Source organism: Arachis ipaensis, chromosome B6, assembly GCF_059453495.1.
Source record: "Arachis ipaensis isolate K30076 ecotype BB chromosome B6, ASM5945349v1, whole genome shotgun sequence".
NCBI lineage: Eukaryota > Viridiplantae > Streptophyta > Magnoliopsida > Fabales > Fabaceae > Arachis > Arachis ipaensis.
In genome coordinates this window covers 121,194,898-121,266,986 of record NC_142441.1, presented here as the reverse complement: position 1 = coordinate 121,266,986, position 72,089 = coordinate 121,194,898, and the positions used below count along the sequence as shown (strand labels likewise).

Sequence of the window (72,089 nt, the reverse complement as noted above, 5' to 3'; positions counted from 1 at the left end):
ACATAAGACTTGTTATTACAAATATCTAATGCATATAACCGTCGATGGAAATTATAGCAAAAAGGTAAAAAAAAAACAATTTTTCTTCCTCGCATCCTAATCTTGTCAAAATTTAGAATTCTAGACTCACATCCTACGTCAATTGATATATATATCTTTCACCATGTCCATCTTTATAAAATTCAACAACTACAATTAGAATCAAATTAGTCATAAATTAAAATAGAATAAAATCTGTCAAATAAAAAAAAAAAGATACATAGTAAGATTTTTTACCAATGAGTGTGAATTTATGCAATATATATCATTATTGAATCTTGCTTATTGCAACTCATTAACTATGAATGAATAATAATTGACCACCTTGATACAACCAAAGTAAATAATTAGTTACCAAATAATCAAATTCAAGAATGAAACAAATACGTTATACTAAATAAAATATTTTGTATTACTAACCTAATAATCTATTTGATTTCATGGCTTCATTGTTTGTGCATTAGTCCTTTTAAGAAACACTACAAAATTTCTGTTTGTTTATGGGGATTTTTTTGTGAAAATTTTAAAAAACCTTCATAATATATTTTATTTATGGCAAAATTTAAAACTTCCATTGATTAAAGCTAGTTTAAATTTCTAAGCCTAATTTTCTAAACCAATAGCAAGTTGCTAACCTACTCTGAATTAAACCCAAACAAATTTAACTCTAAACAGAACTTATCCAACAAAATTCGAAGAGGAAGAAGAGGAAAAATGAAACCCTAGATCTACTCGCCGCGTATTCATCTCTTCGCCATTGTCACCATCAAGCTCGTTGTAGCGTCTGAGATCAGAGGGAGAGTAACCGGCGACGCCCGCGACGCCATCCTTGCCGAGGGCCAAGAGCAGGTTTCCATCCTCAACTCCACTTTCTCATGGAAGAAGTCAGATCGAGCCGCCGCCAAGCGCGCCACTCACGCGCTCGCCGATCTTTCCAAAAACGGTAAATCCTCGTGACACCTTCTCTATTAGCACATCCGTTGTTTAATTTAGCGATGATGTCTTTGAATCTAAACTTGTTGAGTTGGAATATCAATTAAATCCAAAGTCAAAGGTGTTGAAGGTGTTAAGAGTGTTGAAAATTCAACTCTAAAATCGAAGCTAGTCGTTGATGGTGAGTGTTTTCTTTTCAGTTTTAACATTTCGCCTGGGTGAGCGTGTTTCCTTTTCAGTTTCAATATTTCACCTGTGGATAATGCAAGAAAACCAAGGATGTAATCAAACTATAAATATATTCAGCAACCAAAATTAAACTTTAGCAACTAAAATTATCAAATAGGTAGAAATTATTACACTCACACAAAATAAATTGCTATATTTACTACTTTAAATACAAAGGATGTCAATAAACAAAGCACATATTATTACTAAATTAACTTTTCATTGGAACATGTGTTTATTTTTTTCTTCTCTCCTCTTTGATTTTGCATAATCTTCTTACCTTAGGTCCTTTTTTTTTCTTGTTAAGACTGTCCGCCACTCTTTTCTTCCTTCCTTGTTAATATTCTTTTTTATCATTCACTTTGGCAGCCTCTTTCGCAGATCTAGTTTGGTCTTTTTCATCCCTTTTCACAACCTTTTTCTGCGATTGAATTGGCCGTTTAGGCACAGGTTGTTCCTCCCTTAACTTAACCAGTTCCTATAACACGTACATAATTAGTGAAATTCATTCATTATATATAAAAAATAAAATTTTGGAGAGTAGACAATGTAAGTATTGATGGACTTTTTCTTTCTATTGCTAATTGTTAGGATTTGGTTGAATTAGTCCCACATTGCTTAGGATAGCAAATGGAGTGGGTGGCCTAGGCTATAAATATGAGGCTAAGTTCTCTATTTGTTTTTGCACCAGTCACAAACACTTTAAGCTTGTATCTGATTTTTCTTTTTCTCTGTACTCTTTGATTAGAGAGTGTTGTGAGGTGTAGTTAGATATTTGCTTTGAGAGAGTGTGAGTGTACTGGGGTGCCGGTGTTAGAGAGAAAGAAGTCTATGTGTTGTAACAATTTTCACATAGTGATATTCTCTGGTTGTCATTTGACAACGGCCGTGGTTTTTCTCCGGTAATTGGAGTTTCCACGTTAAATTCTTGTGTTGTGATTGTGTCTATTTTATTTCTCTGTCAAAGGTGTTTTCTCAAGGGGGAATGGTGTCTTATTCCCAACAAGTGGTATCAGAGCTTCGGTTTGGTGGGATTTATTCTTAGTATGCTCTGTGGTTGCAGCCTAGTCCGACCTTCCACATCAGAAAAGAATTTTATCCTGTGGCTTGAGGTTGATCTTTGGTTGCTGTTGTTGTTGCTAGAAGGCAGTGTGACACTGTGAGAGTGCAGTTTGGAAATGTTCTGGCTAAGGAAAGACCTGGTATTTAAGTGTGTCCATTGTGACCCACCTCTCTTTCCTGGGGACCCTTCCTAGTGCACGGTCTACAATTGAGTTATACTATTCCAGTATACGGTTACAACAATGTCAGGATATTCAAGTGCTGTGAAGCTTGAAATAGAGAAATTTGATGGAAGAATCGATTTTGGCTTGTGGCAAATACAAGTCAAGGATGTGTCGATACAATCAGGTTTGCACAAGGCGTTCCTCATGGTATTTTCGCACTGTCATGGATAAGGATAAGTTGTGGCAATCGGGTCCACAATTGCACACGGGCATTGGTTGGCGTTGAGATGCAAGGTGTGTGGCGGAGTTAGGTCGATGGCTAAAGAACTTCCAGGAAAAGCCAATTTGGAAGTTGCACCATGAATTTTCAGCAAGGTTTCGTTCTGTACCAAGGCAAAATACTTGGAGTGGTCTAATTCCAAGTGAGTATACTTTCATGGTGGAGTATGATAGTTCTCTGAACTATGATTGTCGGTATAGACAATGGCAGCAAAGAATTGTCGGTGTTGACAATGGAAGCTGAAGATGTGTGACTATTTCAATCAAGGTGGAGATTGTTAGGATTTGGTTGAATTAGTCCCACATTGATTAGGATAGCAAATGGAGTGGGTGGCCTAGGCTATAATTATGAGGCTAAGTTCTCTATTTGTTTTTGCACCAGTCACAAACACTTTAAGCTTGTATCTGATTTTTCTTTTTCTCTGTACTTTTTGATTAGAGAGTGTTGTGAGGTGTAGTTAGATATTTGCTTTGAGAGAGTGTGGGTGTACTGGGGTGCCGGTGTTAGAGAGAAAGAAGTCTATGTGTTGTAACAATTTTCACATAGTGATATTCTCTAGTTGTCATTTGACAACGGCCGTGGTTTTTCTCCGATAATTGGAGTTTCCACGTTAAATTCTTGTGTTGTGATTGTGTCTATTTTATTTCTCTGTCAAAGGTATTTTCTCAAGGGGGAATGGTGTCTTATTCCCAACACTAATTGCTTAGAAATTTTGTCTTTTGTCCAATATGAAAACCAAGAAGGTTAGGGTCTCTCTCAAAATCAAAGAGCCCATATTTTTGTTTATAAAAGTATAAAATTTAAATTCAATCAATCATAATTAGATTATAATCAAACATGCCTTAAGTAATAATCAAACACAAGTATATATTATTTTAAATCAAACATACCTAAAGTACACATATATAACCATTCAAATTCGAGATTACTCTTTGTTTGAAGTTGGTAACGCTATTAATAAGGCCATTGACAATACACCTAATCTAATTGTACTTTTTTGGATTATCGACATTAATTACAAATGAAAAATTTTTATCTGGAGTCGTTGTTTGTATTTATTGACAACAAAAATATTCTCCTAAATCTAGGACCCCCTCTTGAATTTCACATGATTTTTCTCAAATTATTTAGAATTTTTTTCTTGAATTCTAAAAACATAGGCTTATGCTCTTCACTTATCTCTTTGAATATGTCTTCTATTTTGAGAAAAATAATAAATTTAATTATTATTTTCAGTACATTTGATAACTAATAAAATGAAACATATTAATAAAAGAAAAATTTTAACTAATAAAACCAAAAGATCTTATCTAATTTCAATTATTACCGTATGAAGACAATTTTAAGACAGCTCCAACTGATTCTTAAGTAACATACATTCACTTTTTCTATTGGGATAAAAAGATGAAATTTGAAGAGATTATAGGCATTTGCAAGAGCAAAAAAAAATGTGAGATTGATGGAGATAAATAAAATAGAAAAAGAGTAGAAAGAGAAAATTGTTTTATTTTAAAAGAGTGCGATAAATAGAAATCACTTATTTTTTTTTAGTACTAATTGTTTAAACATATCCTTCATTTTAATCTCTTCCATCAACTTTTTTTTAGTACTAATTGCATTTAAAAAAAATCAAATTGAAAGCGTTGTATAAAATTAAATTATATTAAAATACGTAATATAACTGTCTCAAGATATTAGTAATTACACGTTAAAAAATTGAATTAATTTAATATTATTAAAAATTAAATTAATATTATTTTAATTATAAATTTTTTTATAATAATATACACATATCTTGTTTACAGTGTAAATGAAATAATTATGAATATATGTCGTTTACATTGTAAACAATATATTTATTTTTTCAAACTCCATATATTTCATTTACAAACGAGATAAAGCCAAATAAAATTGTATCTTATCTCGTTTACAATGTAAACGAGATACGTATATAATCATTTTATTTACACTATAAACGAAATATATAACAAGACTTAAAAATGTAAATAGTATCCAAAATACTTATTTCAATAAATAAAACAACTGAAATATTTATTTAAAAAAAAAATCTCTTCTCATTCAGTATATGTCGTAAATAACCAAATTAAGTCATTTGTATATAAAAAAATGTAGTGATTTTTTAACAAAATGATAATTACGATGATATATTGAAATATATAAATAAAATTTTTTATACATGCATATTTGTTTGTACACAAACTTACACAATTTTTTTTGAAAAAAATGAAATTATTTTTTTTAGTTATACACTAATATTTTAAAATTAATGATATATTCTCTTTCGTTAACTGCTTTTACTTCAGATAGGAATAAGTCTTTACTTATTCTCCAAAAATGTGAAATTATTCTCCTTCTATTGTTTAAGAAAAAAAAACAAATAACTCAAAAAATAATATAAATATATTTAAAAAAAAAGTACTTTTGTTCCTAAAATACAAATAAATGACCCCATTAATTGAGTTTTAATTTGTCGTTAAATCAAACATAATATTATTATTCTTATAAAATGTCAAACAATGAAGAATAAGAAACCAACTTCTTAATTAAGAGTTACTTATTTTTAAATTTAGAAAATTAAAAGCTGATAATAATGTGTCTATTTATTTAATTTTTTTTACTAAACAGAAAAGAAAGAAAAAATAGAGACAAAACTAAATTAATTGGGTAGATTCATATCTAAATCTATTAGATGTTAAAACTCACTCCATGGTTGACTCCAATTGGAGTAAATGTCCGCGCCAAAAGCAGCTGCTTTAGCCAGACAATCTGCAACACTATTCGCATTCCTCTGAATTAAAAGAATGGAGACTCTCCAATTCTAATTCATAACCTCCTGTATATGCTTTGTCAAATTCCATTCCGAAATATCATTACCAAGCATTCTTTGGTTTACTAAGAAAAGGGTTTCTAAACAGTCAGTTTCACAAATAACCTCACGAAATCCACTAACCCGAAACTAGAAGTAAATCTCTCCAAATCGCATACAATTCAGCAAAAAGAACACTGCACACTTCAACTTTTCCAGTGCAACCTTTCAATACACATCCATAAGAATTGAGAATGATACAACCAAAATCAACATAGCTAAAATGAGCAAAACAACTAGCATCACAATTCAATTTAATAGAATCAATGGGAGGTGGAACCCAATGCAAACAAAGTGAAGGAGGAGACAAAGATTAATGCATAGTAAAAATGGTGTGAAACTCCCTTACTGAACTACAAATCAAACTCACCACTTTACTAGTACTCCAAGAGTCATTTGTATTAAATAAGTTATTATTCTTGCTTCTCTAAATCCACCAGATGGTCAAGAAGAAAAGAAGAACATCTCCACTTCTTGCACCTCTGTAGATCCAATCACGTTAATTCGAGTTATCTGAATACAGGCCTAAAAGGTTCCGGACCTCCTTGGCACTGGGACACTCTCGAAGACAATGAAGTATGGATTCAGAACCACTCTGACACCGATGACAAGTGCTAGATAAAGCTAAGCCACGATCCAATCGAAACTCCGTCGTAGGAATAGTGTTATGAAAACTGAGCCAAATCAAGAACTTGTACTTCTCGGGAATATGCAGTCGCAATACCCACAACTAATTATCACGCCCATTCCAGTCAAACTTTCTTTTGACTAGCTAACTATATTCACTCCTAGCTTAGTAGAGTCTAGAAGATGCCACACCCCACACCCAACCCGAACCCTCCCCAGCATTCAAATCCAAATTATAAGCATTCAAACTCTGTTTGACATCTTTTGGAATGCTAGAGAAAACATAATGGAGATTTCATTGGCCATCTTTTCAAACATCTCTAATAGTTAAATCAGAGTCAGATATATGAATAAAAGGGACATCTTGAGCAATTGGGCCCTCAATACTCCACTTGTCAAACTAAGAAGATTGATCAAGTGACCCAACGCACCAAAAGAAGGCAACCTTAAGGTAGCGTTTGTTTGCAGAGATTGGAACTGAGACTGGGGGACAAGAACTCAATATTATGTTTGTTGCGCTAGAGACTGGTACTTAAATTTGTGTCTCTATCTCAAAAATTTCAGTATTTCAGTACCTCCAAAAAGTAGGGACACTAGAAACTGAGATTTTTAAAGACAGAGACAGAAACTTTAATAATATTTTATACCTAAAATACCCGTATTGTAATTAACTAATATCAACTTTACCTTTTCTTCAAATCAGATTAGGGCTTCAGTGAGAGCAGCCCCCTCACTCCATCTTCTCACTTGTGCTTCGAAGTCTAGGTTGCAGACTCTCCGTCGCCAGTGTTAGCACATCCCCCTCGTCGCCGCCGTCGCAACAACTGCAAGGTAAGTGAGTCGCTGTTGAAGTTCGTCTTCCTAGGCCACGACATTCCCATGTCTTCCATTTCTCCTTCATAGGATAACGTCCGAGAAACCCAGTTGAAGGAGTCTCCCCTGTTGCTGTCTAGTTCAACAACTTCCTTGTCGTCGTCACAGCTTGTGTAACCTAAGTTAGTTGTGGTCAAATTTCATTACTGATTTTGGTCGATTTTTTATGTCGCGACTTATGTCCTGTGGATTTGGTTCTTTGTTCAACTAGATGCATAGAAAGAATCTTTCTTTTTCTCTCTTCAATTCGATTTGTTTCTTTGTTCTAATGTATAGATGCGTAGTTAGCTTCTGTAGATTTGGTTCTATGTTCTCATATCCTGATTCATTAATTTCGTTTGTAATGTGCTTCTTATGAATTGGTTTTGGTCACGCTTGGTTTTTTTGGAATTCATGTTTATGCAGCTTTTGATTCTGAAATTTGGGATGCTCTTTTTGCCTAATTTACATTTGTTTAATGTGAAATTGTGTAAATTATTTTGTAAAATGTATGATTGTTGTGGCTATAACCAGCGCACTCACAGTGATTTCTGAAATCGTATGGATGAGAAATTTGTTAGCTTAGTTGTAGTTTAAAGAGTAGTGACACTCCAGTAACATACTTGGATATTCAACTATAGCTAATAAAATTTTATATAACTGCACCAAGCACTTTATTTGAAATTGGGTTGCACTTTGTTAGGAAAACGTGTTAATCAGCATCAGTTTTGCAAATTTAATATATTTCAGGAGTTGGCTAAGTTGCTGTTATCTTTACTAAACCCCTATTTTATCAAACGAAGTAGAATTTTTATTTTAGCTTAAAGGGTAAAAAGTAAGATAGTCTTGAGTCTATTGAATCTTCAAAATTAATGATTATTATGTTCATTGAATTATTTAATCTGCACAAGTCTAATTAACTTTTTGCTTTTTAGTTGCGTGCCTTGTTAAGACCTTGTAAGTTAGTATAACTCAAACTACTTTTTTCAGAATCTACACAAGTCTAATAGCCTTTTCACGTTTTCTTGGTTAACTTCTTAGGATGAATAATCTCAACGACATTAATATAGTTTGTATGATAATCATGGATGGTTCGAAGTAATAACTCTTGACACAACTCTTTCAATCTAAACCACAACAGCTTTTTGAAGACTTTGATTTGCTTGAAACTAAATTAAAATTGAGAAGTAAATAGACTTAACTGTCTTTTGGTTCCAGTTTCTTGATCTTGTTTTTGGTTCTAAGAAGAATATAGCAGATTTTGGATCAAGTAGTGTTAGATTTCTTTGAATGTTTATGCGTTTTTTAATGTAATGACTTTGCTAGGAAGAAATGGAATGGTCGGAAATTATTAAGCGATGCGTGTGTTTTTATGAAGATATGAGATCCAAGCATGAAGATTTGATGTTGTTCTTTGTGCTTACGCTATTTGTTTACTTTAGGGATAGAATTAGTGGCCAACTGTCGTTAGGTGGAGGAATGAATAGTAGAATTAGACGTGAGGTTTTAGAGCGTATTGTTGGTGAGGGTGATAGAAATTGTATTTGGGAGTTGAGAATGAACACAAATGCCTTTGCTAATTTGTGTGAGTTGCTCCAAGTTTAAGGACGATTTATAGAGGATGGTCATGTAAGCCTGCCGGAGCAGGTTGCGACTTTCTTAATTATCTTAGTGCATCACAAAAAAATTATAGTCTGCAGTTTAGATTTTGTAGGTCCGGCGAGACAGTTAGTAAGTATTTTAATAAAGTTTTGAAGTTCAAAGGTCAAACTACAACTTAAATAATAATACTATGACCAAGACAACACACACTATAGAAACAACAAGTTGAAGGAACGCTAACAATTTCAGATACACAACATCAGTATGAAGATTTTCAACTCGTTCGGTCGTCTTCAAATTTGAATTCAGTTGACAAGAGCGATCATCTCCAATATCAGAATGTTGGATGCTTGGACCTACCCATCTAAACCAGCCACATCTTCTTACAGGACAGGCGTAATACTTTCTACCCGGGTTGGCATTGCTATTCGAGACTTGTAACGGTACTCTTAAACCACACTCACAAAAACGTTTCCCGTTACATTGCCGATGCCGTACGAACCGCTTGTAGATCTTCTACTTGTGGAAGCCATTGTTAACCAGACTGCTATACATTTAACAGTAAGCAAGAATCATTTACCAAGTTATCAAGAAATAGTAATACAACATAAGAATGAATCAACCAGTCCAAATAAAATTATTTAATGAATCTAATCAAAACAAATTTTCCAATTCAAGATATTTCCAAGGAAGAGATGTCTTTGTCATATTTAAAATCAAATGTTGGTGCTTCTAGCTTTTCAAATAAACTTTCACACTCCTAGTAAGTTAGACAATAGTAAAAATACATTCCCAAATCAAGATAACACACCAGTATGTACTAATTTTGATAACGAAAAACAGTGACAACAGGAACATAATTATGATAAACAGTTCTCAAATCATCTTCTTTGTTTTTCTATACAATAATCATCATAAATAAATTTATAAAAATTACATGCACAAATTCACAAATCAGCAATTAACAAGCACCAGTAAGCTAAAAAAATTATATAATACGCAAACCATAGAATCAGCACTCAGCAATCACACATTCACAAATCTTAAAAAAGGATGACACAGAAATCAGAAATAAGAACTCGGATATAACAACTTCAGAAATCTTTAACAATTGATGAAGCACAAATTAGGGCAAATCTCAAATCAGATAATGAGTGATTTACACATTCTTATCAATATGAGCACAAATCAGAAGATGAGGGTTTCACAAATCAGCAAATAAGGGAATAAAAAATCTATCTTGAACTTCACAAAATTAACAACCAAATAAGGTAAATTGACAGAAGATACTAGCTCGTTGACAGAGAAATAGCAGAGACCAGAGGCACAGCTACGAGACGGTGGTGACAGCAGTGACACAAACCCACGGGCGCGGATACGGCAGCATCATCACTAACCTAGCGGAGCAACTAGGGCCACGAAGATGAACCAACGGAGAATTGGAGAGGCGCCGTCGTCGTTCGAACCCTTGGAGGTGCTTTCGGCGGCGGGTTCGACTCTACGATTCATTCGCGGGAGAGGAAAGGAGAAATGGTACAGGAGAGGAGAAAAGAGGTTAGGGTTGTATGCTGAGGAAAATGAAATTGGATTTGGGGGTTAGGGTTGTTAATTAAAATTAAGGGCAATGTTGTAATTTTAAATATTTAATCTCTACTTTTAATTTCAAACCAAACACGATACTGAGACATAAATCAGTCTTGTACACTTCCACACCAAACACAATACTAATACTTATTTCTGTCTCTGTCTCTTGGTCTCTGTCTCTTTGTCTCTGTCTCTTGGTCTTTGTCTCTTGGTCTCTGTCTCGCAAACAAACGCTACCTAAGTGTACCAAAAGCCTTTGAGATACTCTTCCAAACACGAGAAGCATTACAAGGAACACGGCCATCTAAAAATTCCTCATTCTTAAGATATTTCTCCTTCAATAGAGCAACCCAAGGCTTGTCCTGACAATAAAAAAGTTGCTAAACTAATTTACCAAGTAAAGATATATTAGCACATGCAGGGTCTCTAACACCCAGGCTACCAAATTTCTTTGGAGTGACCACCATCCTCCAATTAACAAGAGAAAGACCTCTGCCATCAACTTGACCCTTCCAAAGGAATTGTCTCATCATAGAAGACAATTTATCGCAAACCCAATTTGAAAAATAGGATACATGCGTATGATAAATAGGAATGGATGGTGCAACGGAATTGATTAAGCAAAGTCTCCCTATTTTATTTAGAAGTCTTCCTTTCCAATTAGCTAATTTTCTCCTCACCTTTTCAATCACCGAATGAAAAGAGACCCTACTAGCACGGCAATGATTAAGGTTAACTCCAAGATATCTTCCTAAGTCCAAAGCAAAGCGTATTGAAAAAACACTAGTAAAAATATCTCTTCTACGAGCAGTCACATTCTTATAACAAAAAACTTTGGACTTTTCAAGATTTACTTTCTTTCCAGATGCCTTGCAGAAAATGTTAAGAGAATGCATGACCATTTGAACCTGACTCTTTGTAGCCTGACAGAAAAGTAAGAGATTATCAGCAAACATCAAATGAGAAAATTTTGGGCCACCCCTAGTGGCATAAACCGGTTTTCACATACCATCGACCACCTTATGAGATATATAGCAAGCAAGTCTTTCCATACAAAGCACGAATAAGTAAGGAGACATTGGATCACTCTGTCTAAGCCCCCTTCTAGGAGCAAAACTATCCAATCTATTCACATTCCACATAATAGAAAGAGATTATACACGAACACAATTCATAATCAAATTAACAGTGATGATAGGAAAACCAAAAGTAATGAGAATAGTCTCCAAAAATCTCCAATCCACCCTATCATAAAATTTTTTAAGATCAATTTTAAAAGCAAGAGTACCTTTCTATGATTTTGTGTACTTCGTGAAATTCAGTATTTCTTGGGGCACAATAATATTATCAGGTGCACCACGACCCGGAATAAAACCTCATTGTAAAGGACTAACAATATCTGGAAGAAAGGGTCGAAGTCGATTAGTCAACACTTTGGTGATAATTTTATAAACAATATTACACAAGCTAATAAGCCTGAACATAAAAGTAGGGTTATCAATTTTAGGAATAAGCACAATCAAAGTTTCTATGATGCTAGGATTTAAGTACTCTCCCAAAAAAGCATTTCGAACAATATTCCAAATCTCAGTGCCAATTATCTACCAATATTCTTTAAAAAAATAAGCTTGAAAGTCATCTGGACCAGAAGGCTTAAAAGGACTCATGCTGAATACTGCTGACTTGATTTTTGTAAAAGAGACATGGTCAATTAACTTAGCACATGCCTCGGTGCTTATAGTGGACATCAGAACATCCCCTAAACAATCAACATCAACCTCTTCCGTTGTACCAAAGAGATTTTTTAAAAAAAGAGGGCTTCTTTCTGAAGAACATATGAATCAATAGACCAAGACCCATTTCTAACATATAATCTATGTACTCTATCATGGTTTCTACGCACCAATGTATCTATTTATTAATTTTCAATATAATTAAAATAATTTTGTGATATTTATCTAGTCTTTATTCATTTATTTACTTATTTTTGTTTAAAAAAAAATAGGCTACAGTTTATGGCTTCATCAATTTTATGTTTGAGATTGCATAGAGAATAAGAGCTAACTCGACCACAGTTTTAACTATGAGGTGTTGGAAATGAAAGAAACTGAGGTTTAGTACTTGATTTAATTTAATGTTAAGACAAAATTTAACATTCAGACCCACACATTGCTGCCAACTATAAAAAGATATGGTAAAAGATATGTTATTTCTTAAAAAATAATTAAAAACCTCTTTTATTTCTAATTGTTTTTAAAAACAAAATATGTTAGCTTTTAGAAAACATTAATTTACTTTTTTTAGTAAAAATATTCTTTTTATAAACTGTATCTGAACATATTTAAAATTTAATAAAAATATTTTATTTGAAAAAAATACTTTTTTAAACGAAAAAAAAAAAAAACAATCCAAACAAACACTAAATATAATCCAACAACACCAAGCGACCAACCAAATTAACTGCATGTACTTGTTGTACGTTCTTACGAAGCTTCGTTAAACAAATTTATTAGACCACTCAAGACGGAAAAAACTACATGACATATGATAGATGCACACAAACGGGAACTGAAACATAATAATCAATGCGAATGACTGTTGTTGTTGTTGGGAAGTTTCCTTAATTAAACTTACTAGAGGTGCTTCATCTTTGGGAATTAAACCACAAGAGATCATGATTCATGATGGGCTAATTTGATCCAAGTTGTATGTAGTAGATATTGGGATCTTGTTTATTTTAGCTTTTTCTCCTTTTCTTATCTTAATTTAAAAATATTATTTGTTCACTAAAATTAATTATTAAAATTAATTATTATGTATTAATATATAAATATATATTAATTAATTAATTTTTAATGTGTATTTTATATTTTAATATATATTTTATATTAATAACTAATTTTAATGATAAATTTTTTTTAGGAAAAGTCTAGGAGGCCAGCAATTTTGCTAAATTCTGACTAACATGTAACCAGCAAAGAAAAGTGAGCCATTGGATAAAATTTTACACTAATCTCACACCATTAAAACCATCTTGATAGCTATTTGATGGTTACAAATCACAAAAATTGCTGACCCTAGCATTCCTCTTTTTTTTATATACCTAAAAAGATTAATCTCAATTATATATATATGTATGTTCGAAAAGAATGATAATAACTCTAAAAGTTTATGAAATTTGGGAAAGACGGATTGAGCCACATTTGCTACTACTATCAAAAGAGGGACGACGAAAAATGAGTTACATGATAATTACATACAATATATATTAAAGACACAATATTTTAGTTATGAATAAATCAATAATGAATATTATTTGATTAACAAGTGTTCTAAAATAAGAAGCTTATTATTTAAAAAAATTGAAATTTGATAATAAATGAATAGTATAAATTCACTTTTATTTATAATTTCCTTTTTCTACTTTTACTTTTGTAGCAAGTATACTTTTAGCAAAATTCTAATAAATATTCAAAAGTTGTAGAGAGTTGTGTCTTCAATTAATCTCTTTAATGAAAATAACATGCATGGATTTATCACAAGATTCTACTAATTTTATTTTGATGGATCACCCTCTTGATTGTCTGTTGCATGCATGCCTTGTTTGCATGGCGCTTTCTCATTGAAGACAATGGAAAGAGAACCACAAAACTATGGATATTAAAATAATTTCATGAACGTTGGAAGCTTCATTGCTTAATCTTTTATGCTTTTTTGTCCCACACCAAATCTAATGCTTTAGGTTGAAGCAAGTTAATTATGTGGGCCTTATTGCACACAAAGCACTCACTCATCATAACATGACAACAACAGGATCTCACGTAGAAAATGTTCTTTTTTTTTTCCCTCCCCTCAAAACCGGTATATCTCTGCCAAGTAAAGTGACAAAGTTTTACATTAGTTTTCAAATATTTTCAATCCGGTTCCACTAGATAGATAATAAAAATTATAAACAACGCAATCAACAGACTATAATTTTGACTCAATAAAATTAAAAATAAAAAAATCCACCCTTAATTATTCCTACTAAAAATTCTATTTTTCACATTTCAATTTTTAATGATCTCCTTCTTACTTTGTTGACCACTGTAATACTATACTCCCAAACCCTCTTATCGGCAGTACTTTATTCTCCACCGGCTACACCGATCCGCGTTAATCCGTCTCTCATAATAACAAGCATCAGCGTCGTCGCTTTTTCTCTACTTAACCCTCTTATCAGCGAAAAAACTAAACATATAATTAAAAATGAAATTAACCATCCATATACCTAGTAAAATGAACATCTAATATAATTTAATTGTATATACTTGAATCCAATTCAAAAAACTAAACATCCAATTTAAAATGGAAATAACCATCCGCATACCTAGTAAAATGAACATCCAGTATACAACGGTATCAACACTACGCCTACAACACCAACCACAGTTCTCCGCTAGCACCACATAGGAAAGTACCTCAGGAGATACCATGGGAGCATTTACAGCGATTGAGGACATCTCGCCCTTCAAGGCACCAAGCACAGCCTCTACAATCTCAAGAGCAACATCCTCCTGACGGGGGCTCCTCGGTGAACACATTAAGGGTTGCTTGAGCCACAATTCTGTCATCAAGGGCCTTAACAAGTGTATCCTCGTCAATAACACCTCCTCTGACCATGTTGACGATGTGGACGCCCTTTTTCATCCGAGAGGAGATGATGATATGGCGGTCAGACGGCATCGCTGCGAATTGCAAGGGAGAGGTCACTGCGGTGGTCTAGCGGCGAAGCTGCCAACCGAAGAAGAGGGGCTATAGTAGTTGTTTTTGCTGCTGCGAATTACGGGGTGGAGAAGGACTGCGGTGGTCGAGTGATGCTATTACGAATCGTGAAGTGGCATGGGACTGCGACGCGCGAGGAGGAAGTCGCGATGGTGGACGGCGTTCAACGGCATTGCACCTTGCGGTGGTTGAAGCTACGACGTCATTTCTGTCGCGGCGTGGTGGAAGGAGAAAACGTGAGTTGAAGGAGGAAGAGGAAGGTTGAGATGGAATGAGAACGTGATGTGACGAAGGAGGTTACATTGTCTAATCCTAATAATTTAAATTCAAAAATTGATTATTCTAATAATTGAGAATCTGATTTTGATAATTAATTTAACCTTTCTTTTTTAAATCATTGTTCACGTTGTTAATTATTTACATTGTTTACTTATACTTTTTCTTTTCTATAAGTGAGATAACTGACTCAAAATTTTAAAGTTTATGGAGAGAATTTTAAAGGGAAAAAGAAAATCTAAACGGGCCTTATAGTATAAACGAGGTTTTCGACAACAACAAAAAAAACCTTTTCGACTCTTGATCTTTATTTCCGTTAGACTCGTTATAAGAAAATTTTGGAATAATAATCGATTTTAGTGAGTAATATTAACGACCGATTTTGTGACTAATCGAAATTTTTAAAGACAAAAAAAAAGTTTGTTGCTAAATCGATTGCTAAATTTTAATTAGCAACCGATTTAGTGACCACCCAATGTTGGTCGCTAAAATAGAAATTAGTAACCGATTTAGCGACCAACAACGAAGCCAATTTAGTTGGTCACTAAAATCGGTCGCTATTTTTTTAACCTAGATATGGAATTAACAACCAAAACAAAAAACTTAGGCTTTGGGGTCAGTCAGTGGCTAAATCGATAGCTATTTTTAATTTAGTGACCGATTTTGTGACCAACATAAAAATAAGTTAAAAGATGATTGGTTGCTAATTTCTAATAATTAGTGACCGATTTAGCGATGAACAAATGCTTAAATAAATGTAGTTGATTACTAAATCAGTCACTACATGGTTGATTGCTAAATTAATCACTAATTTAATCCTTAGCGACTAATTAGAAATAATGTTATAATCGGTTGTTAAATCGATCGCTATTTTAAATAGAATAAAATAATAATAAATTAGGTTTCAAATAAATTAAAAATAAAACATTTTTTATAAACCTAAATCTTTATCTTATTTAGAGGCTTTTTTTAAATACTATACATTTTTTTTAAAAATTTTAAATATCTCTAAATAAATTTTTAAACATAATATGACAAATAACAAATTAAAGAATGGATAACAAATTATATTTCAAAAATTAATTATTTAAAAAAAATACATTTGTTACCATATTTTTTATCCTTCATCTATTTATCTTTCTGCTAACATAAACCACTAACAAAAACCACTAATAAAAACCACTAACATAAACCGCTAACATAACCGCATGCAAAACCTCTAAAATAAACCACTTGCAATACCACTAGGATAAACCACTAACATAAACCGCATGCAAAACCACATAATAAACCACTTCTAATACCACCAACATAAACCGCTAACCTAAACCATCAACAAAATCGCATACAAAACCACTAACAAAAATCACTAATAAAAACCACTAACATAAACCGCCAACATAACCGCATGCAAAACCTCTAAAATAAACCACTTGCAATACCACAAGGATAAACCACTAACATAAATCGCCACTAAAACCGCATGCAAAACCACTAACTCAGATAAACCACTAGCACAAAATTTTCTATCTACTAACCTCGTCGTTGATGACCCCGGCTATATGAGCAACTCCATCCAACCGATATAGCCTTTTCGGATCGTCCCCCATCGGCTGAGTATTTTGCTCGAGTCTTTGTCGGAGCGAATCTGGGCCGTTTTCTCTGGGATTTAGTGGGTATGGGAATGAAAAAGTGATTCGAATGAGGGGGATTCAAACTCCTTATATAGCCGAATCCAATGTAATTCGAATCAACTCCATTCGAATTAATACTTGATGCAAAATGGGAGTAATTCGAATCAACTAGGTTCGAATTACTTGGGGAATCGTGCAAATGTGTAATTCGAAGTGACCTAGTTCGAATTATGCTTGTCTGTAATTCGAAACATGTAGATTCGAATTAGTGTGTTATTGTCTTCGAGCATAATTCGAATTGAGTAGATTCGAATTATATACAAATGTAATTCGAATTTAGCTCTTTCGAATTACATAAAAATGTGGTTTGGTTGATTGATGAAGCTTTTTTTTTTTGATTGGCTGATTTATGTAAAATTTTGCGTCCCTTAATTTAATTGGGTGTTTTGCCCTTAAAATTATGTTAAATATTAAGTGTACTCAATTTAAATTAAACATAATAATTTACATAAATTCATTATTATTAAAAAAATATATATTTTGTTTTATACTAAATAATAAAAACATTAACACAATATTTTATCTAAAATCTAAAATAAATATAAAATATGAAAATATTTATGTGAACTAATTAAGTAGATATAACATCAATGATTCAAAGTTTAATATTTTGGAATAACTAATAACAAACAGATAAGATTAATAACAACAATCAGCAATATTAATCTTATTAATATGTATATCTTCTATTCAATTTTTATAAGTAAACACTACAACAAATTCGGGCTGAGGCAACCCTTTAAAAACGTTGCTTATAATAAGAGAAAGTGGTGTCTTTGATAAAAGGCAACACTTTTTGACAAAAGGCAACGCTTTTTGGGGGTTGGCTATACGGCCGTTACCTTTGGTCTAAGACAACGCTTTTGTATATTAAAGGGAACCCTTTTTTTGGCAACCTTAAAAAAACGTTGCCTTTTCTGCAAATAAAGCAACTCCGCGAAAGGGTTGCCTTAGAGCACCCAAACACAACGCTTTATATGAAACGTTATGGCAACACTTTTTACGAGTTGTATTTTCTAATACATAAAGCAACACTTGTCCAAAATTTTTTAAGTTGCTTTTTCATATACCTAAAGCAACACTTGTGCAAGTTTTTTTAAGTTGCCTTTTCATATACCTAAAACAACACTTGTCCAAGTTTTTTTAAGTTGTCTTTTTTATAGACCTAATGCAACACTTATGTAGGTTTATTTACAGTTGTCTTTTTTTAATACCTAAAGCAACACCTTATTAAATTTTTCTTAGATTCTATTTTCTAATATCTAACATAATATTTTTTTATCTTTGTTATATTTATATGACATTTGAAGAATATATAACACCCGCATTTGAATAAGCTAATAATATATATTACATATATATAAAAAGGTAATCAAATGGATATAAATTATTTGTCTTTTGTGCCACAAGAAATTACAACACTTTGCACAAGGACATAAGATTTCCTCTCCTTGCGGGCTTCCGATAGAGTAAGCAAAGTCTAAGAAGTCATTGACACCGTTACTAAATTCAACTTTATCTCTCGGTAAACTCATCCAATCTTTTTCTAAGTCTTGGAAAAATCTAATTATTAATATATTGTTATTACTATTTAACCAAGCATGCAAATAATAATGTTCATGCATATTAAGTACATAAATCCATCAAAAAGGCACATAACAATATTATTATTAAAATTAAGAAACAATTATATTGCTTATCTAAAAGTAGACTAAATATCAAAAGACATTCAACATGAAAAACAAAAAACTGCACAAAGGTCATAATATACATATGAAAACCTACAAGTATATGCAAGAGAAAAAAAACTTACGGAGTCATGGCTCAACAAATTACAATCTTCAAGTTCTAGAATGTCCACCAATGTTCCTTAAAGTCCTCTGAAGTAATCTTTCTCTATAACAGAGTAAAGTATCAAATTTACATTATTCTTTATAAACAATTTAACTCAATCAAAGTGGCAAACAGAACAATCAATTAAAAAATAATAATCGATTCTATATGAACTAGTTAACTCAGCTAATTACGAAAATTAATCTTTTTTTTTTTGTGAAGACATAAATTTCTAAGCAAAAGTAAGTACTTACAGGGCTTTGACCACTGAAAAAAGAGTGACATAAGTCGTTCTATTGACTAATAGAAGTATCCATGTGTTTCAACAAAAAAACTGAGTATTTAATTTTGGTAAAAATTATGTGTCCATTCAATGAATGGTTAGACCTTTTTATCCCTTTTTATCCCTTTAATGGTTAGACCTTAAAGGCCTTCTTACTGTATAAGGACTGATTTCAACATTGATGATATATATAACCGCTATAGATTTATATTTTAACTATAAAAAAGTTTATTTCAAAAGGAACACTATGAATATAGATAGAAAAAAATTGCAGGACAGAAATATTAGTTTGAAAAGGCAAGATGCAGGTTAAAAGGAACACCATGATAAATTGCAGGCTCGCAGAAAAATTGCAGGTTCGCAGAAATATTAGGTAGAAAAGGAACACCATGAATAGAGATGTTAAAAAGGCAATATATTTTAACTTTCAGCATGATAAAAAAATATTATTATTCAGTGTTTTCTCCTTTCTCAATTTAAGGTGGAGGAAAACAATCAAATTCATAGAGACTAAGAGCAACTTTGCTTAATAATGCATCACTAAATGCTACTATAAAGTATTGACAAGCTAAAGTGCATGAATTCAATTCTTACTGAAAATCCTAGCATGGATTAAGCAGATAACAACAACCAAAATATCATCAAATGGATTCAGTATAACTCAACTAAACAACTATACATGAAAGTGAGAACTGTTAATGCAGCATCCAAAGCAAAAATAAGAAGCACCTGTCCAGTCTTTGCTTCCTGCTCTCCAACAACCAAGATGCTCTTCTACTGTGCCTAGCTGAGCTTCTGGCACCTGCATCATGGCATAACTTTCAATTAAGACATTTATTTGGCTAAGAAATTAGTCAAAACAAAGTCACAAATTAAATAGAAGTAAAAGTTTACTTTTCATTTAATACGTTTATTGGCCTCTAATTAAAAATTCAGAACATATAGATGTATTTGCAAGATTAAAGAAGTGTAAACATACTACACAAAGATACCAACAACATTAAATACACCCAACTTAACTCATGCTTTTAAAGGAATTTTAGGCTTCCACTTCTATTTAATTTCAGGTTTCCACTATATTCACCATCCCCATCAACTTTAATTTCGAGTTGAGGATGCATTTAAAGGAACTATCTTAGTATAATAAACACCCAGTTTCCACTTAAGGTGTAACACCCTACCATACAGAGACTTATGCTTAAGTCATAATTCAGAGATGGCATGGTATTACGACCTCTAAAACCAAAAATTTAGTACGTATAGTAGTATGAATGATTGATTATAACTAGGAGCCTTTGTAGAAAAAGGGGTAAACAAAAACCATAACCCGAAAGCGCAACACTCCGATCGATAACGTAACGAGCAAAGGATAAGCTAGCGCAAGATCATATATATAAAGAGTGTCAAAAACAGGAATATCAAGACTCAAAGTCCGGTTGCGAAGATAACCGGTCTGAGCATAGCAATATATACATATAATAAAATAAGGAAACCCCAAAGGAAACCCAAAGGGACACAAATACAAAAACCTATTCTCCAAAACCTCCTATAAGAAGAGTCATCACAGTTTGTATTATTTAATGGAGATAAAAGTATCTAAACAAGATATATAAATCACAATAGAGTCCCGAAAACAAAGGATCTTCGCTAATCCAGAAGTCTCCAGCATGCCTCAACGAGAAGCCTCGCGTCCTGCATCTGAAAACCACAAAATCCGCATGGGTGAGAACCAGAGGTCCCCAGTACGGTAACAGCTTCCACATATATAATACATAATAATAGAGGAAAGCCGAAGGCAATCCTAGAACTTCCTCCAGATAATATCAAAGCTTATAAACAAGCTAAACCGTAAGTGGCAACTGACTAAAGATTCTTCAGTCTAACTAATACTTCTCTTTCCAATTCCTTCAGACCTCCCAACCACCAGCAGGAGTATAATATAGCAAACACAGTTATATCACACAAGAGATTTACAAATAGGAACAGATAAGGCATTTAGGCAATTAGCAAGTAATATGCAGTCAAATAGGCAATCTCAAACAATTCATGTAGTATGCTTATGATGCATGCCTGTCCCTAGTGGCTGATGATATCATCTGTCGGTTATAGAGCCAACCCGACAAGTCCTGGTAGCTAACCATTGGACTGTCCCTCTGTCGTGCATCCCCAACTCGAGTTATACTCATCATAAACTTGATCATAATCATGATCCATATCCATCACCCTCACTAGTGAATATTTATCCATCACTAGGGGTGGCAAACGGGCCTAAACCCGCCGGGCTGGCCCGCATAACCCGCCAAAAAAGGCGGTCCGGGCTGGAAAATTGGGACCGCCAAATAGCAAAAGCCCGCTTAACCCGCACCGCTTAAACCGCTGGTTTTGGCGGGCTTTGGCGGGGCGGGGCGGGCTTCCCCGCCGGGCTTAGTATTTTTTTAGCAAGGGGTATTTTTATAATTTTTTTTATCAAAACCCAACTTCCCCAACCCAACTTACAAGAGAATGAAGATGAAAATTGGGTGTTTTAGATTATGTTTGTTTTGTTTTAGAGACAATATTGTTAATTATGTTTTGGATTATGTTTATTTTGCTTTGGAAACAATATTTATAATTACAAAGACTTTAATGTTTGTGAATACAAAAATTATAATTTGTTTATACTTTTAGAAATTATAATAGTTAAAAGTAAAAAACAAAAGAGATTTTTTTATATCTTTATATATATTATTTAATAGTTAAAAGTAAAAATAAAAAAAAAAGAGGATATTTGGCGGGCTTAGCCCGCTGGCCCGCCAGCCCGCCGTTAGGCGGGGCGGGCTAGGATTCTGGGACCGCTTCACTAGGCGGGGCGGGGCGGGCCAGCCCGCCAAATGGCGGGCTTCTGGCGGGGCGGGGCGGGGCGAGGCGGGCTTCCCCGCTTGCCACCCCTATCCATCACCATCACTGGTGAATATTTACGGGGACGAGCTCATCCGGGACTTTCACAGTGCCCGGCCACACTTACGACATAGGGTCAACAGAGCTTCGAGTCTCAACCTGGAGCACGTGGTGGCTAGCCACTGCTACTACCCAGGGAAACCCTCATCTCCGATGGTGGAAGTGCAAACATTCACAATTCATTCAACAGCATATATGCATTTATACTTGGCCATAATCATGGCTCCGCCGTAACACGGCAATAATCTAGCCATCCGGCTCACGGTTAAATCCATAACCAGCCAATTCATTAACAATTACGGCCCTTCGGCCCATGGCATAACAAGCACTTCCACCACCATTCTCCGCATCTCACATAATTATCTTTGATCCTCAATGATCATCCATTTTTCCCTTGCTTCACTCGCAAGTTACCACATTCATTAGCCCTTTTTCTCATGCTAGGCATATCATAATGATTTAAGACATAAGTGGTGAGATCGGAGGCTTAGAAGTATGACATTTGGCTTTTAAAACTCAAAAATCAACTTTGGGATGAAAATAGGAACACGCGTACGCGCACTCCACGCGCACGCGCGGATGGCCTTATAACTCATCGACGCGCAAGCGTCATACGCGCGGGTTGAAAATTAGCCAAACGACGCGCACGCGTCAGCCACACATACGCGCGGATACATTTGTGTCCCAGGCACAAAACTGGCACAACTTTGGCACAACTCTCGGGAAAATGGCTGGGCAATGGGTGCAGCACATTCGGCGCGCCCGCGCACATCACGCGCACGCGTGGATGGCACTTTCTGGAAGAATGGCGCGTACGCGCCAAGTGCACCTACGCGCGAGGGGTCATTCTGCTAATAATTTTCTAAGTTAAAAGCTGCAGAATTCACAGATTCAAACCCCAATCTTCCGACGGACATAACTTCCTCATTTTAAATCGTTTTTCACCCGTTCTTCGAACGGCATGGACATCCCGGATCCAATTTCATTTCTAAACAGATTTGGCACAAATCAGAGATCCGTAGTCCAAGTTATGTCCCGTCAAAGTATGCCCAAAACCATGTTTTCATACAAAACCACAAGGTGCCATTTTCAAAACAAGCCACTTTCAACTCTTTTTAAAATCAATCAAAACATGCCAATTTCAACCCTTCTCTTTGAAATCATTCAAAATGTACCAAAATCAACAACAAGCCATCCTCAACTCACACATTGATATTTTACCAAAATTCCCAAAACTACCTCCAACCATTTTAACACTTCTCAATCAATGGCTAAAGGACAAACACAATCTCATGTCATACATCCTTCTCATCCCAATTTCCAATAATATCAATTTCCAAATCAACCATCATTATACATGATCAACATCATACTCACCATCAACATGGTACCACCCATCAATTCAACCTCAATCACCCATCAAGCATATATCACAACATGCATTTCTCATATATCACACAATCAAGGCATCAATATTCATAATCACATATATGAACACATCATATATCTCAACCATTCAACAACACCAACAATTCAATGCCTATCTTAGGGCATCTAGCCTAAGTATTTCCTACCACATTACATATTAGATACGGGAAACCGAAACCATACCTTAGCCGATTTCCCAAGCTCAACCGGAGCACTTCCAAACCACTTGTCCACAAGCTCTCAAGGTATCAACACCTCCAAGAACAGATTTTGTCACACAAAATCCTCTTCCAAGCTTTCCAAAATCACCAATCAAGCTCCAATATTCACATATACACAACCTAAGCCACAATCATCATACCCATACACAATATCTCAATACCCAAACCTCATAGAACAACAAATTACACTAGGGTTGAGAATCTTACCACACCCAAGGTCCAAGGAGACAAGATTAACCTTCTCCTTCAAGAGAGTTGGGTCCTATAACATCAAAGAACCCAAAATCTCAATATTTTTGCTCATGAAACTCGAAATAAAGGGCTGGAATTTCGAACAGTAGAACGTGGCTTACCTCAAGATTGATTGTATGGGTTTTGTAGAACTCTCCGCGGTGAACGCGTGGTCGCAAACGGAGCGGCAATCGGAGTTCTAGATCAAAAGTTATGGTGGTTTGAAGATCAAGTGAGAGAAAGAACTTGAGAGAGTGTTCTTCCCTCCATAGCCTCCATTTTCAGCGTGTTTAGTGTATTGTGAGGAGAGAGAGTGCTGAAAACTAGGGTTTTGGTTTAGTTTAGTTGGGCCAAGGACCCACTTTGGGTCCGGTTAGACCGGTTTGGCCCGTTCGGTCCAATCTTGGTCCGAATTCTATAAAATTGGTACCGAAATTCTCGTCTCAATCTCCTCTATCACATTTAGCCATAAAAATAACATTTTTGGCTTTCTAGAATAAATTCTCATTTATGGGTTAATTAGCCGTTAATTAATCGGGTCTTACATAAGGCAAAATAAAACAAAAGAATGTCGAGCACAAACTTCAGAATGTCCAAGTTAGAAAATGCTGTGTTAATGAATGGTAACAATTGAATAATTTAATAGCATAATCGTAAAACATGAACAAGAAAGGATGCATATCTTGTTTAATAAAACTAACCAAACACAATATCAATCCATGCTAATAAAGACATAAAACTACTACACATCCTGAAAGTCATTTCATACAGATTTTTCTATGACACTTTTTATTTTGTTTCCCTGTTAATTGCTAAATAATACCATCCACAGGGCATGAACGTGGATTTCTTAGGATCAGAGGCACAGCCAAGAAATAGCTAGATGTCCAGGGCCAAGAAGGAAAATGTTTACCTGTGATGGGTTCACATATAGCTTTGGCAACTGGAATTCCAAGAACTGGTGTAGCTCTTCAATTGGGGGTTTACTGCAAGAATCAATGTAAAATCAGCATCAACATGAAATCCATGATATAACAGCTTTATGTATTACTAAAATTCAGTACATTCAGAACATTCCCATGGCAAAAATTTAGAATAAATGCATTCAAAAATTCTATTTTCATACTAAAATTCAGAATATTCCCAATCTTCATTCAAAATCAAAGTATTCAGAAAATCCATTTCATATTAAAAATCAGAAGCTTCTTACCAAGCAATACGCAGAGGAGGCGGAAGGGGGTTACCGCTGCATGTAGTGTTGTCTGAGCTTGCGAAGAGGAGGAAGTGAGACAGGGGAAGAGGAGGAAGAAGGAGAGGGGTTTCTCGAAGGTGACTGTGACATAGAGATGAGACAGGAAGAGGAGAGCAACGCGCCGACGCCTGTGGAGGAGAGCAACTCGCCGACGCCTGTGGAAGAGAGCAACGCGCCGACGCCTATGAAAGGGAGCACCGCGCCGTTGCCGACAGGGACCTGCTCTCGTACGCGAACGAGACCTGCTGCCGTTCGTGTCGCACTGTCTGGGTCGAGACCTGCTGCCGTTCGTGTCGCGCCGTCTGGGTTGATTTGGAGAGTTAGGGCTTTTCCCTTTTTTTCGAACGATGGGTGGCAGTGATGAACGAAGCAATGGGTTGATTTGGAGAGTTAGCAGCTTTTCTTTTTTTTTTTCTAAGTTATTTGATTGGGAAATAATTATTTGGAGGGAATATGATTAAAAGTTTCCCTCTAAAATTTTTAGCTATGAATGATTTTAGGCAACTTTTTATAAAAGTTATTTATTCAATTTTTTTTATAACCCTTATAAAATGTTGTATTTTTATTTAAAAATGTTGTCTTTAATATTTTATATTGTAATATTTTTTAAGTGTTGCTTTAGATATCAAAGACAACAATTTTTGTGGGTGGCCAAAAAATTTGTTATCTTTGCCTTACTCAAAGGCAACTCTTAAAACAGGTTGTATTTTTCTATCTAAGGCAACTTTTATTAAATGTTGCTTCGAATAAGAGTTACCTTAGGTCAAAAATATTGTAGTGAAAAAAAATCATTAATATATCTCAATTTTTACACAATAAATTTAGTTAGTATATATAAAAAAGGTAACAAAAATAGAAAAAAAGTTTATAAACAATCCTAATAATTATTTTAAAAGACAACGAAGTTCCTAACAAAAAAATCTATTAATCTTAGTTAGCATTTAATAGACAGATTAGCTGATTAACATACCACGTAATTATATTCCGTTAACTCAAGAAAAAGATCATTAATATATAAAAGATTAACCAATTTCACGAAATTAAATATCAAATATTGAAAAGAATATTTTTTTTATGGTGGATACTACGTACAATGAAGACTTTATAATTGTCTTTATATGAAAATATTTCCTTTTGACCCTTGGATGATAAATTGAATGGTTAAATTTTGAAAATATATATTGTGTTTGTTTAGTGTGACTAAATAAATAAATCACACTTTTAAATAAAATATCTTTATAAAAAAATGTTTTTGCCATCTTCATTTAAATAGTTGTTTTTTTATTAAGAGTATTGTAATCTTTTAAAAAAAATTATAAGAACTAAGATAAGTATTCACCATTTGTAAAACTGATTTTTTCTTTTATATATATATATATATATATATATATATATATATGACCAGACAAGTGTATATGTCTGATAACGGAGAGCCATACACACTATTTCATACGTAACTTTTCACAAAATTAAAGTACGTATTGTTTGTTGGTTTATGAGATTTATTATTTCACGGTATTTATTATTACATTCTTAAATATAACTAAATGAGAAATCTTAGGTAATTAACATTTTTTTTTTACATTTGTCTTGTATATTGAGTGAACAATAACTAATTTTTTTATTCCTCCCGATAAAAATTTTAGAATTAGTATCATATGAGATGGGTGTAGAATAGTTGGATTGTTTGTTACGTTTAAATCATTTCCTTTATGTATCCATGGATTAAGGCAAGTTTATCTTGTCATAATTATATCATGAAAAGAAAATTTATTGTGTCCTAAAAGTACAAACGAACGAGCCAAGTGTAAATTCATGCCCATTTTATTATCACCAACGCCGCAAACTATCTGTTATTATTTAATTTTAGAGTTATGCTACGTGTACACTAAAATCATCCACTAAAGTTAGTCACTAATATAAAATACACACTGAAATATAAATACATATTAAAAAGAAATTAAACTACACATGTATTTATACACCAATATATTGGTGGCTGATTTTAGTGACTAATTTTAATGTATAAATAGTATTTCTCTTTAACGTTATTATGCCACTTTTTATTATATTGGGTAAAGTATATTTTTTGTCCTTGAAGTTTAGTAAAAATTTCAAAAATACCCTTAAGTTTTATTTTGTTTTAATTTTGTCCTAGAAGTTTTCGATTTGCATCAAATATACCCTTAACGGCTAAATTTTTAAAAAAAGTAAGACCAATCTAACAATAATGCATGAAAACTATGCTTGATTTGCTTGTGTTGAGGGTTGTTCTTATGAAATTGTTGTTGAATTGGTCTTAAATTTTTTGAAAAATTAGCCGTTCGGGGTATATTTGATGCAAATCGAAAACTTTTAGGACAAAATTGAAACAAAATAAAACTTAGGAGTATTTTTAAAACTTTTGTCAAACTTCAGGGATAAAAAATATACTTTACTCTGTTATATTTTAGTCCTAAAATTCTCCTTAATTTCTATGAGCCTTTTTGTCACTAAGAAAAATAAAATAATAAGTATGGAGTAATTTGAACAAATCATATAATAAGAATTAAGAAGGATTACAATATGATCAAATTTAGGAGTAACAGTAGCTCTTTGTCCATGATCTATTCAAGTAGCACAAAATTATAAATTATTCTCATTCTTACTTCACTTGTTTAACCAAACTCAAAATATGGAACACTCGTATTTCTATAATCAAATGTCTTTATTTTAGACATAGAAAAATAAATAAATAAACATTCAGTAATTTAAGTTATTTCACATGTTAAGATACTTAGACTGCATTTGAAAAAAAGACGGAGACTGAAAAAGAAATTAAAAGATAGAGATTAAAAGATAGAGATTATCAGACAAAAATTAAATTAAGTTTTTATATTGTATTTTGTATAAAATGTATTGAATTAATGAAAACTGTATTCCCACTTTTTAGAGGTATGGAAGGAAGTAAAATTTTGTATGTCTAGACTGAAATTTTATTTTTAGGTTACTAAACAATAAACATAAGGGAAGTTCTAAGGTGGCATTGGTTTTGGTGGCTAAGGATAGCATAAGTTTGACCAACAAATAAAATATTGACATATAGCAAGAAAATTAAATCTATAATAAAAATGATTCTCTCTCTTGTAATTTTTTATGATTATTTTTATCAAAATAATTTTTTATAATTATTTTTATAATTATAAAAAATAATTTCAAAAATATAACACCAAAATAATTTTTATAATTACTTTTACTAAAATAATTTTTTATAATTATTTTTAGTTTTTAAGTAATTTTTATTATTATTATTTTTAGTAATTTCTAAAAAATTAATTTTTAATCATTTTTATTTCTAAAAAATAATTTTTATAATTATTTTTTTGTAATTTCGAAAAACTAACACCAAAATAATAAGAGAAAGAATATTATTTCGGTTTTAGTTTTCCAAAATTACAAAAAAAATAATTATAAAAAAATTTATTTTGATAAAAAATAATAATAAAAATAATTAAAAAATAAAAAATAATTATAAAAAATTATTTTAGTAAAAATAATTATAAGAAATTATTTTTAAAAAATAAAAGTAATAATAAAATAATAATAAAAAATATAATTAAAAAATTATTTTAATATTTTTTAAATTATTTTTTTAATTATAAATAAATTATAAGAAATTATTTTGATAAAAATAATTATAAAAAATTATAAGAAAGAGAGAATCATTTTAGTTTTAGATTTATTTTTTTTATCATATGTTAATATTTTATTTGTTAGTCAAACTTATGCCACCCTTAGCCATCAAAACCAATGCCACCATAGAACTTCCCTAAACATAATACTCACTTCTAGCCTTTCAGTCTCAGTTCCAATATCAGAAAACAAATCGTATCCTTACAGACCAAAAATAAAGAAGGGACCGTATTGGTAATGGCTTCGTCTGTTCTTTCTGAAATGATGGATGGATTCTCACAAATATAATTTTTTCAGCTAGCATGTTATTAACCTTGTTTCGAGTAATCATACGTCTCTTTCAGTGGCAAATTTGATCTCAAATGGACAATAAAACTGAAAACCGATCTCTCCTTTTCTTTTAACTAATGCCTGCCAAATTTTAGAGGCCGTTCCAACCTCCACCACGAACTTGTCCCGAGTTCTCTAATTTGGCAGTCGAGTGAGGATATGAATTTTTCAACTTAGCTAATGAGCACGAAAAGCGGGGTTGGGAAAGAACTAATTATTTTTTCTCTAATTTTATACTAACTTTACTCTCGAAACCAATCGCTTTTGCTTCCAAATACATATTTCTTTAAGTGCAGATTGTGTCAAGTGTTCCACTTGTGATTCATGAATATCAATTTTGCATGCACTTCAAGATGCTCAAGCGTTGGATAATTTCTAGTGACGGTTTCTTTTCCGCAGATATTATAGCCGCCTTTTTTTACCTTGGGATTTAAATGACTATTTTTCATCTCTCTTCTTCCTTTTTAGTTAATGGTTATAAATGGTCTTATTTATTTGGAAAAGCAAGTCATTTATTTTGTAAAATTCAGAATAATAATTGTTTCAACATCTTATTCCCTTTCATGCTTATCTATGACAGATTTTGAGAGGTTTTTAATATCAATTTCCCTACGTATTTCTGCCAACTTCTTTCAACTCTTGTTTATGATTGTGTTTAATGAAAGTGTCTTTGTAGATGATCTAATAAAAATGTTTTTTTTATGACTTTGTCTAATGGAAGTGCCTTTATATATGTATTTTCTGAATATGTCTCTTTATACATATTTTTAAAATATAATAATTAATTATTATTGACAATAAATTGACAAATAATATATTGGTACCTTATACTTTTCCTTTAAATATAAACATGATAAACCAGCTATGCAAAATGAAGCCTTGGTGTCATATTGCATGGTCTCCGTCCCTCACATTTTTTGTTTAAATTGAATACAGGCAGGTCTGCTCTGTGTGATGGTCAAACAATTTGTAATGGTCTGGTGTGATTAGAGATATCGTGATTTTTTTCACATTGGCTTTAAGTTGTTAATTTAGGTCTTTCCAGAGTGATAGTTATTAAATTGTGAGAAGACTTCTACGATTTATAATTTACGTGAAATCATGGCTATAGAAAAATATTATTGGAACTAGGATAGCAAAGAAAAAAATCTATGGAAGCTAAGTAGGTAACCGTGAGTCCCGCAGAATGCTTACGGGATGAGAACTTGTTCCGTGAATAAAATAGGGATGGAAATTGTGTGGAATCAAGGCAAAAAGAAAATTTACTAAAATATCCTCGGGTTAAATTTGTGTGTTTTGTGTTAAAATTTTTAAGGGAATACCTGTAAGTATCTGCCATTTTTGCAGGACAATTAAACGGTGATCTTTGAGAGAGATGAGATAAGGACAGAGAACAATTTCATAAACAAAAATGGAAAGCCAGAAAGAAGTACCTATCCCCACGAATATCCATTACTATCCTTAGTTGGAACTTAACTCCATGCTTAATATCTCGGTTCCCTCTTAATATATCTATCTTCACCCATATGTAACTTTTATTCTAAAAATTAAATCTCTCCTAACTCGTGATTGAAAAATTCGGATGTTGCATATTTATCAAGAAACTAACAAGAATACAAGATAGCAGATGGTCTTATAAAAAAGTATCGATAAAAAGATAGTCTTGCAAAATCAAATAAGAGACATTTTTTAAATTGGGGCTTCATGTTTATTTTAACAGTTTTGCTAGTTAATTAATAAAGGATATAATCAACTATAGCTAACTACTAACTTTCTTTTGTTGAATATTTTTTTTTAAGAGAATGTGAATTCAAATTATCATGAGAAACATTTAAAATCAAATGAAAAGAAGCATTCAAAATTTAAATAAAAATATTTAAAACTAAATAAAAACAAGCATCTAAAATTATTGTTAAAAAAATTCAAAATCTAATAAAAAAACATTCAAACTTAAAAAAAAGAGAGATATCTAAATCGTTTTAAAAAATTTAAAATTTAACAAAATCAAACATAAAAAATATTAAAAAATCCAAAAAATAAAAAATCTAAAACTATTAAAAAATAATCTAAAATCTAAAAAGAAGACACATAAAAACATCTAAAATATATAAAAAAATATCTCCAAAACTTAAAAGAAAGAAACATTGAAACAAGTAAAAAAATTATCTAAAACCTAAAAGAAGAAGAAGGTCGTTATAAAAAGAATATTCAAAATCTAACAAAAAGAAATAGAAATATTTATAGTCTAATAAAAGTAAGATATATATTCAAAATCAATTTAAAAGAATTTAAAACCTAACAAAACGAGAAGTTCAAAATTATTGAAAAAATTCAAAGACTAAAAAAAATATTTAAAATTATTAAAAAATAAAATCCAAAACCTCAAAAAAATATCCAAAACATAAAAATAAAAAAATATTTGAAACTTATTGGAAAAAAAAAGAAACATTCGAAACTAGTAGAGGAAGAAGAAGTGCGTCATCGTTGGAGGGGGAGGGAATGGCGTTGGCGTTGTTGGAGGAAAGAAGGGAGACACTGTGGATGTGAAAAGCGTAGTTGTCATTGGAGGTGAAAATGGAGTCGTCATCCTTGGAGGAGATAATGGAGAGCTATGTTTTTTTACTTTTTTTTTTTTGTGTGTAAATTTTAAAATAAAATTTTTACTAGTTTACTGCACTCCTAATTGAATACATATACTTTATCTTATTTTAATAGAAAAGTATAGGTAAACAATGAAAATACTAACAATGTGAACAATAAATATATCGGATGTTTATTTCACTAAGTGTGTAGATAGTTATTCTAATATTAAGATTTATGTGGTAATTTAGAGGTGTAGTATATTTTTATTTAATTGATAGTTGTTCATATTGGTCAAGAAAGTCATTAGTTATCTAACATAATCCTATTTTAATGACCGCAATAAGCTTATTTCTTTGCTTAATAATAATTCAATAGCGCTAATAATTTTCTTCATTATCGGGCCTCTAGTCCCATTTAACTACAGAAAACTTATTCAAAAATAAAGATACCCCATCAATTGTGTAAAAATAAAACAAAATAAATGAATACATACACTTGGTTTGCGGGTTTCATGATCCATTTGTACGTCCCTTTGATATCCACACAAATGCGTATATATATATATACCTAACTCTCTAATCCCACACATGGGAATGGGACATGGCAACAATAAACTGTTGCTTTTTGCCTTGTTGTAATTTCTAGTAACAATAATAATAATGTCTAAACTTTCTTGTTCCATCATTGCTATAATCCAATTCCAGTACTGCAATAACTTTTTGAGAGTTAAATTTCCTACTTCTGTCTTCTTCTTCCAAGTTCCTCCCTTTTTAGTACTACTCCTCATATACACTTCATCATAATCATGGAATCATCACTTCTTAGTTCTTATCATCCCCTCATATTTTTTTTCATCACACTAATATTACCATATCCTCAACAAATTTCTCTAGCAATGTAATTCACATGCATTATTATTATATTCTTATTATATACAAATTAAATTGCTTCTAGCTATAATTAAAAAGCTATATTATATGGCAAAATTCAGAAAATCAATCACTCATTTTCTCAACATATCCTTCATATTCCTCCTAGTATTCCTTCTAATAAAACCTTCAAAAATTGATCCCGAAAGGCATTATAATTGGAAAAGTGCCCCTGCCATCAAGAACAGAAGATTCAACCATGCAAGGCTACTAAGCAGTGACATGAGTGTGGAAGGCTGCACAGACCTGCATACATTCTCCGATGACGCCGCGAAATGCTACTACGTCCAAACCCACGAAGATTGCAGATCAAAGGGTTACATAAACTACCTTCAAATCTTCTATTGCAGCCTGGGAAACTCCCCTGTTCTCGGCCACACACTACTAATCATGTGGCTCTCCGTCCTCTTCTACCTGCTCGGCGACACGGCTTCCAACTACTTCTGTAACAATTTGGAAGGGTTGTCCAAAATCTTAAGACTATCACCAACCATTGCAGGGGTCACCCTTCTCTCGCTAGGGAACGGTGCCCCCGATTTCTTCGCCAGCGTCGTCTCCTTCACCAAAACAAGCGATGGTGCTGTTGGTCTCAACAGCATTCTTGGTGGTGCTTTCTTTGTCTCGAGTGCTGTTATGGGAATCATAAGCATTCTTGTGAGCACAAAAGAGGTTGCGGTTGATAAAGCAAGTTTCATTAGAGATGTTATTTTCTTCCTTTTCTCACTCTTTGTCCTCTTAATCATCATCTCCATTGGGAAACTCTCCTTGTTGGGCTCAATCTGCTATGTTTCTATATATTTTCTTTATGTTTGTGCTGTTTCTGCCACACATTTTATCTATGGAGATGATAAACAAGAAGCTGGAGAATTTGCGGTTGTGTCCTCATCGGATGAATCGCTTGAATCTGGGATTCCGTTGTTGGGTTATGTTGATGATGAAAAACCAAACCACTTAGAGAAAGTTGTTGAAGAAACCAATGATGAAGAGCAACGACCAGTTTTTGGTAAATATTACTTTCTCTTCCGCTTCATTTTACAATGAACCATGTGTAGCACCAAATTAATTATTGTTATACTAAGTAAGTATTGAGAATGGGTTAAACAATATATATATAAATATATGATGAATTAATTTTTTATATACACATAATATTTTTGTTATAAAATATATCTATCAATTTCTAATATTAATCACGTTTTGAAAAACAATACTCTTGGTGCAAACACCATCTTGACATGATTAAATGGAAAACTATTTAAAAACGATCGTATTTTATTTGAACGTTAAGAATGTACTAATATAATTGTTTAAAAAAATATCCTTAATTTAAATGTAAGGATGTATTGGATTATAATTTATTGTTTTTAGCTATTAATTAGTCATTAATATTTAAATATATAGGATAAAGTATATTGTTAGATTATTAGATTAAAAGAACTAAACTAAAGAAATTAAATTGATGACTAAATAATAGTCATAAACAATAAATTCAAATGTCCTAATATTTTTTAAAAATTAATTTCACTTAATATATGGGAACTTTTTTTTGTGTCAGATATTTTGAAACATGCGGAGAATAGGATATTTGACTGGAATAACTTGGGGAAGTTTCTACAAATTCTAGAGTTGCCACTTTCTCTACCAAGAAGGCTTACAATTCCAGTTGTGAACGATGAGAAGTGGTCCAAGCCATATGCAGTTATATCGGTGACACTGGCACCAGTTTTGTTGGCAACAGTTTACAACACCCAAAAGGAGAACGTGAGTTCAAGGAGCAGCTTAGTTACCTATTTAACCTCTTCATTAGTTGGAATAATTTTAGGTAACATGGCATGTGTGACCACAAAGAGTTGTAGCCCACCAAGGAGATGCTTGTTCCCTTGGTTATCTGGTGGATTTGTAATGAGTGTAACATGGACTTATCTAATTGCTGAGGAGCTTGTTTCACTATTGGTCTCAATTGGGAACATAATTGGGGTTAGCCCTTCAATTTTAGGGTTAACTGTCCTAGCTTGGGGTAATTCCCTTGGTGATTTGATAGCAAATGGTGCTATGGCTATGAATGGTGGGCCAGATGGGGCCCAAATGGCTATTTCTGGATGCTATGCTGGGCCTATGTTTAATACCTTAATGGGCTTGGGCTTGCCCCTTGTTCTCTCAGCATTGAATGATTACCCTGATCCTTATGTTATTCCTAAGGATACTTCATTGTATCAAACAATACTGTTCTTGATGGGAGGGGTTCTTTGGGCCCTTGTGATTTTGCCAAAGAAGAACATGAAGCTTGATAAATCCTTGGGGGTAGGACTTGTGACTATATACCTTTGCTTCTTGTTTATAAGGATCGCCATGGCTATTGGCGACTTGGCGTAGTGTAATTCTTGTTTCTAAGGGAAATTATTGTGGTCCATTTAATGGGGACTCGCACTTGTTTTTTCTATCATACATTTCACAATCACAACACCCACTTGTAAAAACTGAATTATTACTATTTCTAGAGATATATTATAGTTTTACAATAGCAACCAGGTATTTTTCTATGAAAAAAGAAATCCTGTTGCAAGACTATTTCTTTTTCTTTTTTAAATTCAATCTAATCAAAGAATAAAACATCACACACAATTAAATTTTCCATTTCATAGAAGAATTTGTGTCTTTGAATATGTTACACCTAAGGAATATTTTTATCATAATTTTTGCTATATTCTAGATTAACAATACCACTCATTTTTCATTAAAAAATATAAAAAATAAAATACTATTTTAGTTTTTAATATTTGAGCTAAATTTTAATTTTGTCTCTAATATTTTAAACGTCTTCTTTTAGTCCCAAAAAATTTCAAATAAATTCAGTGTTGTCGTACGTTAAATTTCACTAGAATAATTAACGAAAGAATATTTATATTAGTGATTATTACTGACTCAATTTTACTCATATATTAAAATTGAATATTATATCGACTCTTAAATATGTTAATTATTCATGTCAAATTTAATTTTAACCAGGGATAACATTGAATATATTTAAAACTTTTCTTGGTACAATTTTAGATAAGTTTAATTTATTCTCTTTTGGATCAGATAACCTAACCTATTCCTGCCCGAGTCTGATGCACAGGCGGGTGAACTTTGGACCAGAAACATCTGATCCATTTTCACTTGTATAGTCATTATCTTTGTTCTTTTTCGGCTCAATTTTATCGAAATGGAACCTATATGTGTGTTTTTCTTGGATATGGAAGCATGGGGGACTAGACGTATATGTGGGGCAGTTTTTTTGTCAGTTTCATAGGGAAAAACTCGGACCGTGCGTTTTTTTTGTTTATAAATTTTGCATGTCAAATCGCACGGTCCGATTTATACACGAAGGAGATATAAAATTTGGGGTGCTGTAAATCGGACCCTCCGTGTTACCTTAACGTGAGTTTTTAATATGTAAAGTAGTACAAGTCGCATGGTCCGAGTTCCAAACTTTGATTTTGAAAAGAACTCGGACCCTCCGTTTTGAGTGCAAAGGGAAATTGTCTGAAAAGCAGAAATCACAGGGTCCGAGTTGTTATTCCTGACACCACAAACATATTAAGCACACTTCTCCCCCATAATGAAGTCCAGCACATACTATAGGACCATATGTAAATTAAAAAGCGTTCTTTTTCTCTCTTACAATTTAGGGGAATAAAATCAACTCATGGCAAAAGTGAGGCCGGTGAAAAATAGAAAAAAAAAAAAAAGAAAAATAGAAAAATCAATCAATCGGTGTATTACTATTATCTAGTGAAATTTCTTTCAACTTTCTCAGTACTAATTAAATTTCTCAAAAGAATATTTATCAGTATTAATTATTAGTTTGAAAGATTAGCACTTAATTAGTAGTAATAATAGTAATAATTATTTGGCTACTCAATTTTTTTTTGTCACTGCTACTCAAATTTATTTAATTCATACTTAAAACACCACGAGGCTAATTTCAGAGTTCTTTTTGTTTTTTTTTTTTTTTTTCTCAAACACCATAAAGCCTATTAATAAGGATTTCATTAAGATCACTTTTATAAAAATTAAAGGTATTTTTTTTATAAATAAAAAAAAAAGATTAGGCAAGAAAGGTCACAGTGAAGTCAGCAAGCATTTTTTTTCTTATTATCATAACTTTATATTATTATGTGATTTCCTGTCTTTTGAAAAAATATATATACATTTATTCTCATTGAAAATTTTAAAATTTTATCTTTTAAATAAGGTTTAATTACTTTGTTATTCTTATAGTTTTGCGAAATTTTTAATTAGGTTCCTATACTTATTTTCTTTTTAATTGAGTTCTTGCACCAAATTCTTTTTTTAAATTGGGTCCCTACACTTTTCTTCCTTTTATTTGGATTCCTGCACTATTTTTTTTTTAGTTGGGTCCCCATAAAATTAAACCAATTACTGCCAAGAGAGGCCTGATTAAAAAAAAATGGTGCAGGGACCCAATTAAAAGAAAAAAATATAGAAATTTAATTAAAAATTTTAAAAAATTATAGGGACTAATAAAATAATTAAAACTTTAAATAAAAAGCTTCAATTATATATTTTAAAAAAGTGCCTAATTATTAATAATCAACACCAAAATAGAATAATAGCCTAACAAACAATAAATTTGGCACTGGATGGGAATCCTCAATGTTAAGAAATTCAGAAGATTATGCTGTCAAAATCACTACCTTGATCTTTAGGCCTAATAAATTAGTTCTCATCAAGTGTCATTTCCTTCCATTGGGTATGCAAAGCAAGCTCATTTTTCTGACTTATCTGGTATTTGTCACATGTATTTTATTTATAAAATTATAATCAGTATTCAATTATCAATTGAAAAGCTTAACAAAGTATTTCGCATATCTGTTAGCTGCCATTGCTATTTGACATTGAGTATAACTTGGCATTATGATTTTTCTTATTAGAGTTAATTTCTGGTTAATGTTGTTGTTAAAACCGAAAGAAGTGTATTTGTGGTAAAATCGATTTAAACCTACAAAATCAATCAATTCTTACTCACGAGAATTTTTTCATGTTCTTACCTACCTAAACTGTTTTTACTATATATTTGTCACATATATAATTGGGTTTAAGTGCTTAACACAATGAAAGAGTAAAGTAGGGGAAAATAAAATTAAAAAAGTATAAATAATTGTGTTTAGAATTGTATTGGAATTATATATATATTTTTTAAAATTTTTTGAGACCATTCATCTTCCTCAATAACCCTCGTACACCCAAACACTAATTCAACTAATCTATAAACACTTGGCATCCTTCTTATTAGTTTAAAAATATCTAAGAGTTCTAATAAAAAAAATAATATAACAATTTAAATAATTTATTTTAATATAATAAAATAGATATATGCGACAACGTTCTCTTATCCATATAATAATACAACTCGTGCATGGTGAACTACTTGAGCACGTTAGAATTGTGTGACAATAATTGAAAACAAAATCGACAAGCAAGATTCCGGAACCAAGCCTAGGTTCCAATTAAGAGGGCCTCTTTGACACAAGTGGTGGGATGACCAATTATATCAATTGGTCCACCTATGTTTCTTTCAGTTTCCAAGTCCAAATCATTAGTGGTCCATTTATTTCAATTTCCATAATGTCAGATCATGTTCTTTTTTCTTTCTCCGGGAGAATGCAGGGTCATCAAAAAATAAACTAATAGAAAATTTTTCTAAGTAGTACACGTTTTTTTGTTCCTAACTAATTAACGTCTTATCGAAACCACACTGCCACAAATATTAAGAATCGTTTTGATTCGGATAGATTATGACTTCTAAGTGTTAGGGGATCAGGACACCACTAAATTAAATAATTTTATTATTATACTCCGTTACCCTTCTTTTTTTTTTGGTGACACTCCGTTACCCTTCAATATCAAATAATTCTCCAATTTAAATTATTGATTGGAATTTAAAAAATATTTGAAAAGTATTGAAATGGCAAAATATGAATGATATTTACATAATGACCTTTAATTCTCTTTTTAGGATTTTTTACATAAATAAAATATTAAAAATATTAAATTCTATCATTGAGGGGCTAACATGGATCTTAACTGAAAATAAAATATTAAAGATGGATGGAGCAACCTGGAAGAGAGGGAGGGCCAAGGGTATAAGTAGGTAGTCGCAGATTATCACTAAGGTCTGAGGTAAGAAGAAAACATGATTGAGATTTGAAGAGATGTGGCTGACTGAACAAAGGAGATTGAGCAGCAGTGTGGGTTACATGGAAAAGACCAAGTAGAGTAGACCAAGCACGTGAGCAGAGGTCGTTCCTACCGAGCAGAGGTCGCCGTTTGCGAGAAAAGAATAGGGAGTTGTGATCACATACTCATGTCGCTAATGGAACACAACTAGAGAAAATGTTCTAGGTGGCGTCATCGTCGTCGTAGCGGAGGCCTGGCCTCTAGGTGTGGCTGAAGTCTAAGATGAGAAAGAGGGGGCCATTTTACGTTTGTGGGAGAAGGAGAGGGAGTTTGTGTTTGAGTCTATGTTGTTGTATTCTGTTAGTGAACTAGGATTTTCTTAATTTTGTTTAACGAATTCGTATGGAATTTACTTTTACTTTTACTTTTTTAAAAATGAAAAAGCAAGCACCCACCCCACCCAGCGAAAGCCCGCAAGCCAAGTGGTGCAAGTTTAGGGAGGTAGCGAAGGTTTTGAAGGTGGTATTAGTAGAGAAGGCGGATCTTTATCACAATTCTTATATGAGTTTGGAGGATCGAGTTCTCATCTGACACATGGTAGTGTGTATTCTTCGATGCATGATTTTGGGTCTTAGTTGTTTTCGGATATGCCTACTGTTAATTTGGTGGAGAGTGCCTTGGAGCCTTTTATGATAGATGGTATTACCTGCTTTTTCGGATATAATTCTAGGTCATCTCAGCCATGTCGATCGCCTCAACAGCTTGCATCACCTCATGGTGGAAGAGAGTACAGGTCTGCGACGGATATGAGTCGAGTTGATCTAAACGAGATGTCGACAGAATATACTAGGGGTCCATTGGTCTTGGTGGGACATGAGCATCTGCTGCACGTGATTAGTCTACCGTTTATTTTGGATACACTTCTATCTTTGGTTCTCTAGATCAGTTTACCTTTTATTTTGATACATTTTTTCTATTTATTTGTATATATTATTCTACCTTTTGATATCCAATACATTTTGTTTGTCTTCTCGTGTCATATACAATTTGCGTATACTTATTATAAAATGTGTGGTGCACGAATTGTAAATCACACTTTTCACAACTCGTACCACTAACCAGCAAGTGCACTGGGTCATTCAAGTAATACCTTATGTGAGTAAGGGTCGAATCCCACGAAAATTGTTGGCTTGAAGCAATCTATGGTTATCTTGTAATTCTTAGTCAGGATATCAATTATAATTATCAGTTTGGATTGCGAAAAATAAAAGAGCATGAATTAAATACTTGTTATGCAGTAATGGAGAATATGTTGGAGTTTTGGAGATGCTTTGTTTTCTGAATCTCTGCTTTCCCCCTGTCTTCTTCTTCACGCACGCAAGGTTCCTCCTATGACAAGCTGTGTGTTGGTGGATCACCGTTGTCAATGGCTACCATCCGTCCTCTCAGTGAAAATGGTCCAGGTGCGCTGTCACCGCACGGCTAATCATCTGTCGGTTCTCACTCATGCTGGAATAGGATCCATTGATCCTTTTGCGTTTGTCACTACGCCCAACCCTTGTGAGTTTGAAACTCGTCACAGTCATTCAATCCCTGAATCCTACTCGGAATACCACAGACAAGGTTTAGACTTTCTGGATTCTCAAGAATGCTGCCAATGGATTCTAGCTTATACCACGAAGATTCTGATTAAGGAATCCAAGAGATACTCATTCAATCGAAGGTAGATTGGAGGTGGTTGTCAGGCACACGTTCATAGGTTGAGAATGGTGATGAGTGTCACGGATCATCACATCCATCATATTGAAGTGCGAATGAACATCTTAGATAGAAACAAGCGTGTTTGAATAGAAAACAGAAATAATTGCATTAATTCATCAAGACACAGCAGAGCTCCACACCCCCAACAATGGAGTTTAGAGACTCGTGCCGTCAAAGAGTACAAAGTTCAGATCTAAAAATGTCATGAGATATAACATAAATCTCTAAAAGTTGTTTAAAAACTAAACTAAACTAAGATAGATAATGCAGAAATCCACTTCTGGGGCCCACTTGGTGTGTGCTGGGGCTGAGACTTGAGCTTTACATGTTTCTAGGCTGTTTCCAGAGTTAAACGCCAGGTTGTAACCTGTTTCTGGCGTTTAACGCCAGAATGCAACATGAAACTGGCGTTGAATGCCATTTTACGTCATTTATCCTTGAGCAAAGTATGGACTATTATATATTGTTGGAAAGCCCTGGATGTCTACTTTCCAACACAATTGAGAGAGCGCCATTTGGACTTTTGTAGCTCCAGAAAACCCATTTCGAGTGCAGGAAGGTTAGAATCCAACAGCATCTGCAGTCCTTTTTCAGCCTGAATCAGATTTTTGCTCAGCTCCCTCAATTTCAGCCAGAAAATACCTGAAATTACAGAAAAACACACAAACTCATATTAAAGTCTAGAAATGTGATTTTTATTTAAAAACTAACAAAAATATAATAAAAGTGACTAAAACATATTAAAAACTACCTAGAAACAATGCCAAAAAGCGTATAAATTATCCGCTCATCACAACACCAAACTTAAATTGTTGCTCGTCCCCAAGCAACTAAAAATAAAGTAGAATAAAAAGAAGAGAATATACAATGAATTCCAAAAATATCTATGAAGATCAGTCTTAATTAGATGAGCGGGGCTATTAGCTTTTTGCTTCTGAACAATTTTGGCATCTCACTTTATCCTTTGAAGTTAAGAATGATTGGCATCTATAGGAACTCAGAATTCAGATAGTGTTATTGATTTTCCTAGTTTAGTATGTTGATTCTTGAACACAGCTACTTTATGAGTCTTGGCCGTGGCCCTAAGCACTCTGTTTTCCAGTATTACCACCGGATACATACATGCCACAGACACATAACTGGGTGAACCTTTTCAGATTGTGACTCAGCTTTGCTAAAGTCCCCAATTAGAGGTGTCCAGGGTTCTTAAGCACACTCTGTTTTTGATTTGGACCTCGACTTTAACTGCTCAGTCTCAAGTTTTCACTTGACACCTTCACGCCACAAGCACATGGTTAGGGACAGCTTGGTTTAGCCGCTTAGGCCAGGATTTTATTCCTTTAGGCCCTTCTATCCACTGATGCTCAAAGCCTTGGATCCTTTTTATTACCCTTGCCTTTTGGTTTTAAGGGCTATTGGCTTTTTGCTTTTGCCTTTTGGTTTAAAGAGCTTTTGGCTTTTTCTGCTTGCTTTTTCTTTTTCTTGCTCTCTCTCTTTTTTTCTTTTTTTTGCAAGCTTTGTTCTTCACTGCTTTTTCTTGCTTCAAGAATCATTTTTATGATTTTTCAGATTATCAAATAACATTTCTCCTTTTTCATCATTCTTTCAAGAGCCAACAATTTTAACATTCATAAACAACAAATTCAAAAGACATATGCACTGTTCAAGCATTCATTCAGAAAACAAAAAGTATTGCCACCACATCAAAATAATTAAACTATTTTAAAATTCAAAATTCATGTACTTCTTTTTCTTTTTCAGAAAAAATTTTTCATTTAAGAAAGGTGATGGATTCATAGGACATTCATATCTTTAAGACATATACACTTAGATACTAGTGATCATGTAATAAGACCCAAACATAAATAAACATAAAGCATAGTAAACAAAAAACAGAGAAATAAGAACAAGAAGATTAAGGAACGGGTCCACCTTAGTGAGGGTTGCGTCTTCCTCTTCTTGAAGAACCAATGGTGCTCTTGAGCTCCTCTATGTATCTTCCTTGTCTTTGTTGCTCCTTCCTCATAGCTCTTTGATCTGCAGTCAAATGCTCTACCACTGAACTATGGACCCTTGAGAACCTCTCCATCTCTCATGACTCGGGGGTGGAAGCAACTGCCTTCCTTTTTCTCTTTCTAGAGGTTTCTCCGGCCTTAGGTGCCATAAATGGTTATGGAAAAACAAAAAGCAACGCTTTTTTCCACACCAAACTTAAAAGTTTTGCTCGTCCTCGAGCAAAAGAAGATAGAAGGGAGTAGAAGGAGAAGTGGAGGAGAAGGAGGTGTGTGAATGGGTGGGTATGGGAGGGGAATGGTTTGAATTGGAATGGTGAGGTAGGTGGAGATCATGTGGGGTCAAGGACTTAGCATCCCTGCTCCATTGAGGCATGCAAAACGCCCTTAGTGTGCAATCCTGGCGTTTAACGCCAGACTGCTGCTTGTTTCTGGCGTTAAACGCCAGCTTTTCCCCTTTCTTGGCGTTGAACGCCAACTTGGTGCTTGTTTCTGGCGTTTAACGCCAGCTTGATGCTTCTTTCTGGCGTTAAACGCCAGTCTGATGCTTCTTACTGGCGTTTAAACGCCAGTAAGCTCTTCCTCCAGGGTGAGCTGTTTTTAATGCTGTTTTTCATTCTATTTTTTAGGGGTGTAATCGGTTCGGTTTGGTTCGGTTTTCGACCGAAAACCAACCGAACCAACCTGATCGGTTGTATGTTGATATCAACCATTCGGTTGACTGCTTTCTGGACAACCGAACCAAACCGAACCGAATCAACAGCGGTTTGGTTCGGTCAGTTTTTCGGTTTTTTTATACCTAATAAACAGAATTTAAAATATCATAAAATAAAGTTTAAAACCTTCAATAAACTAGAATAACAAGAGTATATCACATCCAAATCCAATACAAATTCAACTTAATTAAATATAAAACAAAGGCAATTAAAAATGTCTAGCAAACCAACAAAAATAAACACACTTTAAACCGCAACAGTCACTTTAAAACAAATAAAAACCAAACAGCCAATCAACCACCATGCTTAATCTGAATCCACACCAGACTCATCCTCATCTTCTCCGGTTGGTGCAATTTCTACAAAAATAAAACAAGAAAATCAATATAGATTATAAATATAATATAGATTATAGATTATAAACATAAACCATGAAAGGAACTACAAAACCATGCAGCCATATATATGCAGAACAAAACCACAGCAGCTCATAACAGTACAACTGGCTAGTTTATTTGCATCATTTAATACTCACCAACTGCCATATAATCAAGCAGAATTTAAATTCATTAACAGCTCTAACAGTCCACCAAAACAAGCATCATTGGATTTAAAAACAACATATTCTAACAAGTAGAAGGCAAGTTATTATTTCACAAGCAATGTATTCAATGAATATCTCTATTTCTCATCCAGGAAAAAAATTAAAATAAATAAATAAAGCGATGCATTATCCAGCCAATTCTATTTTATATATACCTTGTTATGTATATGACATTATTATTACAGAAAATTACTCTACACAAATTACTCTAATGATTCAGCCATTGCACAAAATCTTCACATTAAAGGATCTTGGTTCCTTATCATAGTTTCTTGGAATTGAAGTTTATAGAACAGATTCTATGCAGTTTGTCCCAAACAAAATATATAATAGACCTTCTATCAAAATTGGGAATGAGTGAAGCTAGTCCAATGGCTATCTCAATGATTTCATCCCTAAAATTACTATCAACTGGATCAGAGAAGTTTAATAGTAATGAAAGTTAGCCAGTTCATGCATAGTCCACTAAAGCTGAATTCTAAAGCTTGACAGCTGCTGAAGCAGAGATCACATGGGTTTAGAATCTACCTCAAAAATTAAACATCAAACTTCATATTATTTCACAAGTAATGTATTTCACAAGCATTATCCTGTGAGTTCTTGATGCAGCCAATACAAACAGACTATCTAAAAATAGAATTTCTAAAAAACATAACCACAAAGGCACAAACAGAATTTCTAAAAATCATAACCACAAATAGAATTTGTAAAAACAATTGTTCAGGTTAAATCAAGCACAACATTACTAAACAGAATCTCTAAAAATAATTGTTCAGAATTTCTAATCTCCGAAGAAGACATTGTGGAGTTGCTTTTTGCAGGAGATGGGAGATGGCTTGGTGACAGGAGTGCTGCTCGGCGCTTGAGTTGGACTGCGACAGCCACTGGAGTCTTGCTTGGAGACTGGACTGCTGCTCGGTGACAGGACTGCTTCTCGGTGAATCGATTGCTCCTCGGCGACGGCGACCCAACGACGCAGCGACGGCGACCCTGTGACGGCGACCCTGCGACGGCGATGACTGAAGAGAAGAAGAGATGAAGAGAAGCTAGGGTTCTCCTTCAGGGTCTCCTTCTCTCGAGCATGGTGGAATCGAAGGTGGAAGTGTGGAACCGTGGAAGAGAAGAAGAGAGGAAGAATGCTAGGGTTCTGGATTTGGTTTTCGCGTAAAAGAGAGGAAGAAAGCTAGGGTTGTGTGTGAAGTTGCCCTTTTATACCTAGGTTAAAGGGCAACTTAGTAAAAGCACACCATTGAACCCTCATTCTTCGGTTCGGTCCGGTTCGGTTCGGTTTCTGCCGAGTCAACCGAAAACCGAACCGAACCGATCGGTTTACTTCGGAAAAAAAACCAAAAAAACCGATTTTTTTGGTTTTCTAATCGGTTGTTGTAAAATTCGGTTCGGTTCTGCGGTAATTTTCGGTCCGATTCGGTAACTTACACCCCTACTATTTTTTATTTTTCAGTAATTTTTGTGACTTCACATGATCATCAACCTACAGAAAATATAAAATAGCAATGCAAACTAAATAGATATAGTTAAATAACATTGGGTTGCCTCCCAACAAGCGCTTCTTTATTGTCAATAGCTTGACACTGAGCTCTCATGGAGCCTCACAGATAATCAGAGCAGGGTTGGGGCCTATCAACACCAAACTTAGAGTTTGGTTGTGGCCTCCCAACACCAAACTTAGAGTTTGAATGTGGGGATTTTGTTTGAATCTGTATTGAGAGAAGCTTTTCATGCTTCCTTTCCATGGTTACAGAAGGAGAACCTTGTGTCTTATAGTTTGCAATGTCTGCAAACCACAGAGCTTCCTGAATAGCAAACAATTGCTCATCCGGAAAGGTTTCAGAGATCTCAGTAGGAGGGAGGGATGCTCCTGCTACTGGTTCTATCCGGGATAGGTGATCAGCTAATTGATTCTTTGTCCCTTTTCTGTCTCTTATTTCTATATCAAACTCTTGCAGAAGCAGCACCCATCTTATTTAAGCCTTTTGTTCTCTTCAACAAGATCAACAATACTTTCGACTTCTTTTAATTATTCTTTAAGGTAAGCATTTTCAGTATTCAAAATATCATTTTTCAGATTTAAGTTCATGGAATTGATTAAAAAAATTCTAATCTTTTCAGTAAGATCATCAATCATCGTATGGAGTTCTTTATTAATGGGTTCAAGAAAGATTACCTCATTGTTTTGACTGTGGTCGGCCATTAAGCATGCTTGAGAGTTGTGGTCTGATTATTCATCCTCTTCAGTGTCATTTTCTAGATCTTCCTAAGAAGCCATGAGTCATTTCTTCTTGTCCCTCCAAGAATTGTCTTCTCTCTTGAACTTGGGATAATCGTATTTGTAATGTCCAGCTTCTTTGCAATTGTAGAAGACGACCTTGCTAATGTCCTTCTTTGGTTCTTTTGAGCTGCCTCCTCTACTTCTTCCTTTTTGTCTCATCAGCCTTCTAAGTTTTCTAGCAAAAAAACACAATCTCGTCATCTGATAAACAGTCACTGGATTCATCTTCCAATGTTTCAGTATATGACTTAAGAGCTACTCTTTTTTTATGTGTGCCATTTTTCATGTGAGTGATTTTGTAAGCTAGTAACTTCTCTCTCAGCTCATCATAGGTCATTTGTTTAGGTTACTGCTTTCAGAGATAACAGTAGTCTTGGTTTTCCACTATTTTGTTACGCTTCTTAAGACTTTCCTCACCAACATTTGTTTGAAATGAGTAATTCTCATAGCATCCAAGCTATTATTGATGATAGAAAATCTCTCAAATATTTCATCTATTGATTCTTCTTCTTTCATAGTAAACATTTTATACTCTTTACTTAACATGTCAATCCTTATTTTTTTTTTTTTTTACTTGTGTGGTACCCTCACGTGTAACTTGGAGCTTATCCCAGATTTTTTTTGCTGTTTTGCATCTAGAAACCTTCTGGTATTCTTCGAAGCTGATGGCATAGTTTAGCATGTTGACAGCCTTGGCATTTAGTTCCACTTTTTTCTTGTCATCATCATTCCATTCTGCTTCTATTTTAGGATCAACAACTCCTTCAACGCTTGTTTTGGTTAAAATTTAAGGACCATTCATGATTATCTTTCAGAGGTTGTAATTCACATATTGAACAAATATCTTCATTCTTTCTTTTCAATAGTTGTATTTTTTTCCATTGAAGAATAAAAGTCTATTGTTGGATTGTCCTTCTGTCAGTGTGTAATCCACTGTGTTAGATCCCATATTGTTTGCCATCTGGATCTTTTTTCCAAGCTGTGAAGCTTAATCTCTTTGAGACCAAGCTCTGATATCAATTGATAGATATCAGTGGTTAAAAGAAGAAAGGTTGAATCTTGGCCTCTTTTTTACTTTGCTTGATTTATCTTAGAGTTGGATGGAACTTCTGGATTCAGTAGTGTTACCTTAGGTGAAAAGTAAGAGATTATTCTATTTTGTCTCTTATCGTAGGATGAGCCAAAACTGAAATACGTGCAAGGTATAAAGTTGTGAAGTCTAGCTGGATAGAATAAGTAGGAGATTATTCTGTTTTGTCTTCTGAAGTGAAAAACTAGAAATAGAGAAGAGAAGAAGAAGTGACACAACCATATATCTTAGCTCAGCTACTCAGTGCAATGTAGCCTACATCCAGTCTCCATCACAACTATGATGGAATTTCACCATGATCAAGATTACATTCACTAATTTTTCTAGGATTCTACCCAATCCTATCTGGGATAAATCCAGTTTCTAACCCAAACCAGATTTGACTAGGAACTCACCCTAACTTTCAACAGCAAAGTGCTCACCCAACTTGCAAGAAAATTCCCTCAGGATCATGACATCAAAACAGAAATACATACAAAGAATTTCTGAAATAAACACTGGCTTTTCTCCACGTCTAACTCTCTTGCTTTTTTTTCACTCAATGGCTTTTTCTTACATACCTTACTGTAATACCTTTTACCATTGAAACAAAGAAAGACTAGATTGAGAAAACAGAATATTCATTAAAAACCATGAAAGAGAAGAAGGTAATGCTCTCTAAACTATGGGATCCCAAACTTAGTGCTCTCACTTCTTGCCACAATCCTTGGTCGTTCACCCCTTTAATAGAGGAGTGAAGCTTCCAAAGCTTGAAACTTTGCTTCAGCACATTTGACTTCTTCTCCCAAAAAATCAGTAGCAGCAGCGACGTCACAGATGAGAGATAGAGTAGAAGCAGTGATTGAATTATACATGCATCCATACCTTATATCTTCTCTTTCATCCTTTTTTAAGTTGCTTCTTGAATATGAACCTTTCATTCTTACTTTGGCTCCAAGTTTGATTCATGAACGTTGATTCACAGCAGAGTGTCACTTCTTCAACATCTTTAACTTTTTACTTCCGTACATACAAGGAGAATATTTTTTTTACCGAGCTTCAATGAAGCATAAATGTGGAATGCTTTTTGTAATTTGTCCTTCGGATGTGATCTTTGCCTTTAGTCATAGCTTGTTTGACTTTCTTCTTTTATGATTGAATTGGTAACTCACTTTTTATATTTTGATTTTGTCCTAATTCAGAGCTTTTCTTTTTCTTTTTTTCTTTTGAACTTTCACGTGGGTGAAGAAAAAGAGGGAAGAGAGAAGATAGAATTTGGTTTCGGCGGTGTGTGTTTAATTCAGATGAAAATGAATTTCAATTTCTTAGTTAGCCATTAAGTTAGAGAAGGAATGAATTTAGATCACCTAGTTAGGCTTGTGATTGTTCTTGGTCCATATTCTAAACATGATGATGAGTGCTTTGTTTAAATTGAACCAATGCTGGGCTGCATTAATTTGTTGAGCCTGTTTTCTTATTTTTTGGGTCAGTATAATTAAATTAATTTGTTGAGTACACTAAATAAATATATATTTGACTTTTAATCTAATAATAATATTTAATCATCATCTATAATATATTGTTAGTTTTTCAAACTCAACACATATCTTTATTGTATTTGTTAAAAATAAATTAGTCAATATAATTTGCTAATAATAAAAATAGGAGATTTGCGTAAATAATGTTGTATTAGGAAAAATTTATTATTAATTATGTTTTTTAGTTTAAATAAATAACAAACCAAAAAAAATGTTTTACAATTTTTGTACTGGTGGAAAATAACTAATTATGATTGTTTCATAAAATAAGAAAAATAAAAAATAACTATTTTATTCATGTAAGACAATAAGTGACAAACTTAAAAATTTATGTATGGTGTGGTTAAAGTGTCCCAACATTTTTTCATAGAATAAAATAATAAAAATGTTAGATGCCCAAGTATTTTTATTAACCAAGTTATTAAAATTTAAACTTCAGTTATGCGCCCTTTTCTTTCTCCTCTTTCTCTTTCTCCAATGTCGTCATTGTCGCTGTCGCCACCATTACCACCATCACCATCGTCGTCACTGCTACCGCTGCCACCGTTGGGTCACCATCACCATTGTCTTTGTTGTTTTGTTGTTTAATTTCTTTTTTTTGTGAATTTGATGTATCTTTTTTATGGAGTGAAATTACGAATGTCTTTTATATTATTTTTTTATGCTTAATATTTGTGTGCTATAGTTGTAAATTTGTGTATTATGTTGAACAAAAATGTGTGCTATGCTTAAATATTTGTGTGCTGTAATAAACCAAAATTTGTTTAATGGTTTTTGATAAATTAGTGTGAGCTACCAGGCTATTAACTTCGATTATTACTTGTGTTATTTTTCTATATTCGATATTTGTGTTCTATTGTATATATTTTTGTTTTTTTTTATTATGGTTATTTATGATAATCTTAGTTTTCTTTAATTGAGTTGTTTGAAAAATTAGTGTTATTCTATGATTCTGGTTTTTGTGCCATATGTGCGAATTTGTGCGCTATGCTAAACAAAAATGTGTATTACACTTAAATATTTGTGTGCTATGATAAACCAGAATTTGTTTAATGATACCTACCAAATTAGTGTATGTGAGCTACCAACTATTAGTTTCGATTACTTGTGTGCTATGAAAATGAAGGGGTGTGTTGTTTCACTTTGTTTGATTTACACATGTAATATGGTATGATGTTTGCAGTGTTCATGGACAACTGCAAGAAAGACAAGGTGATCGCTGAACTTTTCAAGAGCCATTGCATTTAAAGCTGATTTGTACTTTTTGCATCTAAGGACAACATTCCATGAACACAAAGAAGATGTATTGAGTGTACTCAAAGATTGCCATGCCACATTTTCTATGGACCCTAATAACCAAGAAATGTTGGAACTTCACATCAGAGTTAATACCCATGAGCCATGATGACATACTTAAAAAGAGTGTCAACAGCACCTTTTTATGTGTGTGTTTATTTTTTTTTTTTTGAAAAATAGAATCCGTAATGTAACATTGGCTTGCAATGAATGGTGATCGATTTACATACTATGAAGAAAAAGAGACAGAAAAAAATAAATGTGTAACAAAACTCAATAAAAGAATATACACATAAATTTTGGTGTTGCAAAAATTTGTGTGCTGTGCTTCGAAAATTTGTGTGCTATATCGATAAAGTTTATCAAGAGCATCTTTGTGTGTGTGTGTGTTTTTTTTTTTTTTTTGGAAAATAGAACCTGTAATGTAACATTGGCTTGCAATGAATGGTGATTGGTTTGCAGAAAAAGAGAGAGAAAAAATAATTATGTAAAAGAACTCAATAAAAGAATACACACTTAAATTTTGGTGCAGCAAAAATTTGTGTGCTGTGCTTCAAAAAATTGTGTTATGTGCAAAAATTTGTGTTATGTAAAAAAATTTGTGTGCTATATCGATAAATTTGTGTTATGTGCTATACTTTAAAAATTTGTGTTGCTCTCCAACAAAAATTTGTGTGCTGCGGAAAGTGTAGAAAGACTTGTACATGTAGTACAAACTCTTTGAATTGTACGCTAGTGAAGCATTGGAGCGTGTGTCACAAATTTTATTTTGAAAGTAATTTTTATTATAGTTGGACCAACGAATTTAGTTAGACTTAGTTACCAAAATGACTTATATATGTAGCATTATTGATAAAATAATATATAATATAAATGTGTAGATATACGGTAGAAAAATCACTTTTTAATTTTGGGTTGCGTTTTTCACAAGTGTTTTTTAACATTATTGAAGGTGTGTTTTATTATTTAGAGATCTTAAATTTAAACATCAGATTTATAATTTATAATTTTTTTTAGATATGTAAATTTAAGAATTATATTTATTTTTTTATTTTAAACATGTAAATTAGATCTTTCAATTTATTTGATAATAAAAAAAAATTATTTTAACACAAATCAACTCTCTAATTTACATGTTATGAAATCTTACTCTTAGATTTTTTTACAAATTTTATTATTTTTTAAAATTGACGATTTGATTTATTATTTAAAATTAAAAAAATAAAATTTATATCAAATAAAACACACTAATTAATTATTACAATAATTTTTTTATATCTAAAAAAATTAACATAGAAAAATAGTATAAATATTAGTGTATTAATAGATACTAATTCACATTTTTTAAAAAATACTTTTAAGAAGTGTTGTTAAATAATAAAAAATATTATTTTAATTTTAGCATAATTTTATATCATAATTATCATCGTAATCATCATATATATATATATATATATATATGTGGCGATTTAAATGATTGATGTAGAAAACGTCGGTTCCAACAATAATTGAACTTGGGATTAAGAGAAGGACAAGCAAACTGCATGAAAGTGATCTTTCTCGTTTAAATCAATCACTAACATTTTGATACTGTTCGACATAAAATAGAGAGAAATGCGACGTCGTTTTGATGGCAACTGAACTGAATTGTGCTCCAACATTATATTATTTTATTTTATTTTATTTTATTTTATTTATTTATTTTAAGAATGGGGCGAAATTCACCCATCTCTTAACAAATTATATATATTTAGTCGTATTTTTACATAATATGAAACTTCCTAGTTTAAAAAAAAAAAAAAAAAAAACAAAGAGGAAGATAAAATGATAAATTGTATTTGATACACACATAGCCACATATAGGTCTACCATGGATCAGGATTAGGCCTATATATAGTTTGTTATTTGGATAAGATTAATTAGCTTTTCTAGTCTATGAATAGTAATTAAATAAGGACCGAACATCATTTCAAATCAATAAAATAGATTATGAATATTGTCTGTGATACATGCATGGATCGGCTTGCATGGATTATTGGACTATTATTTTGATTATGAAACTTTCTTAATTTTAGTGGAAGCATATAGTAACATACAAGTGAAGTTTATCAAAATTCCAGTTTTTTGAATTAGAATTTAATAAGAACGAAGAAAAGGAAAAGCTTTTAAAATTTGTCGTTTTCGCTTCCTTCTTTTAAAAATCGAAACTAATAAGTACGTACGTACCCCAATAATAATAATAATTTCTTTTTCTAAAATCAACATTCACAAACAGCTCAATAATAATATGGCAATCCACACCCAAGTCTCAATTCAACTTCAAACAAAATTTTCATCACATATTTTTTTCGACATGATCTTGGCCTTATGTTATGAGACATGAAAACGTTGATAGTAAATAACTAAATTCTGTTTATTGAACCAAAAAATCAGGCTAGATAGATAGATTTCTATCCCAAACGTAACTTTGGCACTTGATTTTTCTCTCCTACTTTGCCATCCCATCGTAAGGACCGAAGAAAGCATGAAAAAGTTGAGCCACTAAATCAATAAAAGGACTAAGATTATGCCCCTACAAAGAAAAATGAATAAGATTGGGTAGGCACAGAGACCTATCTAATCACCCCAACAAGGTAGCTTAATTTGTCAAAAGAATAATCTAAAAGTTTTGGACACTTGTTACATAGAAATTCATTATCTTTTAACGCTGCGAGACAAATTTGGTTATCACTTATTGGCATGTAACGCATCACCGTTAAAAGAGTTTAGAACGACATCAGCATCAATCTTGGTGGTTACCCTTTTGGCATTTCTTGATTGTGTCTCATTATAGGTATCATCAAATCAACTTTTTAATATGTGGTGTGGAATGATGTTCATCCTACATTAAATATTATACATGATCCGCATTAATGCAATTGACATAGTTAATAATAATAATAATAATGATAATAATAATAATAGTAAAGTTAAGTTAAAAGGATGAGATAATGCTGTATACTCAATGATTAAATAAAACAGTAAACAAAGAAGGATTAGGGTATTATTAATGCTACATAAATAAAAATTACTTTGTTAAATCTGATTCGTTAACTAAAAATCTCAAATTGGAGCCTCTGTTAATAAAGAAAAAAAAAATCTTCTAAAGTAAAAAAATTTAAAGAGTGATAAAATAATATTTCAATCATCTTTAAATAATTTGTAATATTTATTATCTTAATTTAAAAATAATTAAAATATTTTTATTATTTTACTAATCTTTTTATTTTAAAAAAAATTATTATCTAAAATTTAATTCGTGAATAAAAAGGAAAAATCTTCGGTAAAAAATCTTTATTTTATTTGTCATAAGACCCTGATCAAATAAGGTTGGATTAGTTGAATTTCTAAGCGTTCTATGTAGATATATAAAAAAATCAATCACAAAATCAATTATTTGTATAAAATATATATTAAAATATAAAATATATATTAAAAATATATTAAACAACGCATGTATAAATACAAATATATAATAATAAAATTATTGTTTCTGATAATAAGATTCGGATATTAGTAATTTATGAAGAAAACGAGTGAAAAAAGGTTAAACATCGAATCTAGAAAAATTAAATTAAACTAGTTAATACTGTATTCATAATAATTAAGAAAAACAGTAAACTTGGAGGAATGATTTAAACATATATTATATATAAACATTGTCTCCAAAACAAAATCCAGATATCTGGATGCATAAAACATGGCATTGACCATGAAAAGCTAGGTACAAACAACAGTGGAAGAAATCATGAAGCTAAGAGATTTACACTTACCTAATGACAGTGACATAGTATAAGTTCTCCTTTACAGAAAAATAGTGTCAGTTGCTAAAACATCTGACCCAAAAATGTTGTTCATTTTGGTAATATATCCTGAAATTGGCAAGTCCCTAATGTCTGAATCAGCCTCAGAAACAATGAAATGAAGTAAACGGCAAGAAGCCCTCCCCCTAAGAGTGAATCAAGCTTCATATCCCTTCTTACCAACACCAAAAGTGCCCAAATCAATCCAATTACCAAAAGTGTTAGTGTTTCCCAAAGATATGGATCTTTTGGTATAATAACAGAATTTGGATACTGTGACCAAGTTGAACTTGCAAGGGATAAGCCTAATCCAATCACAGTGTTGAATATAGGGCCAGCATAACAACCTGATATTGCAATTTGAGCACCTTCTGTCCCACCATGTAACGCCATAGTCAAATTTGTCACTAAGTCTCCAATTGAATTTCCCCAAGCAAGAACTGTTAGCCCCAAAATTGAAGGACTAATTCCGTATATGTAACCAAGTGAGACCAACAATCCAACCAGTTCTTGAGCTGAAATGTAACTCCATGTAACACTCATCACAAACCCCCCTGCAAGCCAAGGGAACATGTACTTCTTCGGCGGACTAGATGGCTCGGTGGTGAAGAATGCGGCTACGGCTAAGATGATTCCGATTAATAATCCGGTTCCATAGACCGTTAGGCTTCCCGGGGTCCAGAGAGAAGACAATAGCAATGGTGATAACAGGGCTGACAGAATTGCATATGGTTTGGACCATCTCTCTTCACAAACAACCGGAATTGTCAATCTCCTTGGCAAGTAAAGTGGCAACTCCAAGACACAAAGTGAAAATCTACAAACTGGAGATTTCTTAAAGCAGAATTTCTCCTCAAAGTTGAACCTACATTCTTGAGATCCATTTTCATCATTACCAATTACTCCTTTCTCCATTCCAATGATAAGGGGCACGGACGGATCGTCGCCATTACTCGATTGACCGTCGCTAGAGTCACCCTTCCACCGGGTCGACGAGATGTAGACAATAACCACATAAACAACATACATCAAACAGAAGCTAATTGCCCCAATAACATTGATCTCGCCGGCAATTAAGATGGCGAACAAGCACACAAGCACAAAGAGAAGAAAACTGACATCTCTTATCAATGCAGACTTCTTAACTCGAATTCCTCGATGCCTAACCGATATGCTAACAATCCCAACCACAACGCAGGACACAAAGGAAGCACCCCCAAGCACAGTGTTGAATCCAATACCTCCAGTGCCACTGCCATTGAAGGAAACAAGTGTTGCAAAGACATCACAGGCACCATTGCCAAGGGAAAGAAGGGTTACTCCAGCAACTGTTGGGGACAATCTCAGCAATTTTGAGAGGCTCTCAAGGGAAGGGCAAAAGTATTCAGAAGCAGTGTTAGCTAGAAGGTAGAACAAGACCAATAGCCAAAGGAACAAAAGGGTTTGACCAAAAAGAGCTAAATCCCCAAATTTGCAGTAGAAAAGGTAAAGATAATCAACATAACCCTCAGTGACACAAGGGTCATTGGATTTCAAGTACAAGCACTTTGCTTCGTTGTCACTGAGGCTGTGAAAGCTCTTGCAAGAATCATCATTCTCATCAATGTCACCAAGGGTAAAATGGTACTTTCTCAGAGGAAGCTGTTCTGAAGGAGAGTTGACATGAAGAACAAGGAAAACAGAGAAGACGATGAGGAAAGACGCGTTCAGCAACAAGGTGGAATAACCCATGCGTTTGGAGACAGAAACTGCGGTGTTATCCATGTTAAGAGAGAGAGGTTAACAAAACAAAGCAAAACCCAGTTGCAAAATCACAGAAAGTTGGAAACTTGACGATTAAGAAAACTCAAAATCCAAGCCTTAAATAACAAGATATGAAGAAAGAGGAAACCCAATTAAAAGAGAAAGTAGCATAACAGATTAAAGAGAGAAAAAACAAATCATACCTTAAACTCCAAACTTGGTGGTGCCTATTGGTATTTTCCTTTTGCTTCTATCTAATTCTGATTAGATTTGGATGAGGGAGAGAAAGAGAATTTGGCGAAACTTTAGGAAGTGGGATATGTGCGGTGTATTTAGATTAAGATATAAGGTATGTGTCATTGAGAAGAGATGACAAAGACAGAGAACGGAACAGCATGAGTAGTTGCCACACGCGGCTTGTGTGTTTGTGTTTTTATGGTGTCTTGGGAAGTTGAGAGTGGGCAGTGAATGTGTGTTTGAAGTGGGAAGAAAACAGAAAAAAAGGGAATGATGAAAGTGCACACGTGTCGGTGAAAAAGAAGAAGTTGCTATTCCAGGTGGTGGAGGGAGAAGGAGAACATTACTCGCTCCGTAATTTCCAATTTCATACCTGTGCGGGGAAACTATAAAAGAATAATTTAAAGGATGACACCAATTATACCGCTTGTATGCTAAAATAGATGAATACGTCTTTCATCTAAAATTAATACTAAAAGATGGTTAAATTACGATTTAGTCAAAATTTTTAAATTATTTAATAAATTTTAAATATTAATTTTATCTAGGGATATATATATACTTGAGTTTTTATTTTTAAATATATGAATATTTAAATTTATTTTAGAATATAACAAAATACATAAATTTAAAATAATATTATATATATATAATTATGTAAAGTGTATATTAAAATTAATTAATAAAATATATATTTAATTATAAAATATATATTAATAATAAATTTAACCATATATATATATATATATATATATTTATATATAAATATATAATAGCTAATTTTAATAATTAATTTTAATAAATAAATAAAATTTTATATTTATGTAATATTAATATACATACTCATATTTTTCACATAATAATATATAAAAATATATTTTTTTAATTTTTTTAAATAAAAATACATACAGTAATTTTTGCTATAAAAATTTATAAAATAAAATTTAAAATTTAATTATTTTTAATATTAAAAATAATAAAATTAATAAATAATAATTTTATTTTTTTTTAAAGTATAATAACTATTTATTAATAGTAATATATAATTTATGATTAAATTAAAATATTTACTTTAGAATTTTATCTTTTCAAAGATTTTTCGTTAAATAACATTAGTGATTGAATTGATAGATATTTTTGCATGATTCATGACAAAATTTTTAAACTTTCTAATTCTTATGTTGAAACTGGTTTAAGTAAATAGTACAATTTAATACGAGATCAAATTTATCTTTAAATTACCTTCTTGATTATTATAGCAAAAGAAATTATTATTGAAAACTATTTTTGTTAAAATTATTTAAAATTATTTTATATTCTAGTATCATATTTATTTTTAGAATCAAAGTAATATGATTAATGTTGTTATTTTTCAAAACTTATCAACATATTTTGTCTATTCTTAAATTAAAGTAGCTATATTATCTAAAAATGGTTTCATATTTTTTTTAGTTTAAACATCTATCAAAATTACTAAAAATAAGATGAATGCATAATTAAATACATAATATATTATTGTCTTAATTCTTATAGAATGATATTGTGTCTAAAGCCTTGAATTTTCCATAGATAAAATAATAATTATTGCTACAGGTCTTTTCCACAAAAAATTGATTTTTTCTGTTAAAATGATACACTACAAAAAAAGTCTATGATTACGGTAGCTAGTAAAAAAGGTGACCATAGATCTATGGTCATAGTTTTTTACCGTGGCCTATTCTCTCGTGGTCATAGGTCTATGTCACGGTTTTTTTATCTATGGTTATGGTTTCTATGGTCACGGTTTGAATTTTCAAATTCTGACACTTTAGGCCACACTTTTTCACCGTGACCATAACCTCTATAGTCACCCCTCCTTAAAACCGTGACCATAGCTTTATCTATGGTCACGGCCAAGCTTCTATGGTCACTCCACCTAAAACCGTGACCATAGCCTCTACGGTCACCCCTCCCTAAAACCGTGACCATAGCCTTATTTATGGTCACGATTTTTTGCCGTGACCATAGCCTCTATGGTCACCCTACTTTAAAACCGTGACCATAGCCTTATCTATAGTCACGGTTTTCACCGTGGCCATAGCTTATCTATGGTCACTCCTCCTTAAAACTGTGACCACAGCCTTATCTATGGTCACGGTTTTTTGCCGTGACCATAACTTATCTATGGTCACCCTATCTTAAACCGTAACCATAGATAATTACAAAAAAATTTATATTTTTTATATTTTTTATAGTATAATCATATCCCAAAATTTTGATAATTACAAAATCAATTTACAAAGAAAAAATTCAAAAAATCTAAATAATAAAATTTACATTATAAACTAAATATGTTTTTAATTCAAACAACACAAATCAAAATAGGATGTAATTTATTCATTGCATATAATATCGGGTAGAATTCCTTAAAAAAATACAAAAGACATCAAAAAATACTTAAAATTTAATTTTATGGACTTATTATAACATTTTAATGATTAGTTGATTAATCCACCTCGTCAGCAGCAGCTTCATCATTCTTAATAATCCCACTGACTTCTTCCCCATCATTAAGGTTTGGGGCTTCATATCCAACAAAATTAGGACCATTTTTCATATAATCAAAGGGTTCTCTTTCATTACATTGGATCCATTCACATTCTCTTCACTATTGAACCTTGTTTTCTGAGATAAATCATAGCAATAAATAAATATAAATAAAAAATATGGTAATAGATTATTTAATCAACACAAAATAATGAACAATTATATGAACCATATAATATTAATGATGTTCGATTCATTAATTTATGAAACGAGAATCACATTGAAATGAAGATTAATTAGTTAGTTATAAGAGTTATTAACAATTAGAGTATCTATATATAAGCACCATAATAGTTAGGTATAAGTAGGCTTTTGTATTTTACAGTTCAGTGAAATTTCCAATCACTTTCTTCTTCAATTAAATCCATACAATTACAACAAAAGAATACTAAAATAGGTACAACAACCAAAATTATGTGATTATGTAGACAATAACCAAGGAAGTTTGTAACTACACATTAACAACATTCTTTCTCAACAAACCATAATACTCCTCAATCCTCATCCTCAACTAAAGAAACATCCAATTAATTAATTAGTTAATTAATAATCAGTATTAAGCGACAAGTTGTAACACCCTAATATTCAAATCCTTATACTCGAGTCATAAGTCAATAATATTACAGTGGTACGACCCTCAAGGTGAATTTTTATTACATAATTATAAGTAAAATTGAAAGGAGTATTAATCGAGAAGCCTGAAAAGAGTAGAAACAAAATCGCGAAGCTGTATCACTCACGTATCGACAACTAAAAGTTCAAGGGTGAAGTCAAAAGCGATATACAGATAAAGGCATTAAGGAGAATAAGAGAAGGACAATATATAGATATATAATATAAGTAAATAGCCACTAGTCGCGACCCGCGAAGTTTAGGCCGGCTAGAGTATAGTATGAAAGTAGTTGACAACAGTATTTCCTAATCTCTCCCAAACGAAACATAAGAGCCTCTATAGGCAAGTTCAAAAGAGTTCAATACATAATATAAGCTTTTCAAATAAAGGTGGAGAAATTCTAAGCAAAATATAAAGTAGAGAATATAAAGATCTTCGCCGTCTGTCAGATGAACCACAGCTCACTTCTGAGCACCTGGACCCGTATCTGAAAAATAAGAGATATATACGGAATGAGAACCCTCGACCCATGGGATCCCAGTACGGTAAAAGTGCCAAATAAATACAATGCACTGCAATAAAAACTCACTAAGCATCTTAAACTTTCTTTCACCAAATATTCACCCTATGTTCTCGCTAATCCATAAACAGGCAACTGTCATAAGGGAATGCTAAATCCATTTCATATTCTTCATACTTTCCAACTCTCTAACTCTCCAACAAATCAAAATCAAAATCATAAGCCAAACCATCACCAGTTATTTTGTCTCAGAAATTCTATATCAATACTTCATATCCTCACCTGGAGCAAGTGAAATCACTTCATTGCGTCTACCCAGGGAACTCAAATTATCTCATTCAATACTCATCATTCTAATTTAATCATATCATTATTCCATCTCAACAAGAATAGTCCTCAGCATCAACCGACAGCAGCATGAGGGACCTCTCAGTTGTACAAACACAATCAATACAGATAAGTAATACACAATTAAGGTACAAGTAGAACAGATAGCATATAGTCAGGTAACATAGCATATATGATATAGCAATCCAAACAAATAGGAAAACCCAAACAATTCAAACATATGCAAATGATGTATGCCTACCCTATGGCTGATGATATCATATGTCGGTTATAAAGCCAACCTGACAAGTCCTGGTAGCTAACCATTAGACTGTCCCTGTGTCGCGCATCCCCAACTCGAGTAATTCTCAATCATAAACATAATCATAATCATAATCATACAACATCCACACTGGTGTTTATCCACGGGGGCGAGCTCATCCAGAACTTTCACAGTGTCCAGCCACACTTACGACATAGGGTCAGCAGAGCATCGAGTCTCAACCTGGAGCACGTGGTGGCTAATCAGTGCTTTCATCCAGGAAAACTCGTATCTCAAATACTCATTTCACATTCATTCATCGTGACTATATCATCACTTATACATCACATAATTACACATTTTATACATCACTCATCATAACCCGGGGCAAGTGGGGCGAAACCACAACCCTTTCGTCCACCCGGGGAGCCTCTATACTAACCAACCTGGACCAAGTGGGGCGCAACTACAACCCTTGCATCATTCCAGAAGGTACGTTCTCATATGCCCAGGAGGAACCAAGGAGGGGATCCTAACCTCCCACCATCTCGCTGGGGCGATTTTACAATACCAGGAGGAACAAGGAAGGAGATTCTCACCTTCCTTCATCTCTCTGGGGTCGCACTTTCGAGAAAGAGAGCTCAAGATAAAACAATCATTCAAAGCCATATTTTCATTTTTAGCCATAAATCAATATTTATCATAGCCATCCGGCTCATAACATAACCCATAAACAGCCAATAATCATTATTAAATACAGCCCTTTGGCTCACGGCATACACCACACTTCCATCATCACCCTCAGCAACTCATACAGTCATCATTAATCATAATTCATCATTACTCTCCCTTTACTTCACCCTCAAGCTACCACCCTTCCTAGTCCCTTCTCATTTCTAGGCCTACTATAAGGCTTTAAGACTTAAAGGGTGAGAATGGAGGCTTAAAAGTCTGAAATTCGGTTTTAAAAACTCAAAATCAACTTTTGCTGAAAACAGGGTCACGCGTGCGCATCGCCCATGCGCACGCATGGAAAGTGGAAAAGGAAGTGACGCGTGAGCGTCGTCCACACGCACGCATGGGAAGCAGAAAGGTAGCGCGACGCGTGCGCGTCAGTGACGCGTACGCATGGGTGCGTTTTGTGCTCCTCGCATAAACCCAGCACAGTACCAGCGCAACTCTCTGGATTTTCTTCTGGGCACTTGCATCAATACATCGCCGCGTACGCATCGGCCAGGCGCACGCATGAGAGAGTAAAAATTATGAATGACGCGTGCGCGTCGGCCATGCATGCGCGTCGGAGTACGTTTTCTTAAAAATTTTACTAAGTCTGAAAAAGCTGTAGAATTTCATTTTTAGACCTCAAACTTCCGCCACACATAACTTCTTCTACAAAATTCCTTTTTCAACTATTTTTGAACCGTTGGAAAGATCGTTGAATAAACTTTCATAAAAATTCAGTTTTGAAGAATTCCTAACTCCGAGGACCGAGTTATAGACCACCGAAATTGGTCAAAAATCAGTTTTTACCCAAAGACAGAAATTACCAACTTTTCCAATGTTCACAAGCCAAACCACTCATCCAAATGGCCACAACCCAACCACATCCACATAATTACACTCAACCAAAACCAAATCTACCTCATCTACACAATTTCACCAAAAACTATCAAATTCCACACCTCAATTCCTCAAACCATATTATTCAATGACCAAACCAATTATTCACATATTCAGTATCTAAAATCCATTCAATCTCTTATATCATCACACAATGCACACATCAACTTACCTTCCTTACCTCTTTCCGGCCTCCGACCCAAGATTCACGGCCTCCGGGCCAAGTTCACAATTTAAATACATATTTCACAAATCGATATTCATTATCCAATTCATCAAATCCTCAACACACCAAACATACAAATTCACACAATTCTCAACCCAATCATTAATTTACATTACATATCAACTATGCATATTAGTACTAACCATTTACACAATCCAAACTTAATCTTAGGGGCATCTAGCCTAGGAATTCTCATCACACCACACAGTACTTAAATGAAACTTAAACCGTATCTCTTGTAGCCAAAATAATTGAGCTTCTTCTTGAGAGTCTCTACCAACCCTTAGCTCCAAGCCTTACCAAGGCTCCATAAGCAATATCAATCTTCCAATTGTGCACCAAAATCACCCAATACTCTAACATAATCAATTTTCATAGTTATAATCAACCTAGGGTTCATGAAATTGATAAATCACAAGGGTTAGAGGGTTCCTTATTTTAACCCACAAAATTGGTTAATGGAACTCACCAATGACTCATACTAAAGCACTCCTAAATAACCAAAATCACAAGATTTCCTCAAAACCCAAATCAAATTCGATTTTAAAGAGAAAAATGGAAAGTGGGCAGAGGAAAGTGGAATACTCACCACAAAACTTAGATAGAATTGTAGAGGATGACAAGAGCGACGCGTAGCTATAAACAGCTCGTCAATCGGAGTTCTGGAGAGAAAGTTATGGTGATTTGAAGTTTGATGGAGTTAGGATTTTCTCTCTTCTTCCTCTCTTCTCCAAAGCTGCGCCCCACACCCTTTCTTTAGGGTTAATGAGCTGAAATGCTCATAACTAATGTTTATATATGTTGGGTCTTGGGCCTACTTGGGTCCGGTTCACTTGGTTTAGTTTGTTGGCCCAATTTTGTGCCAAAACCTTTAAGATTAGAGTTTTAAATCGTATTTTAAATATTTTTATCTTCTCAAATTATAAATTCTTATTTCTTAAAATTATTCACTTCTAATTAATTTTCTCGGTCACAGTACCGGACAGATCGCAGCCGGTACTGTCGGTCAATTTTTCAGTGCGCATTTTTATTCAGAAAACTATGTTTTCTGACTCAGAAAAATTCACTGAGTCGAAATATCATATTTAAATTATCAAATTCCGATTGCTAAATTTTCTAACCATATTCGCTCCTATTTAATTTATTATTTAATTAATTACGATTTGACCAAGTTTTACACAAATGATGAATTCCTAATCTCTTAACTTCTTATCGAGACCAAGCATCAATGACACATGCTAAAACAATAAAACAATCAAAAGATCTTTACCCCACATCTACATACTGAAAAAACAAGCACCGACTAAGATAGGAGCCAACAAATTTTACTTCTACCAACAACTTCTGCTCATTGATCATTTTTAACAACAAACTCAACTATAATTTTTCAATCCAAAGCAGCAAACAATATTGAAAAAGAAAAAAATTATAGACTAAAATTAACTTAGCTTGTATATATGTGCAGTATTTAACTTAAGAAACTAAACATGACATACTTGAACATACAAAATCGTTCAACAAACTTTAGGGATTGTGTCAATTAAATAAATAAACTTTGCGTATTGAATTTGGATTGCAATAGAATATTAATTTTCAGTCACTTCACTTAATCAAAATTTCATGCACGAAACCTACTTCATGTGTAATTGTGTACTAACGATTTACATCAATGAAATTGAAAAAAAAAAATTACTCAGTGATATGTTCAGCATCAAATTCAATTTACAGCAATAAATTCTACTTCTACCAACAAATTATGCTCATTGATCATTTTTAACAACAAACTCAACTATAATTTTTCAATCCAAATCATTATTAATTCATGTACATGAAAAATAGGAGCCACATCTTCATTAGTTACATCAGTAATCCATAAATTGAAGGCAATAATTTCAACAAAATCAATAATAAAATAGCTAAATGATAACAAAATCAATAACTCTTGTCTTATTGTCAAAATTTGACCACCAAATTTTTCCATTCTCATAACTTAAATCCAAAACACTGTTAAGTGACTAAAGTATTCAGTACTTTGACGAATCTGATATTAATTGTAGAACTCCATTTTACTGTAGGATCTGAGATGTGATAAGTTTGCAATGAACAAGAAGCAAAATAGTAAAAAGTTAGCAACCTACCTTGAAAATTGCAGAGGTTGGCAATGTCAGTGAGGTAAGTCAAGAAGGAAATGGCGGAAGGAAGTTCTTCCAGAGAGACTTTTTCCTTGAAGACGCAGCGACGGCAAGCTCGAGAAATGACAGGTATGAACGGCGGCGCGGGCAGTGCCCCCTTCTCTTTGTGGAACACTCCTTCTCCTCTCTGGCCATCGCGTTCTTCTCTCCTCCACCAAGTTCGATCGCGACGGCACACCCCGCAGCAGCCCCAACAGCGACGACGACGAGGTGCAGCGGCGCAAGCAACACCCCCTTCTTCGTCGCGTGCTTCCTTCTCCCCTTGTCCTTCTCTCTCTTCCCGATCTCTCTTCCTCCCTTTTGGCGTGCGATAGCAGCGGCGCTTTTCATAGCTCCATGGACAGCGACGGCAGCTGGGAAGCTTCTCCCTCCTCTGTTATTCTCTTCTGTCTCGGCGTGGGTGAGTGCTTCGCGGGTGAGGGAAAAAGTTGCACGTGTGTGTTGTGTGAAGAGGGAGTGTGCGCGAGGGAAGGTGAGTGAGGGACGTATGCGTGGGTGTAAGGGGTGAGGGAGAAGGGTGGTGGCTGAAGGACAGTAAGGGGTGTTAGAATTAGGGTTTATGGGTTTTAATTTGGGAATAAGGATTTGAGTAATTTTAATAAATATTAAGGAATAGAGTAGTTATTAAAAATTATTCTATCTCAATAAAATTATTTTAAAAATATTATTTTATTTAATTAATTTATCAATTAATTTTTTAAATAAGTATTTTAATTTAAAAGTTGAGGTAATTAAATAATTTTTTATTTATAAAATTAATTAAAATTTTTAATTATTTAATTTAAATTATATATAAAATTCTTTTTTATTTCTAATTACTAAAATTTTAAATTTTAATTAAGCAAAAATATAAATTATTAATTTCAAATAAACAAAAATATCTAATTGTAATTGAAAATTATATAAATTCAAATTAATTTAAAATTCAAAATCTCATAACTTTGATTTATTTACTTTTCAGTAAAGACAATTTTCTGAGCAATGAGGACGCGACGGGCGACGAGAGATGAGCACGACGACCCACGACACGCGACGAACGACACAGAAAAGCTTGTGATTCATGAGTGTACAGAGGGGTTGGATGACTGGTTGGACGACCTCCTAAAACTGTGACCATCGATACTTTTAGGTCATTCTCCAAAATCGTGACCATAAACCCTTTTAAGTCACCTTTTCGTAAAACCGTGACCATAGACTCTTTTAGGTCATCCCTCAAAACCGTGACCATAGATGACGTTTGGTCATAGTGAAAAACTGTGACCATAGACCTCTTTTAGGTCACCCTTCTAAAAAATCGTGACCATAGACTCTTTTTGGTCACTGTAAAAAACCGTGACCATAAACCCCTTTAGGTCATCCCCCAAAACCGTGACCATAGACCTTTTTAGGTCACCCTTCTGAAAAACCATGACCATAGACTCTTTTTGGTCACTGTAAAAAATTGTGACCATAGACCTTTTAAGTCACCCTCCAAAACCATGATTATAGACCCTTTTTGGTCACTGTATAAAATCATAACCATAGACACATTTGGGTTACCCCCAAAATCGTGACTATAGACCCTTTTAGGCCACCCCCAAAACCGTGACCATAGGTCCCTTTAGGTCACCCCCAAAACCGTGACCAAAGACCCTTTTAGGTCACCCTTTTTTGAAAAACCGTGACCATAGCCTCTTTTTTGTCACTGTAAAAAATCGTGACCATAGACCCTTTTAGGTCACCCCCAAAACCATGACCATAGACCCTTTTAGGCCACCCCCAAAACCGTGACCATAGATCCCTTTAGGTCACCCCCTAAAACCGTGACCATAGACCCTTTTAGGTCACATTTTTTTTGAAAAACCGTGACTATAGACCATTTTTAGTCACTGTAAAAGCCGTGACCATAGACCTCTTTAGGTCACCCCTCAAAACTATGAGACCACCCTTTTTCAAAAAAATCTTGACCATAGCTTTTTTTTTGTCACCCTAAAAAATCGTGACAAAAAAAACTGTGGCCATAGACCCAAAATGTTGTAGTGATATTGATTATTCAAGAATCGAAATCGATTTGTCCGTCTAGTACAATCATTTTTTTCTAAAAGATAAATTTTTGTTATGTGTAAAATAAAAACAATATATCACTCAAACATTTATCAAGTGTTTCGTAATAGTACCTATTAACCAATGAGATTTTATCAAATTATGAGTTTGATTCTTACTAATAACATTACTTAAGGATAATCGAGTTAGATCTTGAATACTAAACCCTCAATTACATTTGGTAATATTTTGAAAATTAAGTATATCCCATTTTTTATTATGAAAGAATAAATACACAATATCACTTGAATTAAAATTTAGTACATCTCACATTTTGAGTAAAATTTAACCGAAATCAAACTTCAAAGAAATGTTGTCAAAACCCTTTTCTCTACGATACACAGCCGTAATAATTTTATCAATTGTATAATTTTTTCTTCTTAGATGTATTACAAAAGACCAATGTGATTGATGTTATTTGTTTTAACTCATCTATCTCAAAGTTTAGTTATCCTATAATTATTCTTTTCGCTAATAAAGAATTATCTACTTCAATTGCTAAAGACATAAGAAGATAGTCTTTTAGAATTTTGTTACAAGATTATAAAATTTTATCTAAATTAAATAAGCACAACTACTTAATCTCATTATTTCATATGGTTAATTCTACACATAAGAGTTTAATTTTGATGTACTAACAGTATAAAGCGTTTTACACAGTCGTACAATCACATCTGTTCTTATGGATGACCATTCATGCGATCAATGTGAAAAATAATTATTTTTACTGATATGATATTACGTAATTAAATACACGTATAAAACTACTTTATATTAACAGTGCATCAAAATTAAATTCCTACACATAATACATAGTATTGTTAAAATTCACTCAACTTAAACGATCAATAACTAACAAATTTATATTATTGTAGTTAATAAAACTCATCCTTCATATTTAGTACTATTCTTCATTGATATAAAATATCATTGAGAGCTCATGTTAATAGCTATTCTATTAATATTTTGGTCTTGAGATATTATTGAAAGATAGTTGAATGACAAATAACTTTGTAACATATGATATTTAGACTTATGTGTTTGCTTTTTTAATGACGTCATTAAATTTTCTATCCTCTTATATAAATCAATATAAGAGCAAAACATGTATCCGTATAAGTAGTATAGTCGTATAGAGCATTACTTTTATTGTTCTTATATTTTAAAAATTCATACATTTTTTTAGCATTTAAGAGAAACTGCTAGTAATAATCTTTAGCATTTAAAGAAATATCAGTCAAAATCTCACTTCAAAAATATTTATGAGACAATCACATATACATATAAATTATTTTTCTGATAAAGTGAGTAACAACGATAGAGTTTTATAGTGCATATAGCACTAAATTATAGTAATTAAAAATTATTTGAATATTTTTTTGGTTTAATTACTCTGTTGGTCCCTATAGTTTTACGAAATTTTTAATTAGGTCTCTATACTTTTTTTCCTTTTAATTGGATTCCTACACCAATTTTTTTTCAATTAGGTATCTCTTGACATTAAACGTTATAAAAAACGTTAAGGATGGGTAAATTGACCATTATACCCATCATTTATTCTTTACAAATCATTGACACTCAGTAGGGTTCTATGTTCTGACTCTCTTCACGTCTTCCTTACCCTTCTCCTCCTCTATTTGCTCCTCATACTCTGTGAATACTCATAGATCAAAGTCACTTATCTTCAAGAATCTCTAGTTCCAAAACTCTCATCAAGAGGAGACATCTTTATTTTTGTGGTGAGGCAGTTGCTATCGTGTCTTTTTCGACAGTAGCAAGTTTTTCGAGTGGATTGATGATGAAGAAAATGAGAAGAGAGGATGGTTGAAGCAAAAGGAAAGGAGGGTTAGTTGCTTTTGTGGAGACACTCTCATTCTTCAGAGTTCAAATACATCAAGAAATCCAAACAGAAGATTTATTTCTTACTCTTACAGGAGATACAAATTTTTTGAGTGGGTTGGTAAAAAAAATTGATGAGAATGATGGGGTCGTAAGTTCACAGCAAGAATTTGAAAAGGTCAGAGAATTGGAGGCACAAGAAAAGAAGATAGAGAGATTAAGTGTGGATCTAGAGAGATTAATTGTGGAGGTTGGAGAAATAAATGCTTGTGCAAAAAGGTTGTGTGGTGAGTTGAGTTCAGTCAAAGAGCAACTTGGTAAAATGAAAGACACTAATAAAAAGCAAAACAAGATGCAAATTATGTTGATATTGATATTTGTGATTATTGCAGTCTTATATGTAAAGGTGTAGAAAGTATGGCTATTAAAAAATTATAATAATTTATATAACTTAAAAGTGTACTATTTATTTTGAATGCAATGAAGATAGATTATATGTTATTTAATTTCTTTAAATGAATGTTATTCTTTTGCTATTTAATATGCATAGAAATATGATATAGAGAAAAAAAAATAATAACAACAAATGAAAATAAAGTTAAATATGAAGTACATGTTTAAACCTTAATTTAATTCATTAAACATATGAAAATGAAGTCGAATATAAATTTATAATTACTTGTAAGTAGCGGTGTTCAAATCCAAACTTATTTAAATAAAGCCATTATCCAATCCAAAATTAAAAATGGATCAAAATCGTACTAATTTAAATTAAATCAAATTTTATTTTTGGTAAACTGTATATATTAGATTAGATTTCATATTTGCTTCTCAAAACTAAACTAATTTAATCTAAATCATAAAAAAATATAATCTAATATTATTATTTTATTATTAAATTTAAATTTTATATTAATATTAATTTGTTATATGTTTTTATTTTTTTATATTATTATTATTATTATTATTATTATTATTATTATTATTATTATTATTTAAATATTTTTTAAATATAAATGAGATTTATTTATTTGTATGTTTTAGTAACATAAAGTTGCTTCTATTTTTTAATAATAAAATATTAAAATTTTATTTTTAAAAACTAAATAAATCAAACCAATTCAAATTGTAATAGTTTGGATTGTATTGGATAAAGCTAATCTAAAACAGAACAAATTATGTATTTTAGATTGGACTGATTTTTCTATTAAAATCGATCCAAACTATACTGCGAATACTATTATTTACAAACATATTGATCAACTTTTTATTTGAAAAATGTTTTTTTTTTTCCAAACAAACTTGGTTAAAAGTAACATAAGTCAAATTTCAAGTATGAGAATGTGATCATTTAACCGTCATTTGACTTAAAAAATAAAATTATAATATTTTATCTTCTCAATAATATCATATAGATAAAAAAAATTCTTTGTAATATAAATTGTAAATTATTCATTCTCCAAATAAAATGAAGGTCTATTACACATTGTTCTTTTTATATTGTGGCCAAAATAACCGATATATATATATATATATATATATATATATATAAAAGTGTAATAGTCCGTGCCATGCACGTGATAAGATTGAAATTATAATTTTAAATTCTTTTGTGAAGATTAATTTGAATTATAATAATTTGATTAATAAAAATATAACATATTATGTATTGTTTATTTTTTTTAATCTATTATTAAATGTATTAAATCTAAAATAGTTATTAATTAGTTTTAGTAATTTAATTTTTTCAATAAATCAAATATATATACTCAATGTGACCATAAATAATCTAGTAATACTTAGATCCACTAACAATTTTTTATATGTTGTTTTACTGTTAAGTAAGAACATATCAAAATCAACTCAAAATAAATAATAAATTATTAGAGAATTCTAATACACAAAATTCTCTAATAAACAATAAATAATTTAAACCCACTAAAATAACTCAACACTTTTCTTTGATACCTGCAAAACATATACCTGAAATAATATTATATCAATGTTAGTATACAGTTTTACAATCATCGACCGTATTTACTATACGTGACTACTTCTTAAAAGTTATTCTACATACGTATGCAGTCGAAAGATAAATTACTGGACTTTATTTTATTTTTCTAAATTACTATAATTATGCATTATTCATTAAATGCTACTTGTAATATAATTGTAATATTGTAATATAATTATAATAAAGATATTTTTCTAAAATAAATTTAGAAGAGAGAATAGTGCTTTCATTTTGGAGGGAAAATGAATTCATGAGGAATTGACACTTCACTTTTATTAGTTGATAATATATTAAATATTGATTTTATATAATTATAATAAAGATAGTTTCCTAAATTAGTATAATCATGCATTATTTGTTAAATGTTAATTGTAATATAATTATAATAAAGATATTTTTTAAAAATAAATTTAGAAGAGAAAATAGTGATTTCATTTTAGAGGAAAAATGAATTCATGAAAAATTGACACCTCACTTTTATTAGTTGGAGGAAAAATCCAGTTTTAGTATATTTCTCGTCATTATATATTTTTTTCTAATCAAATATCCACTGTTTTCTTTCCTTCGTTTCAGCATTTTGAATCTGGGTTTAACTTGTCGTAGTTCTCACTTCTCAATCATTCTATTAGATGTAGTTGATAACTATTGAAATTCTTTGATTAACATAGGAGAAAAATATATTATTATATGATAGAATTAATATGAGTATATTTTGTTATTAAATACACAAAGTTAATGTAAAATAAAATTACACATAAAAAAAGCAAAGAAAATAAAATTAAAATAGCAAAAACGATAAAAAGATTATTTTTACAATTTTGTTTTGTCATTTTTATGTATAGAAGATTAGAAAATAATAAACTTTTGACTAAATTAATTTTGTATTTAATTTGTTGTATTCAAATTAAATAAGTAATAAGTTATATTATTTTAATTTATTCCTTAAATATATATATCATAAAAATTAAATCAATATACATAATTTTAAATTGTGTGATACTTAAATATCTAATCAAATAAATTAGTTGATATAATTAATGCATCATAATGAATTGTATTTAATGAGTTAAACAAAATAAATTAAGAAACACTCTCAGAAACATGCTACGTTGACTCTATCATTACATGTAAAAAATCGATTTTTATATAATAGAATTGATAATATAATAGACGGCGAGAAAGAGAAAGATAAACATTTTAGATCTTAGGTTGTTTCATTTGGATGTTGTAATGTGGGTATCACATTATTTTACTTATTCTACCCTATTAACCTTTTTGCAACTTTATTTCAGTATCAATAGAATTTCACTACCTTTTAGTAATAAATTAAAATCTAAAATAAAATTAAAAAAAAGTAAAGAATATAAAATTCTTGATTGAAATTTTATTTTATTTTTTGTTATTATAACATGTATTTTTATTTAATATACCAACACCGTACAAAATTAATCGTAAAAAAAGTATAAAATATAAATAAATATACTGAATTAAGAGATAAAATTATATTTGTTATCTCATTTTTACTTTTAGCAGCACAATTTGATATCATGTACTCAACATAATTTAAGATGTAAATTATAATTAATTATACTTTTTATTTTAAAATATTTAAAATTAATCTTAATATAAATAAAAATAATGTAATATATTAAATAAATTAATAGAATAATATAAGTTAACTATTTTTTTATTAATCTTGTTATTTTTTTCTGACTACCTTTAAAATTACGACTTTTTTTTTAAATTTGACCTGTGAAATAAAATTAGAGTTATTGGTCTATACCACTAAAAAAAATAATACTATACAATTACATTTGTACATATAA

The 72,089-nt window shown here is 32.4% G+C and overlaps 2 protein-coding genes across 4 annotated transcripts; one reads left to right on the top strand and one right to left on the bottom strand.

Annotated features, from left to right (window-relative positions):
* Window positions 1-32,347: 32,347 nt before the first annotated feature.
* Window positions 32,348-35,243, top strand: CAX7 (calcium exchanger 7). Its single transcript, XM_016306476.3, has 2 exons — window positions 32,348-33,694; window positions 34,247-35,243. Exons 1-2 carry the CDS (start codon window positions 32,740-32,742, stop codon window positions 35,062-35,064), a joined length of 1,773 nt encoding a protein of 590 aa, XP_016161962.1. The 5' UTR covers window positions 32,348-32,739; the 3' UTR covers window positions 35,065-35,243.
* Window positions 35,244-52,548: 17,305 nt separating this feature from the next.
* Window positions 52,549-56,217, bottom strand: LOC107604785 (cation/calcium exchanger 2). Of its 3 annotated transcripts, XM_088491940.1 has the most exons (3): window positions 55,949-56,208; window positions 53,973-55,750; window positions 52,549-53,041 (listed from the first exon to the last, which is right to left on the bottom strand). In XM_088491940.1, exon 2 carries the CDS (start codon window positions 55,731-55,733, stop codon window positions 54,054-54,056), a length of 1,680 nt encoding a protein of 559 aa, XP_088348066.1. In that variant the 5' UTR covers window positions 55,734-55,750; window positions 55,949-56,208; the 3' UTR covers window positions 52,549-53,041; window positions 53,973-54,053. The 3 variants fall into 3 exon arrangements, with proteins under 3 accessions (XP_088348066.1, XP_088348065.1, XP_016161961.1); XM_088491939.1 differs by lacking the exon at window positions 55,949-56,208 and having other exon boundaries at window positions 53,973-55,781; XM_016306475.3 differs by lacking the exon at window positions 52,549-53,041 and having other exon boundaries at window positions 53,822-55,750; window positions 55,949-56,217.
* Between the last annotated feature and the right edge of the window lie 15,872 nt (window positions 56,218-72,089).

What these genes read in the sequence shown, in the direction of transcription:
- LOC107604785 (XM_088491939.1), bottom strand. Translation starts at nt 55,766, where the DNA reads ATGGATAACACCGCAGTTTCTGTCTCCAAACGCATGGGTTATTCCACC.
- CAX7 (XM_016306476.3), top strand. Translation starts at nt 32,740, where the DNA reads ATGGCAAAATTCAGAAAATCAATCACTCATTTTCTCAACATATCCTTC. An exon ending in AGAGCAACGACCAGTTTTTG is followed by an intron (nt 33,695 to 34,246) that starts GTAAATATTACT and finishes TTTTTGTGTCAG; the next exon opens with ATATTTTGAAACATGCGGAG.